The sequence below is a fragment of the Bufo bufo genome, chromosome 2 (genome assembly GCF_905171765.1).
Source record: "Bufo bufo chromosome 2, aBufBuf1.1, whole genome shotgun sequence".
In the NCBI taxonomy this organism is placed as follows: Eukaryota; Metazoa; Chordata; class Amphibia; order Anura; family Bufonidae; genus Bufo; species Bufo bufo.
In genome coordinates, this window is record NC_053390.1 from 428,498,974 (window position 1) to 428,571,062 (window position 72,089).

The 72,089-nt window shown below is 44.7% G+C and overlaps 1 protein-coding gene across 2 annotated transcripts; it reads left to right on the forward strand.

The window, feature by feature from the left end:
- The first annotated feature begins 2,427 nt into the window (after window positions 1–2,427).
- LOC120991575 (protein FAM166B-like) lies at window positions 2,428–56,870 on the forward strand. 2 transcript variants are annotated; one of them, XM_040420356.1, is made up of 5 exons: window positions 2,428–2,718; window positions 44,938–45,131; window positions 48,089–48,312; window positions 52,934–53,123; window positions 56,751–56,870. In XM_040420356.1, exons 1-5 carry the CDS (start codon window positions 2,651–2,653, stop codon window positions 56,846–56,848), a joined length of 774 nt encoding a protein of 257 aa, XP_040276290.1. In that variant the 5' UTR covers window positions 2,428–2,650; the 3' UTR covers window positions 56,849–56,870. The 2 variants fall into 2 exon arrangements, with proteins under 2 accessions (XP_040276290.1, XP_040276291.1); XM_040420357.1 differs by having other exon boundaries at window positions 44,938–44,975.
- The last annotated feature ends 15,219 nt before the right edge of the window (window positions 56,871–72,089 follow it).

The following is a 72,089-nucleotide window of genomic DNA, read 5'->3' on the forward strand; positions in this document are numbered from 1 at the left end:
TTGACCGATTGTCTTAGGTAGGGTCTCATTTTTTGCGGGATAAGGTGTCGGTCTGATTGGGGGGCATGCGCTTTTTTGATCGCTTGGTGTTGCAATTTTTGTGATGTAAGGTGATGCATAGTGCTTCCTGATCTGTACACAGCTGAGCGCTGTGTATACAGCGATCTGGAAGGCAGGGACACCTGGGAACTGTCCCAGCCTTCCCTTTGGGTTGCCCTGCTGTCACTGACAGCGGGCCCCCTGCTCGGCAGTTGCACGAATAGCGTGCAGCTGCAATCTCTGAATGGACGTTCCAGAACGTCCATTCAAAGATAAACATTCACCCATAGGACGTTTATATCCTATGGGCAGATGAGAGGTGGTTAAAGGGGTTGTCCCACGAAAAATATTCTACAGTTTTCAAACCAGCACCTGGATCTGAATACTTTTGTAATTGCATGTAATTAAAAAATGTATCTGTATAGCGCCACCTGCTGAGTTTCATCCTTCAACTGCCTCCTGAGCTGTGATAGGTAGAGCTGAGACACGCCTCCTTAGCTGCAGCAGAAAAGACACTCCCCTTCAGCTGCCAGCTTGATGCAAATCTAGCAGATCAATGAATGGGGAGATCTCTGGATCCGTGTGAGGTACAGGGCTGGTTCTAGCTTTGTTAGAAAGAGATTGTCATGTACTATATGATGTTTGATTTTCATTAAGAAAATTGCTTTACGGCAGCCCCATGGTCCATAGACACAATTGTCTGCAGGGGGAATGTGAATTAAATGTGAATAGCTTTTACTAAATATGCTTTAAAATATATTGATTAAGTATCAAAATATCACTAAAACAATACATATATGTAGGGGGTCAATGCAGTCAGGTCTACCCCCATGCTGGTAATTAGTTACTCACAAATTATTAGATATGTCCAAAATAGAGATATGTATTTGAACACTCTTACCGGATCCAATGCGGGTCACTCATGTGAGATCCGGTGTATCGCAGGGGACTAGTTGACAATATTATGGAGGTCCTGGTGTCCGTGTAGTAGCGATAGATGTCACTTGGAGGGATACTGTCCCTAGTTTTCCCTAAAGATAAGGGAGGGAGCTAGGTAAACCATGCCGATCTATACAGAGCACCCGCCCCGAAATGGATGACCCCATCTGGATATTTGCCCCTATGTTCGACCAATTCCCCAAAATGTAGTCCCTAATACCCACTCCCAACAAGATACGTTTCTGTCAAAATTAACTCACCACCTAACCTGAGGGGCACTTATCACACTGCATCCCTGTCTCTACCGACAGATATGCATTTTCTAGGGGCATACCACTGACATGCCCGATCCCACTGGCGGGCATGTACACCTGTACATGGCATGCTACCCTTTTGTTTTTTCTTCTTCTGAGGAATTGTATATTTGTATTGGCTAGTGGAACATCTCAAAGTATTGATGTAGCTTATTTTTCTATTATTACTGCAGTCTCTGACTCCCCCTTTTTCTCCCCCTGATAAGTCACTTTTAAGGGCCCATTCACATGATCGTATGACTGCGATCCGCAATACACGGGCACTGGCCATGTGAACTACGTGCTACGGGTGCTGGGATCCTCAAAATATGGCAAAAGATAGGACATGCCCTTTCTTCTGCGGAGAGAAGGCACGAATCAGAAGCCAAAGAAGCACTCAGAAGCGCTTCCACAGTTTTTTTGGTCCGTGATTCCGCAAGACAAAAGATAGGATATGTCCTATCTTTTGCAGAAATTTGGGATTGCGGACCCATTCAAGTCAATTGGTCTGCGCTGCAATACGGGATTCACATGGCCGGTGCCCGTGCATTGCGGAAATTTATTAAATAAATTACAACATTTGATAAATTTGGTGCAAAATACACTAACGCAGACTTCCCCCTTATGTATTGAAATAAACTCACAGATAGCTGACAGGAACCGAATAATGATAGTCATGGATGGAGGAGATGGGAGTCTGGCAATGGGCTCACCCGGGTTCAGTTGCAAGGCAAGTGCAGAGCCATCGCCCCAAATGCTAGTAAATAGGCAAACATGAAGCAACGGGAAATGCTTATTGCTCATATCAGCATTGTGCTGCAAGGAACAAACTGTAAGCTTCACTAGTTCTAGATAGATTGATGAGAAATAGAGAGACGGCTAGAAAGATGGACAGATAGATAATTGTACTGTCTATTAAATAAACTGTAAATGTAAGAAATATGATCTTGTGAAATAGCATTTCACAAGTCACCTGAATAAGCATTTATCTCAGTAGACTCTAGGGGGCAGCGTTGCACTTTTCTTGAGAAAGACTGTTAATCTGTTTCTATAGCAACCACACACGCACAGAAAATTGCAGGGTTCATATACAAACATACATGTTAGACCTATACATATAAGAAGACCTAATTACATTTTATAACTAAAAGGCAAATACCGGTGTGTCGATGATATTCTAATTAGCGTTTTTTCCCCAATACATTAATTTCAGAGGTTATTTTTGCTGGACATCTCAGGTTGTCTAGACAAACAGCTCAACAGAGTAAGTAGCTGGTTGTGATAACAAATTCCTCTGCGTCTCCGGTTACTGTCACTAGGCAAACTACAGCAGGCTTTTCATAATCTGTATTGTTCACCATCAACACTGTCTACACAAAATGCCTATTATTTTACCACAACTACCCGAGTCTCTATTTTCCAGCTATGATCCAAAATATGTACCAGGGTAAGTTGAACAGATTTGAATATTTATAATTCTTTATGCTGTTTTATATGTGACACTACAACAATGCCAAGGGTTGCGTGGTCTTAGAAAATAATAATAATAATAAGATTACAAGGGACTAGTCTGTTATGCAAATCTTAATGGATGTTGTACAATTGTGCAAATGTATGCCACAAATTTGAATCACTATTAACTATTAGTAAAGTAGCTTAGATGTCTACCATTTCTAAGCTAATATTTTTTATATAATAAAAATGAAAAAGTACCATGGATTAAACAGAACATAAAATAGATAAAAAGTAACAAAAAAATCCACACACAACATACTATTAGTGAGTAAGGTTTAGGTGTTAGTCACATAAGAATAAATAATGCACGTATATTTAAGGTCTATTTCTATAAGTTTGAAATAAAAAAGTATCATTGGAATAATTTTTTCAATAAAATATTGCACTTATTCCACTATATAAATAATACATCACTGAACATGCAGTATAGATACACACAAAGTGGCACATTTATTAAGACTAGCATTTTAGATGCCGGTGGTTCGCCGAAGTTATGTAGAGGCGCCAGCCTTCCTAGCTGTCTTACATTTAGACCATTTTCTACGCCTAAAACAGACATAGTTTTGAATGATGAATGAGACGGGCATGCCGGCCCATCCCCTTCTCTGCCCACACTATACCTACTTTTTTAGACCTGGTGTGAGAGGGGAAGAAGTGGCAGATTCTGCAGCACCATGACAGCAAAAGTGGCATATATCTGGTCATAAATGACCCCCAAAGTTGTCTCAAACTATGTAGAGTTAAAATAAAACATCATTATTAATTCTGGAAAGACAAGGGGTCAAAATGAACAAAAAAAAAAAATTGTCGGGCATCAAAGGCCAAGTTACTGTATCTTCAAAGGAATCCAGCAAAATATCTCCTGTCAGTTGAACCCTTTGGGCAGGTCAAATGGACTACACTGCTCTAAAGTGTCTAAACCCAAAAGAGACCACATGAGGGTTTCATTAACTAAATATTAGGTGAAGAGAAATGCAGGAAAAATGAATGTTACAACCACTCTAATGTTACAAGTCTTTCTTTCCTTTTCTCTATTAAGCTGAGACCACCATGACAACTTCTTTCTGCCATGTGTCATCTCTGCAGAGTTTGCCACATAGACATCTTAGGTTCCTCAATTTTTCATCTACCTACCCACTTTCAAATCGCTTCATTCTGGTGCTCCCACAGTGTCATCCTGCTACTACCTCAAATGCTTTGCCCTCTGTGTTCCCTAATGCTACAAAATACTATACCCCAGAAAATACTAGTATTAAACAAATAATGCCCCTCCAATATATTGGCACACAGTACTCTCAAAAATGATTGCATTCAGAAAATAGTGCCCCTGACAGTAATAGTGCCACCAACATAAACATAATTGTGCCATGCTGACACTGTCCCTCTCCCCCAGAGTGCCCTCACTAGTAATAGGGTCCTCCAGAGTGCCCCCATTAGTCATTAGTAGCACTGCCCCCCATAGTTTGCGAATAATAATGCACTCTGTTCTCCACATTCACCAGTAGTAATTATACCCCACTATAGTGCCCCAGTAGTAATAAAGCCCACAATTATGCCCCCAGTAGTAATAATTCCCCCTGTAGTGCCCCCAGTAGTAGTTGGGCCCACCATAATGCCCTCAGTAGTAATTAACCCACTATAGTCCTCTTAGAGGTAAAAATGGCACTATAGTGCCCCCACATGTAATAATGCCTGCTTATAGTACCCCCAGTAGTACTTATGCCCCCCTTAGTGTGTCCCAGTAACACAATATGATGCCCTATAGTGTTACAAGAAGTAGTAAAGCCCACCATAGTGTCCCCAGTAGTTATAATGCTCCTTATAGTGATCTCAGAAGTAATAAAGCCCACCATAATGTCTCCAGTAATAATAATTACCCCTACAGTGGTCCAATAATATGCTCCACCAGAGTGGCAAAGGAAAATAAAATCAAATACTCACTTCAATCCCATTCCATGCCGCTGTCTGTGATGCAGTACAGGACACAGGCCTCCTCTGGATTGCATAATGAGCTGCATATATGGAGAAGCCTACAGAAATATGCCTGAAAAATAGACTATACTTAGAACATACTAGGTTATGGAAGAAGAAAAAAAAAAGCCATGCTACCAACAAACACACTGAAAGTTAGTAAAAACGCCACAAAAAGCACATTTCCCTCCCTTCAGCCCCAACATACAGTCCCATGTAAGAAACATTGTTCCCTTCCCTTCAGCCCCCTCCAACAAACAGTCACATGTAAATTACAGCACCCTCCTCCTCCAGCTGCCTCCAATATATAGTCCCATGTAAATACCATTACTCTCCTCCCTTCTAACATACTGTCCCATGTGAATATCACTCTCCCACTTCAGTCCTTCTAGCATACAGTCCCATGTACAATAAGTAATATCACTCCTTCCCCCAGCCCCCTCCAACATACAGTTCCATGTAAATAACATCGCTCCCCTCCCTTCAGCCCCTTCCAACATACAGTCCCATACAGAAAACATCACTTCCCTTCTTTCAGACCCTTCAAACATACAGTCCCATGTAAATAACATCATTCTCTTCCCTCCACCCTCTTCCAACATACAGTCCTATGTAAATAATATCACTCTCCCTCCTTCCATCATCCTGCAGCATAAAGTCCTATGTAAATAACATCACTCCCTCCAGCTCCTCCAACATACAGTCCCATGTACAAACCATCATTTCCTCCCTCCAGCACCTCCAACAAGAGGAGAGAACTACAACCCCCAGCATTTCTCTGGCTCTCACATTAAATCCATCACTTCTCCACATTCTTCTCCTCTTTTCACATGATGTCATCATAGGTCCTTCATCACCATTTCTCCTCTCCATTGCTGAGTTCCGTCCCCTCCTGCACTGATTAGATGACGGTGATGTCATCACAGGATAATAATATTTGCAAAGACAGGTGCACTCTGCGGTCTTACTAAACCCTTAAACTGATGTTAAAATTTAGAGATTAGCCAACATATCCTACTATAGAGGACATGTCTGAGCCGGAGTACCGCGCCAAGGTTTCTCAAGTAGCTCGGGTCCTAACACTCACCTACCTGTGCCGCATGGGCAATACCAGGGGCCAGTGGGCGAATTACAGGAGCGTTATGTCCGACTCACAGACAACTCACCAGTTACCTCCAGCATGTAGCATGCGCCGATCCCAGCTGGCTGAGGAAACAGCGAACACGTCACTGGGATCGGCGCATGCCCAGTCACGCTGTTGAAGATGTTGCCCTCAGTCGTCTTATCATCGCGCAGGCAATTGCCGGCACTGCGCCTGCGTGGGATTTCGGATGCGGGCGAGAGGAGGATCGGGGGTGTTTGCCGCAGAGCACAGCGCTGGGGGGGGAGCACTTAGCCTCGCCTCTGGGAGGTGATTTAGGCGATCTTGGAGGAGTTCTTTGTTTTCAAATTTAGGCGGGCACGGCACTTCACGGATCCTGGGCACCGTGGACAAAGAATAACGCCCCTCTGGGCTCCTTACAGCTTCATTTGAATATCATAAAAAGCGTTTTTTTGAAGAAATGACAAGACACAGAATAAAAAGAACAAGACATATGGAAATAAGGTACTTTATTACACATGGATTCATGATTTTTTTTTTTTGCTAATATGCTAGTGACAGATTCCCTTTAATGCACAGCAATACCTCACATGTTGCTTTTGTCTGCTGCCTGGACATAGAGCATGGCTCAGAAGGGTAATAGCACCATGCAATATTTGAGGCCTATTTAAAAGTGATATGAAATCTAGTTCAAGTAAGTGCCAACAGAGAATATGACAAAGTAATCCAGTAATGTGTGGTAAGAACAATTCTGTCCATCAGAGTATAACTATCAGGAGAGAAAATTTGTTGGCACTAACAATGCATAATGTCCCTACCCACTATGTGGCCAATCGAAAATGGTCATTATGGCCAACTAAGATAGTATAGTGAAACATGGATAACTGATAAACATGATGGACAGGGGAAGTAGACGAAAGACAAACAAGGGGGGGTGGCTTCCGTTGGATGGCAGGCACCATGAGTGTGTCACGGTCCCTCCAGTGACAGAGGTTAGAAGATCTGAGAGACTGGCTGCACGTTAGGTCACCTGAAGGCCTATCTGTTTTCACTTATTACAGTGTTGTTGTTGTTAATGACCACACCTCGTGTCTCAGGTGTAGCTTGTGGTCATTACTGCTCCTCTATTTAGTCTGGACTCACACTTCTTACCATGCAGTTGATATTCTCTGCCTGGAGTTGGAAGAGTTGGTGTGTGGTCCACATCTGAGTTCCTGCTCATCCATTTTCTATTGAAGATGAGTGTACTTCTCTTGGTATTTTGTTGCTCCCATTTGCTCGTTGTTTACTAGGCCTCAAGGAGACGCTGGTTCATTTATCTGGGAAGGAACCAGTAGTCTCAGACCCTGTCACTAATCCTAGGGCTTTTCAGGGTTACTAGGGCCTAGGTTTACAGTGCATGAATATTCCCACCTTCAGGATCTATTCATACTGACAGGAGTCAGGGCTAGGTTTAGGGTGTCCTTAGTTTGTCCCCATTTCCCTTTCCCTAGCCTTGAGGCCTAGTTCCTGGTCTTTTTTCCTTCTGTTGTGATTCTGGTGCTCCTCCCCTCCCACACATTATCAACCGCCGAAAAATCGCCATTTTGTTTGTGTCAGTGCAGCGATGGATGCGATTTCTGCACTGGTCAGACAACTGCAGGGGCTGTCTTTGGAGGTAGCTAACCTCCGTACGACCGTCTCACAGATCCAGAGACCACAGGCGGCTGGTAATGGCAGTGGGAACCAGGCCTGTCCTGAACCTAAGGTCGCTCTCCCGGACACATTTTCTGGGGGAAGTGACAACTTTATTCGGTTCAGGGAGTCGTGCAAATTATATTTTAGACTACGTCCTAACTCTTCTGGGGACGAGAGTCAAAGAGTGGGTATAATCATTTCGTTACTTAAAGGTGACGCTCAATCTTGGGGTTTTTCGTTGCCGACCAGATCACAATCCCCCCGATCAGTAGATGAATTTTTCAGAGCTCTATGTCTTATCTACGATGATCCAGATCGGATATCCCTGGCCGAGACTAAGTTGCGTGGCTTATGGCACGGAGAGCGTTCTGCGGAGACCTATTGCTCTGAATTTAGGAGATGGGCTACGGATACGGAGTGGAATGATCCAGCTCTCCATAGTCAATTCTGTCAAGGGTTATCCGAGAGCCTGAAGGACGCGTTGGTGTTTCAGGAATATCCTGAGTAGAGTTGAGCGAACACCTGGATGTTCGGGTTCGAGAAGTTCGGCCGAACTTCCCGGAAATGTTCGGGTTCGGGATCCGAACCCGACCCGAACTTCGTCCCGAACCCGAACCCCATTGAAGTCAATGGGGACCCAAACTTTTCGGCACTAAAAAGGCTGTAAAACAGCCCAGGAAAGAGCTAGAGGGCTGCAAAAGGCAGCAACATGTAGGTAAATCCCCTGCAAACAAATGTGGATAGGGAAATGAATTAAAATAAAAATAAAAAAAATAAAAATTAACCAATATCAATTGGACAGAGGTCCCATAGCAGAGAATCTGGCTTCACGTCAGCAGAGAATCAGTCTCTTCATGCCATAGCAGAGAATCTGGCTTCATGTCAGCAGAGAATCAGTCTTCATGTCATAGCAGAGAATCAGGCTTCACGTCACCCACCACTGGAACAGGCCACTGTCACATATTTAGGCCCAGGCACCCAGGCAGAGGAGAGAGGTCCCGTAACAGAGAATCTGGCTTCATGTCAGCAGAGAATCAGTCTTCATGTCATAGCAGAGAATCAGGCTTCACGTCACCCACCACTGGAACAGGCCACTGTCACATATTTAGGCCCCAAGACCCAGACAGAGGAGAGAGGTCCCGTAACAGAGAATCTGGCTTCATGTCAGCAGAGAATCAGTCTTCATGTCATAGCAGAGAATCAGGCTTCACGTCACCCACCACTGGAACAGGCCACTGTCACATATTTAGGCCCAGGCACCCAGGCAGAGGACAGAGGTCCCGTAACAGAGAATCTGGCTTCATGTCAGCAGAGAATCAGTCTTCATGTTATAGCAGAGAATCAGGCTTCACGTCACCCACCACTGGAACAGGCCACTGTCACATATTTAGGCCCCGGCACCCAGACAGAGGAGAGAGGTCCCGTAACAGAGAATCTGGCTTCATGTCAGCAGAGAATCAGTCTTTATGTTATAGCAGAGAATCAGGCTTCACGTCACCCACCACTGGAACAGGCCACTGTCACATATTTAGGCCCCGGCACGCAGACAGAGGAGAGAGGTCCCGTAACAGAGAATCTGCCTTCATGTCAGCAGAGAATCAGTCTTCATGTCAGCAGAGAATCAGGCTTCACGTCACCCACCACTGGAACAGGCCACTGTCACATATTTAGGCCCCGGCACCCAGACAGAAGAGAGGTTCATTCAACTTTGGGTTGCCCCGCAATATAATGGTAAAATGAAAATAAAAATAGGATTGAATGAGGAAGTGCCCTGGAGTACAATAATATATTGTTAAGGGGAGGTAGTTAATGTCTAATCTGCACAAGGGATGGACAGGTCCTGTGGGATCCATGCCTGGTTCATTTTTATGAACGTCAGCTTGTCCACATTGGCTGTAGACAGGCGGCTGCGTTTGTCTGTAATGACGCTCCCTGCCGTGCTGAATACACGTTCAGACAAAACGCTGGCCGCCGGGCAGGCCAGCACCTCCAAGGCATAAAAGGCTAGCTCTGGCCAGGTGGACAATTTGGAGACCCAGAAGTTGAATGGGGCCGAACCATCAGTCAGTATGTGGAGGGGTGTACACAGGTACTGTTCCACCATGTTAGTGAAATGTTGCCTCCTGCTAACACGTTCCGTATCAGGTGGTGGTGCAGTTAGCTGTGGCGTGGTGACAAAACTTTTCCACATCTCTGCCATGCTAACCCTGCCCTCAGAGGAGCTGTCCGTGACACCGCTGCGTTGGCGACCTCTTGCTCCTCCTCTGCCTTCGCCTTGGGCTTCCACTGGTTCCCCTGTGACATTTGGGAATGCTCTCAGTAGCGCGTCTACCAACGTGCGCTTGTACTCGCGCATCTTCCTATCACGCTCCAGTGTAGGAAGTAAGGTGGGCACATTGTCTTTGTACCGGGGATCCAGCAGGGTGGCAACCCAGTAGTCCGCACACGTTAAAATGTGGGCAACTCTGCTGTCGTTGCGCAGGCACTGCAGCATGTAGTCGCTCATGTGTGCCAGGCTGCCCAGAGGTAAGGACAAGCTGTCCTCTGTGGGAGGCGTATCGTCATCGTCCTGTGTTTCCCCCCAGCCACGCACCAGTGATGGGCCCGAGCTGCTTTGGGTGCCACCCCGCTGTGAACATGCTTCATCCTCATCCTCCTCCACCTCCTCCTCATCCTCGTCCTCCTCGTCCTCCAGTAGTGGGCCCTATCTGGCCCCATTTGTACCTGGCCTCTGCTGTTGCAAAAAACCTCCCTCTGAGTCACTTCGAAGAGACTGGCCTGAAAGTGCTAAAAATGACCCCTCTTCCTCCTCTTCCTCCTGGGCCACCTCCTCTTCCATCATCGCCCTAAGTGTTTTCTCAAGGAGACATAGAAGTGGTATTGTAACGCTGATAACGGCGTCATCGCCACTGGCCATGTTGGTGGAGTACTCGAAACAGCGCAACAGGGCACACAGGTCTCGCATGGAGGCCCAGTCATTGGTGGTGAAGTGGGGCTGATCCGCAGTGCGACTGACCCGTGCGTGCTGCAGCTGAAACTCCAGTATGGCCTGCTGCTGCTCGCACAGTCTGTCCAGCATGTGCAAGGTGGAGTTCCACCTGGTGGGCACGTCGCATTTGAGGCGGTGAGCGGGAAGGCCGAAATTACGCTGTAGCGCAGACAGGCGAGCAGCAGCAGGGTGTGAACGCCGGAAGCGCGAACCGACGGCCTGCACTTTATGCAGCAGCTCTGACATGTCGGGGTAGTTGTGAATGAACTTCTGCACCACCAAATTCAGCACATGCGCCAGGCAAGGGATGTGCGTCAAACCGGCTAGTCCCAGAGCTGCAACGAGATTTCGGCCATTATCGCACACCACCAGGCCAGGCTTGAGGCTCACCGGCAGCAACCACTCGTCGGTCTGTTGTTCTATACCCCGCCACAACTCCTGTGCGGTGTGGGGCCTGTCCCCCAAACATATGAGTTTCAGAACGGCCTGCTGACGTTTACCCCGGGCTGTGCTGAAGTTGGTGGTGAAGGTGTGTGGCTGACTGGATGAGCAGGTGGAAGAAGAGGAGGAGGAAGCTGAGTAGGAGGAGGAGGAGACAGGAGGCAAAGAATGTTGCCCTGCGATCCTTGGCGGCGGAAGGACGTGCGCCAAACAGCTCTCCGCCTGGGGCCCAGCCGCCACTACATTTACCCAGTGTGCAGTTAGGGAGATATAGCGTCCCTGGCCGTGCTTACTGGTCCACGTATCTGTGGTTAGGTGGACCTTGCCACAGATGGCGTTGCGCAGTGCACACTTGATTTTATCGGATACTTGGTTGTGCAAGGAAGGCACGGCTCTCTTGGAGAAGTAGTGCCGGCTGGGAACAACATACTGTGGGACAGCAAGCGACATGAGCTGTTTGAAGCTGTCTGTGTCCACCAGCCTAAATGACAGTATTTCATAGGCCAGTAGTTTAGAAATGCTGGCATTCAGGGCCAGGGATCGAGGGTGGCTAGGTGGGAATTTACGCTTTCTCTCAAATGTTTGTGAGATGGAGAGCTGAACGCTGCCGTGTGACATGGTTGAGATGCTTGGTGACGCAGGTGGTGGTGTTGGTGGTACATCCCATGTTTGCTGGGCGGCAAGTGCCAACGTCCCTCCAGAGGCGGAGGAAGAGGCCGAGGCGGCGGCAGCAGCAGAAGAGGCCGAGGCGGCAGCAGCAGAAGAGGTAGCAGGGGGAGCCTGAGTGACTTCCTTGTTTTTAAGGTGTTTACTCCACTGCAGTTCATGCTTTGCATGCAGGTGCCTGGTCATGCAGGTTGTGCTAAGGTTCAGAACGTTAATGCCTCGCTTCAGGCTCTGATGGCACAGCGTGCAAACCACTCGGGTCTTGTCGTCAGCACATTGTTTGAAGAAGTGCCATGCCAGGGAACTCCTTGAAGCTGCCTTTGGAGTGCTCGGTCCCAGATGGCGGCGGTCAGTAGCAGGCGGAGTCTCTTGGCGGCGGGTGTTCTGATTTTGCCCACTGCTCCCTCTTTTGCTACGCTGTTGGCTCGGTCTCACCACTGCCTCTTCCTCTGAACTGTGAAAGCCAGTGGCATGACCTTCATTCCATGTGGGGTCTAGGACCTCATCGTCCCCTGCATCGTCTTCCACCCAGTCTTGATCCCTGACCTCCTGTTCAGTCTGCACACTGCAGAAAGACGCAGCAGTTGGCACCTGTGTTTCGTCATCATCAGAGACGTGCTGAGGTGGTATTCCCATGTCCTCATCATCAGGAAACATAAGTGGTTGTGCGTTAGTGCATTCAATCTCTTCCACCCCTGGGGAAGGGCTAGGTGGATGCCCTTGGGAAACCCTGGCAGCAGAGTCTTCAAACAGCATAAGAGACTGCTGCATAACTTGAGGCTCAGACAGTTTCCCTGATATGCATGGGGGTGATGTGACAGACTGATGGGCTTGGTTTTCATGCGCCATCTGTGCGCTTTCTGCAGAAGACTGGGTGGGAGATAATGTGAACGTGCTGGATGCACTGTCGGCCACCCAATTGACTAATGCCTGTACCTGCTCAGGCCTTACCATCCTTAGAACGGCATTGGGCCCCACCAAATATCCCTGTAAATTCTGGCGGCTACTGGGACCTGAGGTAGTTGGTACACTAGGACGTGTGGCTGTGGCAGAACGGCCACGTCCTCTCCCAGCACCAGAGGGTCCACTAACACCACCACGACCATGTCCACGTCCGCGTCCGCGTCCCTTACTAGATGTTTTCCTCATTGTTACCGTTCACCACAATAAGAAAAATATTATTCGGGCCAATGTATTGAATTAAAATTCAGGCCTTTTTTTACAGACACCTAACACTATCTGGCTATCTATTTAGGTACCGTATTACACTAATACAGGCACACCAGTAATGACAGATTTAGCTGAATATAAATGTGAGGCCTATTTTTTAGGCGCTGGGTGACAGGTATACGTTTAATCACAGAATTAGACTTGGATCTGCACTGTAGCGTGTGTGTTAAGTTTTTGAGAATGACCCTATTAGCACCTTGAATCTAATATACCCTTTTAGGGATAGATTTAAAGTAGGCCTGATACAGCAGAAACCACTAATTTTGAGAATTGCAAATTTGGGAATTGTTTTTCAACCCAGAACAAAAACTGTGCTTTGACGGTCACAAAAAATAACTTGACCAGCTAAAACAGTACAGATTTGGATGAATATAAATGTGAGGCCTATTTTTTAGGCGCTGGGTGACAGGTAGAGATGGCCCGAACTATCCGACGGCGAACAGTTCCCGGCGAACATAGCTTGTTCGCGTTCGCCTCTGCCGGGCGAACACATGCGATGTTCGGTCCGCCCCCTATACATCATCATTGAGCAAACTTTGACCCTGTACCTCACAGTCAGCAGACACATTCCAGCCAATCAGCAGCATACCCTCCCTCCCAGACCCTCCCACCTCCTGCACAGCATCCATTTTAGATTCATTCTGAAGCTGCAGTCTTAGTGAGAGGAGGGAGACTGTAACTGCTGCTGATTTAATTGGGAAATCGATAGCTAGGCTAGTGAATTCAGTGTCCACTCCAGTCCTGAAAGACTCATCTGATCTCTGCTGTAAGGACAGCGTCCTGACAGCACCCCAAAAAGCCCTTTTTAGGGCTGCAACATTAGTCTGCTTTTTTTTTTCCCTTTATATACATATTGCAGTTGCCTGGCCTGCCTGTGTGTGAGGAGCTGCAGGCCCACAGACTGTAGTGTGCCCACTGCCAGTGCTCACCCCTGTCATTCCGTGTGGCACAGGACTTTGCTTAAAAAAAGGCACTTAATTTTTACACTTTAATCTAAGGTTAGTTGCCTGCCAGTGTGTGTCAGGCTGACTTCCACTGACTGTAGTGTGCCCACTGCCAGTGCCCACCACTCATACCGGCTGGCACAGGACTTTGCATAAAAAAGGCATTTAATTTTTACACTTTAGTGTAATTTCAGCTGCTTGCCTGCTGCTAGTGTGTGTCAGGCCGACTTCAACTGACTGTAGTGTGCCCACTGCCAGTGCCCACCCCTGTCATCCCGTGTGGCACAGGACTTTGCTTAAAAAAAAGGCACTTCATTTTTACACTTTAATCTAAGGTTAGTTGCCTGCCAGTGTGTGTCAGGCCGACTTCAACTGACTGTAGTGTGCCCACTGCCAGTGCCCACCCCTGTCATCCCGAGTGGCACAGGACTTTGCTTAAAAAATAGGCACTTAATTTTTACACTTTAATCTAAGGTTAGTTGCCTGCCAGTGTGTGTCAGGCCGACTTCAACTGACTGTAGTGTGCCCACTGCCAGTGCCCACCCCTGTCATCCCGAGTGGCACAGGACTTTGCTTAAAAAATAGGCACTTAATTTTTACACTTTAATCTAAGGTTAGTTGCCTGCCAGTGTGTGTCAGGCTGACTTCCACTGACTGTAGTGTGCCCACTGCCAGTGCCCACCACTCATACCGGCTGGCACAGGACTTTGCTTAAAAAAGGCATTTAATTTTTACACTTTAATGTAATTTCAGCTGCTTGCCTGCTGCTAGTGTGTGTCAGGCCGACTTCAACTGACTGTAGTGTGCCCACTGCCAGTGCCCACCCCTGTCATACCGAGTGGCACAGGACTTTGCTTAAAAAATAGGCACTTAATTTTTACACTTTAATCTAAGGTTAGTTGCCTGCCAGTGTGTGTCAGGCTGACTTCCACTGACTGTAGTGTGCCCACTGCCAGTGCCCACCACTCATACCGGCTGGCACAGGACTTTGCTTAAAAAAGGCATTTAATTTTTACACTTTAATGTAATTTCAGCTGCTTGCCTGCTGCTAGTGTGTGTCAGGCCGACTTCAACTGACTGTAGTGTGCCCACTGCCAGTGCCCACCCCTGTCATACCGAGTGGCACAGGACTTTGCTTAAAAAATAGGCACTTAATTTTTACACTTTAATCTAAGGTTAGTTGCCTGCCAGTGTGTGTCAGGCTGACTTCCACTGACTGTAGTGTGCCCACTGCCAGTGCCCACCACTCATACCGGCTGGCACAGGACTTTGCATAAAAAAGGCATTTAATTTTTACACTTTAGTGTAATTTCAGCTGCTTGCCTGCTGCTAGTGTGTGTCAGGCCGACTTCAACTGACTGTAGTGTGCCCACTGCCAGTGCCAACCACTGATACCGGGTGGCACAGTAGCTTGCCGATAAATAAGGCATTTAATTTTTAGACAGTAGTCTAAATTCAGTTGCTTGCCTGCTGCCAGTGTGTGTCAGGCCCGCTTCCACTGACTGTAGTGTGCCCACTGCCAGTGCCAACCACTGATACCGGGTGGCACAGTAGCTTGCCGATAAATAAGGCATTTAATTTTTAGACAGTAGTCTAAATTCAGTTGCTTGCCTGCTGCCAGTGTGTGTCAGGCCCGCTTCCACTGACTGTAGTGTGCCCACTGCCAGTGCCAACCACTGATACCGGGTGGCACAGTAGCTTGCCGATAAATAAGGCATTTAATTTTTAGACAGTAGTCTAAATTCAGTTGCTTGCCTGCTGCCAGTGTGTGTCAGGCCCTCTTCCACTGACTGTAGTGTGCCCACTGCCAGTGCCAACCACTGATACCGGGTGGCACAGTAGCTTGCCGATAAATAAGGCATTTAATTTTTACACTTTAGTGTAATTTCAGTTGCTTGCCTGCTGCCAGTGTGTGTCAGGCCCGCTTCCACTGACTGTAGTGTGCCCACTGCCAGTGCCAACCACTGATACCGGGTGGCACAGTAGCTTGCCGATAAATAAGGCATTTAATTTTTAGACAGTAGTCTAAATTCAGTTGCTTGCCTGCTGCCAGTCAGTGTGTCAGGCCCTCTTCCACTGACTGTAGTGTGCCCACTGCCAGTGCCAACCACTCATACCGGGTGGCACAGTAGCTTGCCGATAAATAAGGCATTTAATTTTTACACTTTAGTGTAATTTCAGTTGCTTGCCTGCTGCCAGTGTGTGTCAGGCCCGCTTCTACTGACTGTAGTGTGCCCACTGCCAGTGCCAACCACTGATACCGGGTGGCACAGTAGCTTGCCGATAAATAAGGCATTTAATTTTTACACTTTAGTGTAATTTCAGTTGCTTGCCTGCTGCCAGTGTGTGTCAGGCCCGCTTCCACTGACTGTAGTGTGCCCACTGCCAGTGCCAACCACTGATACCGGGTGGCACAGTAGCTTGCCGATAAATAAGGCATTTAATTTTTAGATGTTTTAAAGCACGTTATTCCAAACAATTTAGGAATGTTAGTTGATTTATGCCCTTTATGGATTAAAACCCGACTCTGCGTCCACTACGTAATTTTCCATGGGAGTTTTGCCATAGATCCCCCTCCGGCATGCCACAGTCCAGGTGTTAGACCCCTTGAAACAACTTTCTCATCACTATTGTGGCCAGAAAGAGTCCCTGTGGGTTTTAAAATTCGCCTGTCTATTGAAGTCTATGGCGGTTCGCCCGGTTCGCCAGTTCGCGAACATTTGCGGAAGTTCGCGTTCGCTGTTCGCGAACTGAAAATTTTATGTTCGCGACATCACTAGTGACAGGCTCAACTTCCCCTTGATGTAGTATATGTCCAAAAAATAACCACACTATTGATGGTTAAATGCACTTGATGAAAGCTTGACCCTGATGTAGGATATAGCAAAAAATAACCACACTATTGATGGTTAAATGTACTTGGTGGTAGCTTGTGCTGGTGCACCACAAGCCACAAAATGGCCGCCGATCACCCCAGAAAAAAGTGATATAAAAACGCTCTGGGCAGCCTAAAAACAGTGAGCAATTGAATATCAGCACTTCAATGATCCACAGCTGTAGATCGATCACTGAATGAAGTCTTTTGGAGGAGTTAATCTGCCTAATCTCGCCCTAACGTCGCAGCTGCAACCTCTCCCTACGCTTGTATCAGCAGAGTGACGTGCAGCGCTACGTGACCCAAGCTTATATAGAGGCTGGGTCACATGCTGCACTGGCCAATCACAGCCATGCCAATAGTAGGCATGGCTGTGATGGCCTCTTGGGGCAAGTAGTATGATGCTTGTTGATTGGCTGCTTTGCAGCCTTTCAAAAAGCGCCAAGAAAGCGCCGAACACCGAACCCGAACCCGGACTTTTACGAAAATGTTCAGGTTCGGGTCCGTGTCACGGACACCCCAAAATTCGGTACGAACCCGAACTATACAGTTCGGGTTCGCTCATCCCTAATCCTGAGTCATTGGAAGCGGCCATGTCCCTTCCTATACGCATTGATAGACACCTGAGGGAGAGATCTAAGGTTCCTCAATCTCAGGACGTACTATCATATAAGGTGGCGGTCTCCTCCGACACTTTGGGTAGAGAGACACTTGAGTTCATGTCTGGTGATGAACCAATGCAGCTGGGAGGAGCTACTCCTGGACCTGGTGATAAGAACTTTAGGCTTAAGAAGAGACTCTGCTTTCTCTGTGGATAAAGGGGGCATTTTGTTAACGTATGTCCTTATGTTCAGCGTCAAGGTGAAAAAGAAAAAAAAATGTTTACTCCTCATCTCACTCTTGGTGGTGTGGGTGGGGAATCTGAGAATTTACTTTTGTCATTTGCCGGTAGTACCCGATTTCTCCTGTCAACCGAGGTGGCGCTAGATTCCAAATCTGTGGGAATTGAAGTGTTTATTGACAGTGGGGCAGGGGTTAACCTAGTTGATGGTCAGTTTGTCTGTATGAATGGGTTGACAACATGTGCATTAGACAAAAATATTTTGGTGTTTGCAATTGATTCCGCTCCACTCACACAGAAAGGTTTTTCACAAATGGTGCAGGACATCCATTTAAAAGTGGGTGATTTTCATCAAGAATCTATTTCGTGTTTGTTGCTGGAGGGTCTGCCTGCTCCCTTGGTGCTAGGGTTACCATGGTTAAGCAAATATAATCCTACCATCGATTGGCAAGCGAGACAGATTCTTGATTGGAGGGATTATTGCATAGACAACTGTCTTAGCACATCGCTTTCTGTTGGAATTACTAAAGTTGTACCTTCGTTTATTTCTGATTTTTTCTGATGTATTCTCTGAAAGTGCAAACCAGGAGTTACCTCTACATCGGTAGTATGATTGCCCCATCAACCTTGTTCTCGGAGCTAGGTTGCCCAAGTCTTGGTTGTATAATCTTTCTGAACCAGAAAGAGCAGCCTTGCAAGAATATATCACCGAGAGTTTGGCTAAAGGTTATATTAGACCATCCAAATCCCCTGCGGATGCAGGGTTCCTATTTTTAAGAAATAGGACAGAACTCTTAGGCCATGTTTGGACTTCCGTGAGCTTAATCGCATTACTGTCCATGATCCTTATCCCCTTCCTTTGATCCCAGATTTGTTCAATCAGATTGTCTGTGCCAAGGTGTTCTCTAAATGGGATTTGAGGGGGACATATAATATGGTAAGGATCAAGGAGGGGGACAAATGGACGACGTACTTTAATACCCCTGAAAGTCATTTTGAGAATATGATCATGCCTTTTTGGTTAACCAATGCCCCTGCGGCTTTTCAACATTTCTTCAATGACATCTTTCATCATCTGGTGGGCAGGTTTGTGGTGGATGATATTCTTATTTATTCTCCTGACATGAAGAGTTGGAGACGCATCAGGATCACATGAGACAAGAGTTACAGATCCTAAGAGAGAATAAATTTTATGCTTAGTTGGAAAAGGGTGTATTTGCAGATCAGGAAGTGCAATTCCTGGGTTACTTACTCTCATTTTCAGGTTTTCGTATGGATCCAGAGAAGGTTCATGCTGTGTTGGACTGGAATCGACCCGAAAATCTGAAAGCGCTTATGCAGTTTTTGGGGTTCACCAACTACTACCGTTAATTCATTTTGAACTACTCAACTGTGGTTAAACCTTTAATGGACATGACTAGGAAAGGTTTGGATGTCTCAGTCTGGTCTAATGAGGCATTGCCAGCTTTTTCTGCGGTGAAGGAATGTTTTGCTTCTGCTCCTATACTGGTGCAACCGGATGTGTCACAGCCATTCATTGTGGAAGTTGACGCATCCGAGGTAGGCGCAGGAGCAGTCTTGTAGCAGGGTCCTTCACCTAGTGAATGGCGCCCATGTGCTTTCTTCTCTAAGAAGCTCTCAACTGCTTAAAAAAATTATGACGTAGGTAATAGAGAGTTGCTGGCCATTAAGTTGGCTTTTGAGGAATATCGTCATTGGTTGGAAGGAGCGATTCATCCTATTATGGTAATTACCGATCACAAAAATCTGGCTTGCATGGAGTCGGCTAAACGTCTGAACCCAAGGCAGGCCAGATGGTTGTTGTTTTTTATCAGATTTAATTTTGTTGTCACCTATCGCCCTGGGGTTAAGAATGTCAAGGCGGACGCTTTGTCGCATAGCTTTCCTGGGGGGGGTGATTCGGAAGATCCTGGTCCGATATTGGCTGAAGGGGTGGTAATATCTGCCCTTTATCCCGACCTTGAGGCAGAGGTGTGGGAGGCCCAGGGAGATGTACCAGAGTCCTGTCCTCCGGGGAAGTTGTTTGTTCCCTCCAAATTACGACACAAGGTGTTTGAGGAACATCACTGTACAGTTCTTACAGGACACCCTGGGAGCAGATCCACGGTCGATCTAATTTCTCGTAGATTCTGGTGGCAGGGGTTGCGTAAATGTTTGAGGGCTATGTGTCAGCTTGTGGTACTTGTACACAAGATTTTCAGGGTTACTAGGGCCTAGGTTTACGGTGTATGAATATTCCCACCTTCAGGGTCTATTCATACTGACAGGAGTCAGGGCTAGGTTTAGGGTTTCCTTAGGTTGTCCCCATTTCTCTTTACCTATCCTTGAGGCCTAGTTCCTGGTATTTTTCTTTCTGTTGTCATTCTGGTGTTCCTCCCTTCCCCCTACATTGTTACAGAGTGGTATTTGGTCAATTGTAGGTTACAGTTTGGAGTGTTCCATCATACGGCTCAGACAATGAACTAATAGCAAAACAGTATTGAGGTAGTAGAAATGAAAGTTGGTATAAAGCATTATGTATAGGCCAGTATCCTTTTGTTACCGCTATTTAATCATATTTAATCATAACAGGGTGGGAGGAATGGGGAAAGGAATATCCTGCAGGGTAGCAGACTCAAGGTAGGCACTCACCAGCATGTACAGTCGTGGCCAAAAGTTTTGAGAATTACATAAATATTGGAAACTGGAAAAGTTGCTGCTTAAGTTTTTATAATAGCAATTTGCATATACTCCAGAATGTTATGAAGAGTAATCAGATGAATTGCATAGTCCTTCTTTGCCATGAAAATTAACTTAATCCCAAAAAACCTTTCCACTGCATTTCATTGCTGTCATTAAAAGACCTGCTGAGATCATTTCAGTAATCGTCTTGTTAACTCAGGTGAGAATGTTGACGAGCACAAGGCTGGTGATCATTATGTCAGGCTGATTGGGTTAAAATGGCAGACTTGACATGTTAAAAGGAGGGTGATGCTTGAAATCATTGTTCTTCCATTGTTAACCATGGTGACCTGCAAAGAAACGCATGCAGCCATCATTGCATTGCATAAAAATCGCTTCACAGGCAAGGATATTGTGGCTACTAAGATTGCACCTCAATCAACAATTTATAGGATCATCCAGAACTTCAAGGAAATGGGTTCAATTCTTGTTAAGAAGGCTTCAGGGCGTCCAAGAAAGTCCAGCAAGCGCCAGGATCGTCTCCTAAAGAGGATTCAGCTGCGGAATCGGAGTGCCACCAGTGCAGAGCTTGCTCAGGAATGGCAGCAGGCAGGTGTGAGCGCATCTGCACGCACAGTGAGGCGAAGACTTTTGGAAGATGGCCTGCTGTCAAGAAGGGCAGCAAAGAAGCCACTTCTCTCCAAAAAAAACATCAGGGACAGATTGATCTTCTGCAGAAAGTATGGTGAATGGACTGCTGAGGACTGGGGCAAAGTCATATTCTCCGATGAAGCCTCTTTCCGATTGTTTGGGGCATCTGGAAAAAGGCTTGTCCGGAGAAGAAAGGGTGAGCGCTACCATCAGTCCTGTCTCATGCCAACAGTAAAGCATCCTGAGACCATTCATGTGTGGGGTTGCTTCTCATCCAAGCCCAAAAACACAGCCATGAATAAAGAATGGTACCAAAACACCCTCCAACAGCAACTTCTTCCAACAATCCAACAACAGTTTGGTGAAGAACAATGCATTTTCCAGCACGATGGAGCATCGTGCCATAAGGCAAAAGTGATAACTAAGTGGCTCGGGGACCAAAACGTTGACATTTTGGGTCCATGGCCTGAAAACTCCCCAGATCTTAATCCCATTGAGAACTTGTGGTCAATCCTCAAGAGGCGGGTGGACAAACAAAAATCCACTAATTCTGACAAACTCCAAGAAGTGATTATGAAAGAATGGGTTGCTATCAGTCAGGAATTGGCCCAGAAGTTGATTGAGAGCATACACAGGCGAATTGCAGAGGTCCTGAAAAAGAAGGGCCAACACTGCAAATACTGACTCTTTGCACAAATGTCATGTAATTGTCGATAAAAGCCTTTGAAACGTATGAAGTGCGTGTAATTATATTTCACTACATCACTGAAACAAAGATCTAAAAGCAGTTTAGCAGCAAACTTTGTGAAAACTAATATTTGTGTCATTCTCAAAACTTTTGGCCACGACTGTACAGTGCTGCCCATAATTATTCATACCCCTGGAAAATTTTGACTTAAAGTTACTTTTATTCACCCAGCAAGTAATTTTTTGACGGGAAATGACATAGGTGTCTCCCAAAAGATAATAAGACTATGTACAAGAGGCATTATTGTGGAAAAAAACCATTTCTCAGCTTTTATTTACATTTGAGCAAAAAATGCAAGATGTTCCGCACTGTGGAAAACCTCAGAGGACGTGGTCGGAAGCCAAAAGTGACACCTGTGCTGGCCAGGAGGATAGTTAGAGAAGTGAAAAAGAATCCAAGGATCACCACCAAGGCCATCCTGGTGAATCTGGGCTCTGCTGGTGGCAATGTCTCAAGGCAGACAATCCAACGGACACTGCACACTGCTGGGTTCCACGGATGCAGACCAAGGAGGACACCACTTCTCCAGATAAGGCACACAAAAGCTCGCTTGGCCTTTGCAAAAGCTCATCTGGACAAAGAAGAAGACCTCTGGTCTTCTGTGTTATGGTCAGATGAAACAAAAATGTAATTGTTTGGTCACAATGATGTTTCCTTCATTTGGCGCAAAAAAGGAAAGGCCTTCAACCCAAAGAACACCATCCCCACTGTCAAACATGGTGGTGGGAACCTAATGCTTTGGGGGTGTTTTTCAGCCAATGGACCAGGGAACCTAATCACAGTAAATGGCACCATGAAAAAAGAGCAATACATGAGGATTCTAAACGACAACATCAGGCAGTCTGCAGAGAAACTTGGCCTTGGGCACCACTGGACATTTCAGCATGACAATGACCCAAAACACACATCAAAAGTGGTAAAGAAATGGTTAGCAGACAACAACATTAACGTTTTGGAGTGGCCCAGCCAGAGTCCAGACTTGAATCCAATTGAGAATCTGTGGAGGGAGCTAAAGATCAGGGTGATGGCAAGAAGACCCTCCAACCTGAAAGATTTGGAGCTCATTGCTAAAGATGAATGGGCAAAAATACCTGTGGAGACATGCAAAAAGCTGGTCTGCAATTATAGGAAGCGTTTGATTGCTGTAATAGCCAATAAAGGCTTTTCTAAGGGTATGAATAATTTTGGACTGGACACTTTTTGCTCAAATGTAAATAAAAGCTGAGAAATAATGGATCTTGTACATCGTCTTATTATCTTTTGGGAGACACCTATGTCATTTCCCGTCATAAAAATTACTTGCTGGTTGAATAAAAGTAACTTTAAGTCAAAATTTGCCTGGGGTATGAATAATTATGGGCAGCACTGTATAGGTAGCTTCTTAAATAGACAGCAGAGGTTTGTTAGGAAGAGCAGGAAGGGAGTTTTCTACCCAAGGTGCCTCCTCAGGTGAAAAGACTTTCAATCAGAGTTTATAACCTCATTAACTCAGAAATGGATATATAATATCCAAAAGGACCCATGGGAGGCATTACTTAGCAAGAGAATCCAGAGAATCCCACTACAATCTCTACGATTAAAAGGTTTCTTTTTCTTGGCCACCAAACAATTGCAGCAGCCTGGAAAAAATCCTCCCTGGATTTTTCTGAAGTGAAGTGCTGACTAGATTTTTATATGGTCAACAAAAAATTTTAAAATTGAAGAATGAAACTGGATCGCACATCCTCAATACTATGCTTTTATCTAATAACTGCTTCTCAGCATAATAAACATCGCTTCTCAGCGCAATATATAGTATACCTACCCCTATGTTGCATACTGTACATGAGGCATTGGTATACAATTTGATCAAAAAGCATAGGCCCAATCACCACGACAAGGTTGCCTCCTAGAGTGGAAATCTACTCTAACTTTGGCGAGGCGACCACCGGCGCCGCAGCACTGCACCAATAGGCAGCGGGACCCAGCAGCCAAACAACGCCCCCGCTGTCTGGCATAAGCCACCCTGGCACTGGGCCCCACCAACCCACCAGCACAGCACCAAAACAACAATGGCCGACGCACAGCACCGCACCATGTGAACAGTTGTCAAAGCTCACCTTATCACATGCTCTCAGGAACTCCAACTGAGAGGTGGTAGGAATTTATACACCCTTATGCAGTCTCATGTACAGTATGCAACATAGGGGTAGGTATACTATAAATTGCGCTGAGAACCGATGTTGATTATGCTGAGAAGCAGTTATTAGATAAAAGCATAGTATTGAGGATGTGCGATCCAGTTTCACTCTATTTTACATGTCAAAAAAAAATTTAACTCCATTTTTGGAAATTAGTTTATTGTTATTTAGTAATAGGGATAAGCAAATCAATTATACAGGTGAAGAAGCACCCACCTGACATTTGATTAACAGGGCAGGACATTTAGTCTGGCCTTGACAATCTGGACCCTGTGCCACTGCCCTGAATAGTGGAGCAGGTACTGAGGCTTAAATATGACTTTGGGAGCAGCTAGGCTTTACTAGCTAGTTGGCTGAGTTATAATTTGGTTCAAATGATCAGATATATTTATTATGTTTGATCATTATTCATTTTTTAAAAGGACAATCACGTATACAACAAAGAAGACAATATCTGTAATTCTTACCACTGCTGTTACATTTTATTGCTATACTATATTGTACAAAATAGAAAAGTAAAACAAAAACCTAAGAAAGAAAACCTTGGAACATATAACATTACATATATATAAATATATATATATATATATATATATACAGTGGGATGCGAAAGTTTGGGCAACCTTGTTAATCATCATGATTTTCCTGTATAAATCGTTGGTTGTTACGATAAAAAATGTCAGTAAAATATATCATATAGGAGACACACACAGTGATATTTGAGAAGTGAAATGAAGTTTATTGGATTTACAGAAAGTGTGCTATAATTGTTTAAACAAAATTAGGCAGGTGCCTAAATTTGGGCACTGTTGTCATTTTATTGATTCCAAAACCTTTAGAACTAATAATTAGAACTCAAATTGGCTTGGTAACCTCAGTGACCCCTGACCTACATACACAGGTGAATCAAATTATGAGAAAGAGTATTTAAGGGGGTCAATTGTAAGTTTCCCTCCTCTTTTAATTTTCTCTGAAGAGTAGCAACATGGGGGTCTCAAAACCACTCTCAAATGACCTGAAGACAAAGATTGTTCACCATCATGGTTTAGGGGAAGGATACAGAAAGCTGTCTCAGAGATTTCAGCTGTCTGTTTCCACAGTGAGGAACATATTGAAGAAATGGAAGACAACAGGCTCAGTTCAAGTTAAGGCTCGAAGTTGCAGACCAAGAAAAATCTCGGATAGACAGAAGCGACGAATGGTGAGAACAGTCAGAGTCAACCCACAGACCAGCACCAAAGACCTACAACATCATCTTGCTGCAGATGGAGTCACTGTGCATCGTTCAACCATTCGGCGCACTTTACACAAGAAGATGCTGTATGCGAGAGTGATGCAGAGGAAGCCTTTTCTTCGCCTACAGCACAAAAAGTGCCGCTTGAGGTGGGCTAAAGTACATTTGGACAAGCCAGCCTTATTTTGGAATAAGGTGCTGTGGACTGATGAAACTAAAATTTTGTTATTTGGCCATAACAAGGGGCGTTATGCATGGAGGAAAAAGAACACAGCATTCCAAGAAAAACACCTGCTACCTACAGTAAAATATGGTGGTGGTTCCATCATGCTGTGGGGCTGTGTGGCCAGTGCAGGGACTGGGAATCTTGTCAAAGTTGAGGGACGCATGGATTCCACTCAGTATCAGCAGATTCTGGAGACCAATGTCCAGGAATCAGTGACAAAGCTGAAGCTGCTTCGGGGCTGGATCTTTCAACAAGACAATGACCCTAAGCACTGCTCAAAATCCACTAAGGCATTTATGCAGAGGAACAAGTACAACGTTCTGGAATGGCCATCTCCGTCCCCAGACCTGAATATAATTGAAAATCTGTGGTGGGACTTAAAGAGAGCTGTCCATGCTCGGAAGCCATCAAACCTGAATGAACTAAAGATGTTTTGGAAAGATGAATGGTCCAAAATACCTTCAACCAGAATCCAGACTCTCATTGGAACCTACAGGAAGCGTTTAGAGGCTGTCATTTCTGCAAAAGGAGGATCTACTAAATATTGATTTAATTTCTTTTTTGCGGTGCCCAAATTTATGCACCTGCCTAATTTTGTTTAAAGAATTATAGCACACTTTCTGTAAATCCAATAAAATTCATTTCACTTCTCAAATATCACTGTGTGTGTCTCCTATATGATATATTTTACTGACATTTTTTATCGTAAACACCAACGATTTATACAGGAAAATCATGATGATTAACAAGGTTGCCCAAACTTTCGCATCCCACTGTATTGTAGGAAGCCACAAGGAGCCATCATTGATGGTCGGTACGTGTCACCGAGGTTCCTGGCCTCGGTGAGGTAAGAGACGTTTTTTTTCCCCTGAAGTCTCATTATTGCAGATTGCAGTCTGACACTTCAGCTGTTTAGTATGGCTGTAAAGCTGATCCGGGACGGCTACTGGGAATAGCCAAAGTGCTGGGTGGGTGGCTACTCTTCACGTTCGAGGCCGGGTCTTGGCATCGTCTGCTTATAAAGGCAGTCAGTACTATCAGGTGGTGTGGATTTTCCTCCATCTGACAGTGAAGCTGTGGAGTCCTCTAGGCTGAAGACTGCAAACAGGCGTACAGGCCGCCTGGAAACCTGCCAGTGAACTATTCTGTGTCTGAGCATTCAGCCAGGTGTGAACCGACACCTAGGATTCCAGGTGAACATTTTGTTTTTGCTGTGTGTGAACAAGCACCAAGACTGTTTTGTTTTTGCTGAGTGTGAATAAAACACTGAAGTTTGATTTGCAACCTGGTTCCTTGCCTCTATACTGCGTCCGCTAACCTGTCTACCAGAGCAAATCCCCACCAGATATACAGTACAGACCAAAAGTTTGGACACACCTTCTCATTCAAAGAGTTTTCTTTATTTTCATGACTATAAAAATTGTAGATTCACACTGAAGGCATCAAAACTATGAATTAACACATGTGGAATTATATACATAACAAACAAGTGTAAAACAACTGAAAATATGTAATATTCTAGGTTCTTCAAAGTAGCCACCTTTTGCATTGGATTACTGCTTTGCACACTCTTGACATTCTCTTGATGAGCTTCAAGAGGTAGTCCCCTGAAATGGTTTTCACTTCACAGGTGTGCCCTGTCAGGTTTAATAAGTGGGATTTCTTGCCTTATAAATGGGGTTGGGACCATCAGTTGCATTGAGGAGAAGTCAGGTGGATACACAGCTGATAGTCCTACTGAATAGACTGTTAGAATTTGTATTATGGCAAGAAAAAAGCAGCTAAGTAAAGAAAAACGAGTGGCCATCATTACTTTAAGAAATGAAGGTCAGTCAGTCAGCCGAAAAATTGGGAAAACTTTTAAAGTAAGGGCTATTTGACCATGAAGGAGAGTGATGGGGTGCTGCGCTAGATGACCTGGCCTCCACAGTCACCGGACCTGAACCCAATCGAGATGGTTTGGGGTGAGCTGGACCGCAGAGTGAAGGCAAAAGGGCCAACAAGTGCTAAGCATCTCTGGGAACTCCTTCAAGACTGTTGGAAGACCATTTCAGGGGACTACCTCTTGAAGCTCATCAAGAGAATGCCAAGAGTGTGCAAAGCAGTAATCCAAGCAAAAGGTGGCTACTTTGAAGAACCTAGAATATGACATATTTTCAGTTGTTTCACACTTGTTTGTTATGTATATAATTCCACATTTGTTAATTCATAGTTTTGATGCCTTCATAGTCATGAAAATAAAGAAAACTCTTTGAATGAGAAGGTGTGTCCAAACTTTTGGTCTGTACTGTATATATATATATATATATATATATATTTATTTTATATATATATATATATATATATATACTCACCTAAAGAATTGTTAGGAACACCTGTTCTATTTCTCATTAATGCAATTATCTAGTCAACCAATCACATGGCAGTTGCTTCAATGCATTTAGGGGTGTGATCCTGGTCAAGACAATCTCCTGAACTCCAAACTGAATGTCACAATGGGAAAGATAGGTGATTTAAGCAATTTTGAGCGTGGCATGGTTGTTGGTGCCAGACGGGCCGGTCTGAGTATTTCACAATCTGCTCAGTTACTGGGATTTTCACGCACAACCATTTCTAGGGTTTACAAAGAATGGTGTGAAAAGGGAAAAACATCCAGTATGCGGCAGTCCTGTGGGCAAAAATGCCTTGTGGATGCTAGAGGTCAGAGGAGAATGGGCAGACTGATTCAAGCTGATAGAAGAGCAACGTTGACTGAAATAACCACTCGTTACAACCGAGGTATGCAGCAAAGCATTTGTGAAGCCACAACACGCACAACCTTGAGGCGGATGGGCTACAACAGCAGAAGACCCCACCGGGTACCACTCATCTCCACTACAAATAGGAAAAAGAGGCTACAATTTGCACGAGCTCACCAAAATTGGACTGTTGAAGACTGGAAAAATGTTGCCTGGTCTGCTGAGTCTCGATTTCTGTTGAGACATTCAAATGGTAGAGTCCGAATTTGGCGTAAACAGAATGAGAACATGTATCCATCCTCTGATGGCTACTTCCAGCAGGATAATGCACCATGTCACAAAGCTCGAATCATTTCAAATTGGTTTCTTGAACATGACAATGAGTTCACTGTACTAAAATGGTCCCCACAGTCACCAGATCTCAACCCAATAGAGCATCTTTGGCATGTGGTGGAACGGAAGCTTTGTGCCCTGGATGTGCATCCCTCAAATCTCCATCAACTGCAAGATGCTATCCTATCAATATGGGCCAACATTTCTAAAGAATGTTATCAGCACCTTGTTGAATCAATGCCACGTAGAATTAAGGCAGTTCTGAAGGCAAAAGGGGGTCCAACACCGTATTAGTATGGAGTTCCTAATAATTCTTTAGGTGAGTGTGTGTGTATATATATATATATATATATATATATACAGTACAGACCAAAAGTTTGGACACACCTTCTCATTCAAAGAGTTTTCTTTATTTTCATGACTATGAAGGCATCAAAACTATGAATTAACACATGTGGAATTATATACATAACAAACAAGTGTGAAATAACTGAAAATATGTCATATTCTAGGTTCTTCAAAGTAGCCACCTTTTGCTTTGATTATTGCTTTGCACACTCTTGGCATTCTCTTGATGAGCTTCAAGAGGTAGTCCCCTGAAATGGTCTTCCAACAGTCTTGAAGGAGTTCCCAGAGATGCTTAGCACTTGTTGGCCCTTTTGCCTTCACTCTGCGGTCCAACTCACCCCAAACCATCTCGATTGGGTTCAGGTCCGGTGACTGTCGAGGCCAGGTCATCTGGCGCAGCACCCCATCACTCTCCTTCATGTTCAAATAGCCCTTACTTTCAAAGTTTTCCCAATTTTTCGGCTGACTGACTGACCTTCATTTCTTAAAGTAATGATGGCCACTTGTTTTTCTTTACTTAGCTGCTTTTTTCTTGCCATAATACAAATTCTAACAGTCTATTCAGTAGGACTATCAGCTGTGTATCCACCTGACTTCTCCTCAACGCCACTGATGGTCCCAACCCCATTTATAAGGCAAGAAATCCCACTTATTAAACCTGACAGGGCACACCTGTGAAGTGAAAACCATTTCAGGGGTCTACCTCTTGAAGCTCATCAAGAGAATGCCAAGAGTGTGCAAAGCAGTAATCAAAGCAAAAGGTGGCTACTTTGAAAATATGTCATATTCTAGATTCTTCAGTTGTTTCACACTTGTTTGTTATGTATATAATCCCACATGTGTTAATTCATAGTTTTGATGCCTTCATAGTCATGAAAATAAAGAAAACTCTTTGAATGAGAAGGTGTGTCCAAACTTTTGGTCTGTACTGTATATATATATATATATATATATATATATATATACACAGCTGCTCATAATTATTCATACCCCAGGAAAATTTTGACTTAAAGTTACTTTTATTCAACCAGCAAGTAATTTTTTGACGGCAAAATTATTGTGGAAAAAAAACATTTCTCAGCTTTTATTTACATTTGAGCAAAAAGTGTCCAGTCCAAAATTATTCATACCCTTCTCAATAATTAATAGAAAAGCCTTTATTAGCTATTACAGCAATCAAACGCTTCCTATAATTGCAGACCAGCTTTTTGCATGTCTCCACAGGTATTTTTGCCCATTCATCTTTAGACATGAGCTCCAAATCTTTCAGGTTGGAGGGTCTTCTTGCCATCACCCTGATCTTTAGCTCCCTCCACAGATTCTCAATTGGATTCAAGTCTGGACTCTGGCTGGGCCACTCCAAAACGTTAATGTTGTCTGCTAACCATTTCTTCACCACTTTTGATGTGTGTTTTGGGTCATTGTCATGCTGAAATGTCCACTGGTGCCAAAGGCCAAGTTTCTCTGCAGACTGCCTGATGTTGTCGTTGAGAATCCTCATGTATTGCTCTTTTTTCATGGTGCCGTTTACTGTGATTAGGTTCCCTGGTCCATTGGCTGAAAAACACCCCCAAAGCACCACCACCATGTTTGACAGTGGGGATGGTGTTCTTTGGGTTGAAGGCTTCTCCTTTTTTACGCCAAATGAAGGAAACATCATTGTGAACAAACAATTCAATTTTTATTTTATCTGACCATAACACAGAAGACCAGAAGTCTTCTTCTTTATCCAGGTGAGCTTTTGCAAAGGCCAAGCAATCTTTTGTGTGCCTTATCTGGAGAAGTGGTGTCCTCCTTGGTCTGCATCCATGGAACCCAGCAGTGTGCAGTGTCTGTTGGATTGTCTGCCTTAAGACATTGCCACCAGCAGAGCTTAGATTCACCAGGATGGCCTTGGTGGTGATCCTTGGATTCTTTTTCACCTCTCTAACTATCCTCCTGGCCAGCACAGGTGTCACTTTTGGCTTCCGAACACGTCCTCTGAGATTTTTTTTCACAGTGGGGAACATCTTGTATTTTTTAATAATACTTTGCACTGTAGCCACTGGAACTTGAAAACATTTAGAAATGGCCTTGTAGCCCTTTTCGTGACTTGTGAGCAGCCAGGTCCTCACTGAGCTCCTTTGTCTTAGCCATGACTGTCCACAAACCAACTGCAGAGAGCTGCTGCTTTTCACCTGTTGAGTTGATTAAAACAGCTGTTCCCAATTAATCAGGGTAATTAGGATGCTTTAGAACAGCTTGGACTATTTGGAATGGTATATAACTTTTGATTTTCCCACAGACTGACAGTTTGTGAAGGGTATGAATAATTTTGGACTGGACACTTTTTGCTCAAATGTAAATAAAAGCTGAGAATAATTTTTTTTCCACAATAATGCCTCTTGCACATCATCTTATTATCTTTTGGGAGACACCTATGTCATTTCCCATCAAAAAATTACTTGCTGGTTGAATAAAAGTAACTTTAAGTCAAAATTTGCCAGGGGTATGAATAATTCTGGGCAGCACTGTATATACACTCTCACATCAACTTTAAATTGAACAATAACTATAACTACAGATTAACCGCTTTACGTCCGCCCATAGGATATAAACGTCCTATGGGTGGACCTCTATTTCTGAAAGCACGTTTTAGAACGTCCTTTCAGAAATAGCAGCTGCACGCTAATCGTGCAGCTGCTGATCGGGTTGCCCGCTGTCAGTGACAGCAGGGCAACCCAGAGACAAGGCAGGGACAGTGCCCAGGTGTCCCTGTCTCCCGGATCACTGCAGACACAGCGCTCACCGCGCTTCCTGTTCCGGCCCGGCGGTCATGTGACCGCCGTGACCGGAGAGTGCAGGGGCTGTGTGAGGTCTCTCAGAGACCTCGATCAGCCCTGCTCTGAGGCTGTACAGCGCTGGATTGCTGCTGTACAGCCTCTCTAGGGGTGTATTTGTCCTGTAACTGGGGCTACTATGTCAGCCCCAGTTACAGGAGAAATCAACAGTGAAAAAAAAAAAATGAAAAAGTGAAGTAAATGTCCCCCAGAGGTCTTGTATGACCTTATGGGGGACGAAAAGTGGAAAATAAAAAAATAAAAAAAAGTTTCACATGTAAAAAAAAAAAAGTCCCCAAGTAAGGAATGAAAAAAAAAAGTTAAAAATAGAAAAAATAAAATAAAATAGACATATTTGGTATTGCCGCGTCCGTAAAAACCAGCTCTATAAAAATATCACATGACCTAACCCCTCGGGTGAACACCGTAAAAAAAAAAAAAAAAAAAAAAAAAACTGTGTCAAAACAAGCAATTTTTGTCACCTTGCATCACAAAAGGTGCAACACCAAGTGATCAAAAACGCGTATGTCCCACAAAATGGTACCAATAAAACCGTCACCTCATCCCGCAAAAAATGAGCCCCTACATAAGAAAATCTCTCAAAAAATAAAAAAACTATAGCTCTTAGAACATGGAGACACTAAAACATCATTTTTTTGGTTTCAAAAATGCTATTATTGTGTTAAAGTGAAACAAATAAAAAAAAGTATACATATTAGGTATTGCCGCGTTCGTAAAAACCAGCTCTATAAAAATATCACATGACCTAACCCCTCGGGTGAACACCGTAAAAAATAAATAAAAAAAAACTGTGTCAAAACAAGCAATTTTTGTCACCTTGCATCACAAAAGGTGCAACACCAAGTGATCAAAAACGCATATGTCCCACAAAATAGTACCAATAAAACCGTCACCTCATCCTGCAAAAAATGAGCCCCTACATAAGAAAATCTCTCAAAAAATAAAAAAACTATAGCTCTCAGAACATGGACACATTAAAACATAATTTTTTTGTTTCAAAAATGCTATTATTGTGTAAAACTTTAATAAATGAGAAAAAGTATACATATTAGGTATCGCCACGTCCGTAACAATCTGCTCTATAAAAATGTCACTTGACTGAACCCCTCAGGTGAACGCTGTAAAAATAAATAAATAGAAACTGTGCTAAAACAACCAATTTTTTGGTCACCTTGCCCCATAAAGTGTTATAATGAATGATCAAAAAATCATATGTACCCAAAAATAGTACTAATAAAACTGGCAGCTTATCCCCTAGTTTCCAAAATGGGGTCACTTCTTGGGAGTATCTACTGTAAGGGTGCATCAGGGGGCTTCAAATGGGACATGGCATCTAAAAACCATGTGGAGTTCCTTTTCTTCTGCGCCCTGCCGTGTGCCCATACAGCAGTTTATGACCACATGTGGGGTGTTTCTGTAAACCGCAGAATCTGGGTAATAAATATTGAGTTTTGTTTGGCTGTTAACCATCGATGTGTTAAAGAAAAAAATTGATTAAAATGGAAAATCTGCCAAAAAAGTGAAATTTAAAAATTTGATCTCCATTTTCCTTTAATTCTTGTGGAACGCCTAAAGGGTTAACAAAGTTTGTAAAATCGGTTTTGAATACCTTGAGGGGTGTAGTTTCTACAATGGGGTCATTTATGGGGTATCCACTATGTAGGCCCCACAAAGTGACTTCAGACCTGAACTGGTCCTTAAAAAGTGGGTTTTGGCAATTTTCTTAAAAATTTGAAGAATTGCTTCTAAACTTCTAAGCCTTCTAATGTCCTAAAAAAATAAAATGACATTTCCAAAATGATGCCAACATAAAGTAGACATATGGGGAATGTTAAATAATAAATATTTTATGAGGTATCACTTTCTGTTTTAAAAGCAGAGAAATTGAAATTTAGAAAATTGCAAATTTTTCAAATTTTTGGGTAAATTTGGGATTTTTTCATAAATAAAGGTGAAATATTTTGACTCAAATTTATGACTATCATGAAGTACAATGTGTCACGAGAAAACAATCTCTGAATGACTTGGATAAATAAAGGCGTTCCAAAGTTATTACCACATAAAGTGAGATATGTCAGGTTTGCAAAATTTGGCCTGGTCAGGAAGGGGGCAAATGGCCCAGATGGCAGTTGGTTAAGGGCTCGTTCACACAAACGTGTGATGGCCATTGCCGTATTGCGGACCGAATTTGCGGGTCCGCAATACACGGGCACCATTCTGTGGCCATTCCGCATCACGGATGCGGACCCATTCATTTCAATGGGTCCGCAAATCCGGAGATGCGGAACGGTGCGGAACGGTGCGGAACGGAGGAACGGAACACTACAGAAGCACTACAGAGTGCTTTCCGGGGTTCCGTTCCGTGCTTCCACCCGCAAATAGATAGAACATGCTCTATCTTTTTGCGGAACGGAAGGATCGCGGACCCATTCAAGTGAATGGGTCTGCGATCCCCATGCGTCTGCCCCACAGACGTTGCCTGTGCATTGCGGACCGCAATTTGCGGTCCACAGCACGGGCTTCACATGTTTGTGTGAACGACCCCTAAAACTATGGAACATGATTTGTTCCACTTTGGATGTAATGAATAGAGATAAGCGAATTTCATATTTTGAAATTCGTTCACACTTCGTTTGGTGGTAAAAGATGAATTGCATTATGGATTCTGTTACCACGGACCATAACGCAATTCTATGATGGAATGCATAACGGAATGTCTTTAGAGGCATTCCGCTATTCATTCCGTCATAATAGAAGTCTATGGGCTGCAAAACGGATGCGTCCCGTTTTTCCGTTATGCAGGGGAGTCCTCTAAAGGCATTCCGTTATGCATTCCTATCATAGAATTACGTTATGGTCCGTGGAAACGGAATCCATAACGCAATTCACCTTTTACCACCATACGAAGTCTGAATGAATTTCATAAGCGGAAATTCGCTCATCTCTAGTGATTAATCTGTTTCTTTTATGCACAAATAACAAATTTACGGCAGTTGTTATTATCCATATTGCTTCCAATCCATCAGTGGTGGTGGCCGGGACCATGGGAGCGCACATACGCTAGTGCCTTGTCTTATATTGTGCAAACATGACCACCACTGCTGGATTGCAGGGTGATCTGTAACCATGGAAACGAGCAGTGTATAATGTTATGGAAACATGAATCCAGCCAGCAAAGGAAGTAATATGGATAATAACAATACATTAGTAAGTGCCCTGTATTAACTTTCTCCACATGATAAATGCCACTTACTGAAGTGAGACAACCCCTTTAAGAACATCTCTTGTATTCGCTCCATTCTCACCCCTGCTAGTGCACATCCTGGACTACTGCTACATTTTTCTCTGTGGCCTTCCATCTAGCACTCTCACTCCCCTCCATTCTATTCTCAACTCTGCTGCCCGGTTAATCCACCTCTCCCCTCGTTACTCCTCTGCCTCCCCCCTCTGCCAATCTCTTCACTTGCTCACCATTGCCCAGCGAATTCAGTTTAAAATAATAACAACTACATATAAGGCCATCCACAACTTGTCCCCTCCTTACATATTTGACCTGCTTTCTTGATACATCCCCACACAGTAATTTCCTATCCTCACAGGACCTACGGTACTTCTCTTTTCTCTTTATATCTATTCTTCACACAATCGACCACAAGATTTCTCACGTGCCTCTACCATACTTTGGAACATCAGATGATGCTCCCCCAACATCCACACATTCAAAAGTAACCTGAAAACCCACAGCTTCTGGAAACCCTATCACCTCCTGCAATAAGCATGCGGCCACCCAAAGCTAGGTGAGCAGACTTTACCCTCACCTACAGTGTCCTTCCCTCTTCCCTTGTATATTGTAATCTCTTGCGGGCAGGGTCCTCTCCCCCTCTGTACCAGTCTGTAGTTCCTTGTTTATTGTATTTTATATCATGTATTTGTAACCCTCTCTTGATGTACAGTGACCTGGAATTAATGGCGCTTTCAAATAAATAACAATAATAATAATAATCTCTGAGTGCTGGACAACTATGTTTTCGTTTGTTTCTTCTCTTTGTCACTACTTGTCCTGCTTTCGAAAATACTGTATTCTCTCATCGTGTAGCTAGACTGCAACTGGTCGAAGGTCCCTAAGCTATTTAAGTGCAGAGATAGACAACAAACAAAGACAGACAAAACACAATTCCAGAGTCAGAACCAGATGGGATATGCAGTACCAACGAAAGACAAAGAATGGTCAGAAGACAAGCCGGGGTCAGGAGCATGAGCAAGAACCAGGAACACAGCTATTGAGTCCAAAGACTATCACTGGCAATGGTGTACGGCCAGGAAGGGATTTAATAGAGCACCAAATCCCTGGATGAGAACCTGATAGGTCCATCAGTGCTCCAGTAGTCAGAACAACTAGTACACAGTAAAAGGAGAAGCTGAACAACAGGGAGAAAGAGCATTGCATCCTGTTACTAAGGATGTGGTCGCATCACCTGGAGGCGTGGCTTAGCTGAACGTCTTTTCCAACGCGGTCTGTGTGTAGCAGAGCTAAGCTGCATCCTGTACCTTTACAATCCTGGATATCCTGTCCAAAGTAGAGCTCAATCTAATAGGAACATCTTGAGTAATTTTCAGCTCAGGTAGTCCAATTTTTTTGTGTCATTCAATTTTAAAAGACCATAGGAACTTCTTTAGAAAAAGTTGACAATGCCTTTAATTTCATTTATAATGATGTCAATTCCAGAAACAAAAATTCCAGCCTAAACTATCAAGTTCACATAATGAGAAAAACATCGTACCACCAGTTGCACATTCTGACACCTGACACAATGCTAGCCCCATTATCTGTGACGACAGCAACCACTTTATTTTACAGCCCTCATTTACAAACTATGTGTTTTATCGCCTACACAGACTTTCAGAATTGTGCCTTTTCTGCATTTCAAGACATTCTAACAGCACCAAATGTAGCTCACATGCTGAATTGATAAAATAGCCTGTGATGGCAATAAAACTTTGATTATTTAAAGTCCAAAAGTCTGTAGTTATACAAACTGTATCAGCTTCTTGCTAGTTAGAAGACAAAGTGCTATTGTACAGCTGACAAAGTTTTACTTGTGGGAGGATTGTACCCTGGGCAAGTTATGAAAAATTACAAATTATTATAAATTAATTAATCTGTAATACATTTGATAATTTACAAAAATTAGAATAAATTTTGTGTCTGGAAAGATTTGTAGACAGAAATTAGAATACATTTTGTTTTAGATGATGAAAGTTTTAGACACCAAAAGCTATCTATACAGCAAAAATAGATGCATTTCAGATGTTGCACAGTATGTTGTACCCAGTTCGTTCCACTGGAAACATACATTCCATATATTATTTGAGGTCTCCTGAGAGCAGCAGGGCTCAGATGGGATATGTCCAGCTATTGTCACTAGAGCCTCATACTCCATAAATGTGGGGCTCCTGGGTATGTCAATACCCGGAAGTAAACCAGATGTGGGTATCTGCTGGGCACACAACAGGGCTTAGAGGGGAAGGAGTGGCATGCTACATGTATTAGTTGCATGGAGTATATTAGGGTAAATAATAGTGATTATCGAGCATCAAAGTGTTCGGGTGCTTGGGTGCTCTGGCCAAACACATCGGTATGCTCGGGTGCTTGGTAGTATAATGGGAGAGCCTGAGCATTAAACCAGGAACCCCCTGCTCTGAAGAGGGGAGAGTGCCTGGTTCATAGGAAAAGGTCAGAAATTGATGGAAACACCACCGAAATGGTTCGGGAACAGCATGGGTAAGATGTATTGATGCATCTTGGACTCCCAGGTCGCTGCTGGGAACCATGTTGTCCGAGTAGTACGGCACTTTTAAAGACTGACAATAATACGCTCAAAAAAAAAAAGAAAACCAAAGGGCTCAGGTGCTCTGGTGCTCGAGTAGAACACTTTGGGATGCTCGGGTGCTCTACAGAGCACCAGAGCACAATGGAAGTCAATGGGAGAACCAGAATTAAACGAGGCACCCCCTGCTCTGAAGAGGGGAGGGGTCTGGTTCACAGGAAAAGGTCAGAAATTGATGGAAACACCACTGAAATGGTTCGGGAACAGCATGGGGGAGGATGTGTGGATGCATCTTAGAGACCCAGGTCGCTGCTTGGAACGATGTTGTCCGAGTAGTACGCCACTTTTACAGACTGACAATAATCAATATTTACTTGTATATAAAGTGCAAGTGCTGCCAAAAATTACAAGGAAGAGGTACTCCAATACAACCTGTATATCACATAATGGAGGGCCTCATTCACATTGTGGTACAATAGTTCAGGTAGTGGGACTCCTACACTCATAAAGCCTATGCACTAAGTGAAAGGGCTGCCAAAAATTACAAGGAACCGGCACTCCAAAACACCCTTTGTTACACATAAAGGAGTGCATCATACACACCCTTGAAAAATTATGATTAATGGCCTGCTGGTGACCCCCAAAAACATTTGGAGCAAGGGCCTGCTGATCTGACCATCTAAAACCTTAGGGGCGAGGGCCTGCTGCCGCATTGGTGACTCTAGATAACCTCTGGGCGATTGCATGTCCCCGTGACGGCAACGATCCATTTGGATGTCTGCCCTATCAACTTTCAATGTTCTTTTCTGCGCCTACCATGTTGATCACGGGTAACGGGGAATCAGGGTTCGATGCCGGAGAGGGAGCCTGAGAAAGGGCTACCACATCCAAGGGAGGTTAATGGCTGAAATCTGATTTGCTGTTGTTGCCTTGCCCCTTTTTTTCCCTAATTGTGAACAATCCAGAGAGGGTGGGTCAAGTTATTAAAGCACAAGCATGCAAGGAAGGCAGCAGGCGCGTGGCAATTACTCACTCCCGACTCGGGGAGGTAGTGACGAAAAATAACAATACAGCACTCCTAAGCGGCCCTGTTATTGGAATGAGTACACTTTCCGTTAACAAGGATCTATTGGTGGGCAAGTCTGGTGCCAGCAGCCAACTTGCTCCCGGCCTCCATAACGTTCACCCAGTGTGCCATCATGGTGAGGATTCTGTTGACCAGACTCTTGGCTACTGAGACTGGACTTGTACGTGAGGGCCTGCTGCCGCTTTGTTGGCTCTAGATAACTTCTAGGTGATCGCATGTCCCTGTGACGGCGACAATCCATTTGGATGTCTGCCCTATCAACTTTGGAGCAATTTTTCAACAAGGACCTTCTGGTATAGCACCGTTTTGCTTGTCCTCTCCACCAGAGGAATGAGAGATGAGAAGATCTCTTTGTAGTGGGGGTCGAGAAGGGTGAACAACCAGTAATCTGTGTTGTCTAAAATGCGTATAACGCGTGGGTCGTGGGAAAGGCAGCCTAACAAGAAGCCAGCCATGTGTGCCAGAGTACCAACAGGCAAGACTTCGCTGTCGTCATCAGAAGGTGAGCTGACCCTGTAAAAGATTGTAGGTGAGGGCCTGCAGGTGAGCTGACCCTGTAAAACATTATATACGAGGGCCTGCAGTTGAGCTGACCCTGTAAAACATTATATGCAAGGGCCTTCAGTTGAGCTGACCCTGTAAAACATTATATGAAGGGGCCTGCAGTTGAGCTGACCATGTAAAACATTATATGCGAGGGCCTGCAGTTGAGCTGACCCTGTAAAACATTATATGCGAGGGCCTGCAGTTGAGCTTACCCTGTAAAACATTATATGCGAGGGCATTATATGCGACGAATAAGCATGTTGATATGATGGAATAGGAGGAGGACGAGGATGAGAAAAGGATGATTTAACAATATACCCTATTTTGTGGTGGAAGGGGTGCATGGGAATACAGTGTATTGAGTACATTAAACAACACATTTAAAGTGCCTTTGTTCATCCGCTTTCCTCTGGTGGAGTCGAAAAGTCTGGGGAAATCCAGGCCTTGTTAATTTTTATAAGAGTCAACCTGTCAGCATTTTCAGTTGACAGGCGGATACGCTTATCTGTTATAATGCCACCAGCAGCACTAAATACCCGCTCAGACAAAATGCTGGCGGCAGGGCAGGCCAGCACCTCCAAGGCGTAGAGCGCCAGTTCGTACCACGTGTCCAGCTTGGACACCCAGTAGTTGTAAGGTACTGAGGGATCACCATCTTCCAAAACTTTTCCCTCCTTGTGACAATAGGCAGCGCATCAGGGTGAGGGTGCTGACGGGGTGTCATGAAACTGTCCCAGGCCTTGGAGAGTGTTGCCCTGCCTCTGTTGAAACTGCTGTGTGTTTCCCTTGTCTCTACTCGTTGGTTTCCCAAGGAAGTATGGACTCTGCCACCAGCGTTGTCAGATGGAAATTTTTGGAGCAATTTTTCTACAAGGACCTTCTGGTATTGCACCGTTTTGCTCGTCCTCTCCACCTGAGGAATGAGAGATGAGAAGTTCTCTTTGTAGCGGGAGTCGAGAAGGGTGTCTTCGCTGTCATCATCAGGAGGATCACTCTCAATCTCCTCATCCTCTTCCTCCTCTTCTGCCCACCCACGCTGAATAGATGGAATTAAACTTTCATGGGTACTACCCTCTGTAGCGGAGGCACCCGTCTCCTGCTCCTCCTCCTCTTCATTGTCCAATTAGCGCTGAGAAGACGGACGGAGGGTGGTCTGGCTATCACCATATGTAATGTCTTCAGCCATTTCCACCTCTTCCACATTCAAAGCGTCGTCCTTAATTGTGAGCAGCGAGCTTTTGAGTAGACACAGAAGTGGGATGGATATGCTAATAATAGCATTATCGCCGCTCACCAACTGTTGATTCCTCAAAGTTTCTTAAAACGTCACAGAGGTCAGACATCCATGCCCACTCCTCTCTTCTGATTAGCGGAAGCTGACTGGAAAGGCGATGACCATGTTGTAGCTGGTATTCCACTACTGCCCTCTGCTGCTCACAAAGCCTGGCCAACATGTGGGACATGGAGTTCCAGCATCTGCTCACGTCGCACAACAGCCGGTGAGCTGGCAAGTTAAAGCACTGCTGCAGCATTGACAGACCGGCTGAAGCTGTCGATGACTTGCGGAAATGTGCACACACACGGCGCACCTTCACCAGTAGCTCAGGCAAATTCGGGTAGTTTTTGAGAAACCGCTGAACCACTAAGTTTAAGACGTGGGCTAGGCATGAGATGTGTCTGAGCTTACCGAGCTCCAAAGCCACCAACCTAGTTACAGCCATTATCACACACAACCATGCCTGGTTGTAGGTTGAGTGGTGAGAGCCTCAGCTCAGTCTGGTCTCTTATCCCCTGCAACAGCTCTGCGGCGGTGTGCTGTTTGTCCCCTAAGCATATCAGCTTCAGCACGGCCTGTTGACGCTTCCCCACTGCAGTGGTACACTGCTTCCAGCTACCGGCTGATGGCTGACTGGTGCTGCACGCGGATAATTCGGAGGTGTAGGTGGAAGAGGAGGCGAAGGAGGAGAAGTCGGGGTTGGAGCCACTAACATAGGTGCTGGTGGAAACCCTGATGGAATTAGGGCCCGCACTCCTCAGCATCGGTAGTACCTGTGCCATCCAAGGGTACGACTCGCTTCCGGCCTCCACAATGTTCATCCAGTGTGCCGTCAGGGAAATGTAGCGTTCCTGGCCAAATGCACTTGTCTATGTGTCCGTGGTTAAGTGGACCTTGGTCAGGGCACGTGTGGCGTTTTGGGACACATGTTGGTGTAAGGCGGGCACGGCACACCTTGAAAAATAGTGGCGGCTGGGGACAGAGTACCGCGGGACGGCTGCCAACATCAGGCTGCGGAAGCCCTCAGTGTCCACAAGCCTAAATGGCAACATTTCCAGGGCTAGTAATTTTGAAAGGTGCGCATTTAGTGCTATGGCCTGTGGATGGGTGGCTGGGTATTTGCGCTTGCGTTCAAATGCCTGGGGTAATGACATTTGGATGCTGTGCTGGGACAGGGAAGTAGATGTGGTCGCTGATGGTGCTTGCGAAGGTCCAGGTGCAGGGAAGGAGGCATCCTTGCCTGCGCCTTCGACAGGCGATGGGCCAGCACGTACCATAGGGGAAGAGGAGGCAGTGGTGTTACTCGCAGACACAGTTTGTGGACCCAGGCGTTCGTCCCACTTATTACGGTGCTTGGATGCCATGTGGCTGATCATGCTGGTGGTGGTGAGATTTCTAGTGTTCACGCCCCAGCTCATTTTGGTGTGGCACAGGTTGCAAACTACTATTCTTTTGTCTTCCGCACTTTCCTCAAAAAAGTGCCATACTGTGGAACACCTACCCCTTGGCAAGGGAGATTTATGCAAGGGTGTGCTCCGTGGAACAGTTGCGGGCCCGCCTTCTCCCTTTTGCTACCCCACTGCCTCTTCCAGCCTGTTTCAGTGCTGCAGATCCTTCCCCCTCTGTACTGCTGTCCTCGCTCAGCTTTCCACCTTCCCAGGTTGGGTCAGTGACCTCATCGTCCACCACCTCCTCTTCCACTTCCTCACTCACTCATGTGTCTCATCCTCTTCATCAACCTCTTGAGACAGTAATTGCGGTTGACTCATTAGCAACTGTGTCTCATTATCATCCACCTCATTAAACACTAATTGCCGTTCCCCACCGTCATGTATTTGTGACTGTGGATGCTCAAGAGGTTTGGAATCAGGGCACAAGATCTCATGTCCCTCTTCAAGCGTGCTAGGCGAGAGGGCCAAATCAAGTAATGGTGATGAAAAAAGATACTCAGAATTTCCGAGTGTGGGATCACACTCGGAAATCAGACTCTCCATGGTGGGTGGAAGGAGGATCAGGGAGAGGATTCTGTTGATCAGACTCTTGTGGGATCAGACTCTCCATGGTGGGTGGAAGGAGGATCAGGGAGAGGATTCTGTTGATCAGACTCTTGGCTACTGAGACTGGACTTGGTGGAAGACAGGGTGGTGCTTAACTAACTGGAAGCATTATCTGCTACAATCCAAATGACCACCTGGTCGCACTGGTCTGACTTCAAGTGTATCATGGATGATTGTTTTTCTTGTGCTCTGGCAGCAGGCACAGTTTCAAAGCTCCTAGAGCCACGGCCTCTGCGTGAACCATCAGCATCACGGCCATTTCCCCGTCCTTTACTGCTCGCCTTGCGCATATTAAATGTTATATGCACGCTTGACACACAAGATGTGGCATGGATGTCACAGTTCACAGCAAGCACAGTATATGGAAAAAGTATGGAAAAGTATGGAAAAAGGAAAGACAGAAGGTATAATACAGATGTCTCTAGTCACCATCTAAAGAAAAATTATTGAAAATGATGGAAAAAATATTTAAATTTTCAGTTATATTTCTCTAATTTCTGGCCCTGAAACACAGAAGGTATTGGACAGCTGTCACAAGTCACTGCTGACACCCTCTATAGAAAAAGTATTGAAAATGATGAAAAAAATATAGTAATTTTCAGTTATATTTCTCCAATCTCTGGCCCTGACACACATAAGGTATTGGACAGATGTCTCTAGTCACTGCAGACACCCTCTATAGAAAAACTATTGAAAATGATGGAAAAAATATAATATTTTTTAGTTATATTTCTCCAATCTCTGGCCCTGACACACAGAAGGTATTAGATAGGTGTCTCTAGTCACTGCTGACACCCTCTATATAAAAAGTATTGAAAATGATGGAAAAAAATATTAATTTTCTGTTATATTTCTCCAATTTCTGGCCCTGACACACAGAAGGTATTGGACAGATGTCTCTAGTCACTGCAGACATCCTCTATATAAAAATTATTGAAAATGATGGAAAAAATATAGTAATTTTCAGTTATATTTCTCCAATCTTTGGCCCTGACACACAGAAGGTATTGGACAGATGTCACTAGTCACTGCAGACACCCTCTATAGAAAAAGTATTGAAAATGATGGAAAAAATATATTAATTTTCAGTTATATTTCTCAAATTTCTGGCCCTGACACACAGAAGGTATTGGACAGATTTCTCTAGTCACTGCAGACACCCTCTATATGAAAAGTATTGAAAATGATGGAAAAAATATATTAATTTTCAGTTATATTTCTCCAATTTCTGGCCCTGACACATAGAAGGTATTGGACAGATGTCTCTAGTCACTGCAGACACCCTCTATATAAAAAGTATTGAAAATGATGAAAGTAAAAATTTGTACGGTAGCTATAAAATACTGCCAGCCTGCCACCACACACAATAGTCCTAAAAAGGACTCTTGGGTCTTTGAAACATTTTTCTACTGAATTGATTGCGATCAGACTCCCTACACTCTCTGTCCCTTCCGAAGCGCAGCTCTCCCTGACTACAAATGAGCCGAACATGCTTCATCGGATGCTATATGGCCATATCTGTTTTGCAGTCCACAAACTGCGGATTTACAAAATTCAGATACCACCCGAGTGCATCCCATACTTTTCATGGGCCCCATTGTCAAAATGCCTGACCTTGTCCGCAATGGATGAAAATAGAACATATTCTGTAATTTTCGCCACCTCAGCACAGAGGTGGAAAGCACACTGTTAGCATCTGTGTGCGGTCTTCTTTTTTTTCCCATCCCCTTAGAAATGAACGGGTCTTGGTGCAATCCAGAAAAACTGCAGATCTCACATGGACTGAAAATACAGTCATAGGCCTATAGCTTGTGAAACTATATAAAGTAGAAAAGTATATATAAATATACTTTCTAAACTAGCAGACACTAAACTACAACTACACTACACAGACAACTACTTAAATAAATAAAACAAATACATATTTTTTCCAGTTTTTTTCTCTCTGCAAATTTTCCTCACCATAAACCTAACTATTGGAGCAGTTCCCTAATACTAAACTTGAAGGTCTTTTACGAAATATTTTTATTGATGACCTATCCTCTGGATGCGTCTTTAGTATCTTATCAGTGGGGGTCTCCACATAGTAAAATGTCCCCTAGACTGTCTCTCATACAGTATGATGTTCCCTTAGGGGTTCTAAACCTTTATATTACTGATGATCAATCCTTTAGGATAGGGGATAACTATCAGAACGGTGGGGGTCCTACCACTGGGACCCCCAGTGTTCACAAAAATGGGGGCCCCCTTACCCCCTTGCTGCTTCCCTAAAATGAATGGAGCGCTGTACTTGAATATCTCCGGAACTCCTATAGAAATGTGCGACTGGTCATTTTAAGGGAACAGCAAGGAGTCTGCAGGGGGTACGGGGCCTCTGTTCTAGTGATTGTTAGGGTCCCAGTGGTAGGACCCCCACCAATCTGATAGTTATCCCCTATCCTGTGGATAGTGGAAAACTTGTACCTACTGGAACACCCCTTTAAGACTATGGCTCAGTAGACATAGCCTGTTGTAAACCACCATGGTTTTTGATGATCTAACATGAAAGCTATGAAAAATAAAAACTACTTCCCTGTTATTTTATAGTATTCATTCTGTCATAAGACATATCTCATTGCATTTCCTTTACGTTTTCCTTTAGTTATACAGCTTACACTCCAAAGCTCCGCAGTGAACAAGGTAAAATATATGGCAATGCTACTCTAAGATCAGCCAACTATGAACCTGGCCTCCAAAGTTGTGCAGGCAATTGCATTCCTTCCTTTAATTTGGAGCTGGGTGGAAAAGTTTCTAATTTTTCAAAAGAAGATGCAGAAAGCTGGAACAATCATCATGGTATGTTTGATTTTGTTACATACTATACAATATCATTATACCTTGATCATCTTCAAATTGTATATTGGTCAGTTGGCAGTCTGTCTCCAGGAATGCTGAGTGCCGGGTGCTTGCTCTCCTGACCTGTGTCTTTGTTACTCTACCCTGACTTGTGTGGTCAGCCTGGTTATTCATTAATGTCTTTATGTCCTGTCTGTGAACGCCATGCTTCCGGTTCCGTATGAGTTCCAGGTTTGTTTGCATGTCTGTCTGAGAATGCCATGCTCGATGTATCCAGGTTCCGCATGGGATCAAAGAATGTTTGCATATCTGTCTGTAAACGCCATGCTGCCTGTACCTTAATACTCATGGTTTCCAGGCTATGTAACTGTTTCAAAACTTGAATTCAAAGGATTTGAGAATGAATAAGCTTACTCATGCTAAGTGAATAAATATATATATATTTTGATTAAATATAAGATAACACAGACAAATCACATACTGAATAGTAAAAAAGTAAATACATCACTAGCCTAAATATGCAACATGATGGGGTGAGACTCATGGTCATGTTGGTCATGCTATAACACATGGCTGTCTACCACGTTATAACACATGACCGACACCCCAGGGTGTACAAGAGATAGGGCTAATCAATACTTACATCATACCTAGGATGAAGTTCCAGCAGGAGTCCCCAAAATGTATATGTGCAAACCAGAGTTATTCCCATCAGCTCTCCTCCAGTGTGCATGACGCATGTCTATGAGATCACTCAGGAATGTAGTGGTTATCAGCACAATGGGGGATGGGTACTTCTCTAACCCACTACATTACAAGGGAAAGTTTATTATACAGAATATTAAAAGTAAGAAAAAGAGACAGAAATAAAGGGGACAGAACCAATCAGTACTTAAAAATACCCTTACAATACAGTAACCATTTTTCTATGTTGTAATGTCTTCATGTCCTATCTGTGAACGCCATGCTTCCGGTTCCACATAGCTTCCAAGTATGTTTGCATGTCTGCCTGAGAACACCATGCTCCCTGTTCTGCATGGGTTCCAAGCATGCTTGTATTTCTCTGATTATGGTCTGATCTGTGTTCGCCATACTCAGTGTATCCTAATTTGCATGGGTTCCTGCCTATCTGGGTGTCACGGACGTTTCCCGACAGGTTGCAGGAGATCAGTGAGACTGTCAATACATGGTTTGATCTGACATGTTTTCCGTTTGGATCAAATAACGTCTGTGTTGTTTCTGGTTCTTGCATTGTCTCAGCTGAGTTCCTGGTGCTTGCATTGCTCCTTTGAAGTTAAAGGGGGTTTCCCATCTCAGACAATGGGGGCATATCGCTAGGTCCCACCGCTGGGAGCTGCACCTACAATGAGAACGGAGTGGGGAAATGAATGTAGGGCACACTGCGCATGCGCAACCACCCTCCATTCATTTCTATGGGGCCTGCCGAAAATAGCTGAGCGTTGGCTCGGTTATTTCCATCTGACCCATAGAACTGAATGGGAGCAGCGTGCGCTCCCATTCACTTCTATGGGAGCAGCGGGGAGCAGCACTTGGTGGTGGATGGACCCCAGGAAATCCGGGGTCCTCTAGCCACAGCTTTCCCCGCTCCGTTCTCATTGTAGGTGCGGGTCCCAGCGGTGGGACCTGCACCTATCAGACAATGGGGGCATATCCTAGCGATATTCCCCCATTGTCTGAGATGGGAATTCCCCTTTAAGTCTTTCTATTCCCTTTTGTATATTGTTTGGGTTCTGTGTGTCGCATTTCCCTATTGTTTGTATTAGGCCTGAAGGAGACTCCTGTTCGTCCTTCCTTTTGGATGAACAGGCAGTCTCATCCCTGCCATTAGTACCAGGGTCCTATAGGGCTAGATAGGACTCAAGGTATTACTGCGTATTCACTCACCTACCTTTTGGGGTCTGGTAGTCAGTCAGGATTTTGGTTAGGGTTTTCACTAGTAGGTGTCCATCGTCCTTCCCTAGTTCTCAGGCCTGATTCCCTGTTCCCCCCCTTCCCTCCTATGCTCGATGTGGTGTTTCCCTCCCACACCAAAGCGTGACACTGGGTCTGTCTGTGATCCTGTATCCTAGTCTTGTGTCTGAACAGTGTTCTATACTGTATGCCTGGATTGCTGGTGCCTTGCACCAGTGTCTCTGTTTTCTTGCTGGTCAGCTGCCAAGTGTACCATGCCAGGTAGCAGTCCAGTCACCCCCTGCAGCGAATACCAGATCCTTGTCTAGGGGTTAAAGGGTGAAAACCAGGGGAGCACTGTAATAACTCCCTTAGGGTTTGGCCAAAGTCAAGATGATCACTTGGCACAGCGGTTACACTTTTGCCACAAATCCACCTGATCCATACAGCTTGCTCAGCTATGAAACCCGCTGTCCATCTTAGTTGTGGTTCCTTCCTGGCCTGGTTTATTCTGATTGTTTGTGCCTGGTACATTTGCTTAATAAAACATTAATTTAGGCTTTCTCTGGATCTTTTTGTCTGTTCTGTGTATGCTTGTGATACAGTATGTTCAGAGGTTTTACTGCAGTCTGGAGGCTCAGAAAGCTTAAGGACCTGTGATGACGTCATCACAGGTTCTGCACCATCTCATAAAGGAATTACACTAACACTTCTGTCAATGGTCACTAAGTGAAACATATCAGTACATTCATCTGAGCTAGTCCTACAAAACATTGTGTCTGGTTTAACAGCAAACTTCCTGGTCACAGATTCCCTTTAAATTGATATAATGAAGATGATTTTTCAATACTAGTTCAAACATGTCAACACTGCACCAGTATCTCTCCTATGTTCAGCGTGTGCCGCATTCATCAACAGGACGCGAAGAACGTGAAGTGGGCCAAAAAAACATCAGGGTAAACTGCTGTATGTCATGGTTACAACAAAATCACAGGCATTGTTAATAGAAAATTGTATAACTTGACATTTCCTTCTCTCAATTCAAGGATATTTTCATCCATCAAGTGGGAAGTATTTTTATACTCAAAGAAACCACACTTATGACGGAAATCCTCAGACCTCATCTGCAATAAAAGTGATAGAGGAAATAAAATATGATCTTAGCACACCTGCAAAATGTACTTTACCTGAAAAGGACAGATGGGCTTCAATAAGAGAGGGTAGCCTAAGAGAGAGGTCAAAGCATAATGGGAGAAGGCAGAATGAGCAGGTTTGTTCTTGTATTACTTTACAAAATTGTTATATATGTGTACAAAATTTGTGTAAGGTTATATATACAGTATAAAAGCAAACAAGGACTGCAAGTAGCAGCACACTGTTATATGCATAAAGGCACATGCAAACACTGGAAACATGAATAAAAGTACAGTAACTGCAGTAGTAACTGCATTACTGCTATATTAATACTACATAAAAAAATTAAAAGCTCTTTGCGCACATTTTTGATCAAAATTGAGTTGGGCACATCTATTAACGACAAGGTGGCTTCCAACAGATGAGACCTACACTAACAGACTTTACTCTCTTGTGTTATAACCTACAACATTCATGGCTAGGTACAATCTAGCTATATGATACTCTGATTAGAAGCACTAGGCAGATGGGCAGGAGTGCACAATCTAAAGAGGGGAAGCTCCCTACATGTACAGTATAATTCAATACTTTTATGCATAATTTGGAGGTGCTGGTCTTTTTTTTGTATATATATGTGTCAACATTATATATATATATAAAAGATTATTTGAAATTACAACTATACATTGAGGGCAGTCTGCGAACTTTAAGTGGCCATCAAACAAAAAAAACAAATAGTGGCTCAATGTTATAGGAGGATCCAAACTGACAAAAGGCGTGGCCAACACACACAAGTAGGTGGGGCTAGCATCACCACAGTGGAGTACAAAATACTGCCCCAGCAGCTGCCCCTCTGTGGTGGCCAGCGCAAGATGCCGCATGCTGAGGCTGAGATGGTGAGGTGCAGGCCACAGCAGTGAGTCTGCTCTACCAACAGCATACTGCCTGGTAATACAGGAGAATACAGTGGGACTTACCTCTTATATCCAGTGACATCTCCTCTGAAGTAGACATTCTCTTTCCTCCTTTTTGTGCATTCGTTCAAGACCACTATGTCAACTTCTTTTAGCCACATCTCATCTGTGCAGAGACTGTGACTGTCACAGTGGGGAGTGGGGGAAACTCCCCCCCCCCCCCGTTCAAAGTCTGAAATTGAGGAAAGCCACTAGGCCTGGAAGCCAGGATAAGGGAGAAGGACACCTCCTATCGCCACCCTCATCCTATCCCTGACTGTATGAGCCGCCCTCGAAGGTAGCGGGGCTCATACTCTCGAACCTGGGCCCTACTGACTCTATCGGTCCCTGCAATATGGAAGTCAGGAATAAGAGACGGCCGATTCATCCACGACACGGATAAATTGGAGTCTCCTGCAGGCCTAGTAACAAGGAGGAGACAGCAAGCAACCACTGAACGTCAGGTAAGTATCCTGTGGCCAGGGAAAGCGCACACATATGCATAAACAGCAACACGTTGCCACCAGCAACCAGCATGCACAGCGAAAGTGTCACGGCAAACAACCTCCAAGCTGTGACAGTGACACACTCATCTTTGGTTCCCCACTTTTAAATCATCCTCCCCACTTTCACAATACAAATTTCCCATCCTGGTGCCCTAACTGTGTCATCCTGCCGCTCCCCCCCCCTCCCCAATACGGAGCGTGCTTTGCTCCCCAATGTACTGCGGAAAAAATATTGCCCACAGTAGTAAAAATTCCCTCTATAGAGCCTCCAGCAATAAAACTGCCTTTGGATTGTGCCCCCAGTAATGTCCACTTAATGCCTCCAGCAATAATAATGTTCACTATTGTGCCCCCAGTAATAATATTGCCCCCATTTAGTGCTCCTACCAACAATAATGCCCCCAGCAATAATAATTCTTCTTATAGTGCCTCTACCAATAATAATGCCCCCAGCAATAATAACTCTTCTTATAGTGCCTCTACCAATAATAATGCCTGCTATTCTGCCCTTTGTAATAACAATGCCCCCTATAAAGCCCCCACCAATAGTAATGTCCCCTGTTGTGCACACAGTTAGAATATTGCCCCCAGTAATATCCTATAATAACCCCAGTATTAAACATGTCATCATAGTGCCCCTGGCCCCTGTAATGCCCCCAGTATTGCCCTCTATAGCACCTTTACCTTTAGTACCTCTATCATCATCTTCATAGTGCCTCCACCTATAATAATGCCCACCTATTGTGACCCCAGCAATAACAATGCTCTCTATTGTGCCCACAGTTATAACAGTGTCCCCCGTAATGCTCTTTAGTGCTCCCAGCATTAAACATGTCCCCATAGTGCCCCCTGTAATACCCCTATAGTTCCCACAGTAAAGCCATATAGTAATTCCCCCAGTATTACACATGTCCCCATAGTGTCCCCAGTATTACACATGCCCCCATAGTGCCCCCAGTATTACATATGCTGCCATAGTGCCCCAGTATCACATATGATCTCATAGGGCTCCCGGTATTGCATATACCCCCTATAGTTTGCCTATCAATGCCCCCAGTATTATACAATCCCCATTGGTTCCCATGTGCGGCATCCCAGAGAAAGAAGTAATGATGACATCATCACAGTGCCTGTATTCAGGAGCAAGTGGTTGCAATAATGTTATTCTGCTGCCTGTGCCATTCTACTACCACATACTGTTAGCTTCAGGTCTAGTAGCTTGAGGTCTATGAGGGCATACAGCAGGCCAAGGAGACATAGGTGAGTATTTATCTGTATCACCGTTCTGAGTAAATGGAAGCAGTTGAATTCAGGAGGGCACCTGCAGCCACTGGGCAGATATGCAGAGAGTGCCAGAATGTTATGTAGCTGGCAGTTGGCCATCAGAAGGGCTTGGGAGGCCTACTGGGCATCAACCCACTGGGAATCATCCCAGTAGGGTCTTTGGCCAGTTCACCCCTGTATATGTTACATTATTTAAAGACTCTATATCTGGACATAAACATATGTAAGGTGTACCTCCTTTTTCAGATACCCTTTGCGAGCAGGGAATTCTGCCATGTACTTTCCATTAACATGTCAACAACTACAGAGCTTTCTCCTCACACAGTTGTACTTTGGCTAAAGGTAGACTCAGCTGAGCATCCATCTTTATCCAATAAGGGCAAGTAAGGCAGGTAACCTCTGGCAAATGATTGCAGAAAAAACGGTCCCAGTATGCTTACTTCCAACATTCCTAATCCTCATTACCCATTGGGACGTTCCTATACGCATAATATTTATTTTATTTACTCTTTATTTTACATTTTTATTAAAGAATTATAGCTTTTCAAGTGAAAATAAGATGCACACAGGAATCTGTACAGAGTAATTGTCAAATACAACCAGTATGAAGCAAAAGGGAACAAAATAAAAGGCAAAATAGGTTCTATACGTTTTGTATAACTCGTCCACATACAACAAACAGGGAAGTAACAATATATGAAGACAGTGTATAACTTGCAGCTTGTAGGGAGGTAACACTAGATCATGGGCAAAGCATATTTCATAAAAACCATACAGGAAGTCCCATAAGTGAGCCTAGGGATACCCCATTTGTGGAAAACATCCCAATTTCAAAATGACTACCTCTACCTATTTTTTTTTAACTGTATCCATAAATCCTATTTCTTTGTGAAACCAGCTGTTCTGTGGGAATGTACAGCAAACAGTTTTTCCATGTCACAGGAAATGTGTTGATAAATTGATGTCGTAAGAAATTTAGACTGTGTTAAGTTCTTTAAAGGGGTTGTTTCATCTGAGACATTGGTGGCATATTGCTAGGATATTCTACCAGTGTTAGGTGCGGCCGCCCTCCAATCCTTCATATGGGACTGCCGAAAATAGCCGAGCACTGACTCAGCTCTCTCCGGCATTCCCATAGGATTGAATGGTGTTGTAACTTGATCGGTGCGCTCTCCATTAATTTCTATGGGACTCCTGAAAATAGCCGAGCACGTGTGCTTGCAGAACTCCCATATAAATTCATGGAGAGCATGCCATGCATATGTGATGCACTTTCATTCACTTTCGGTGGCCACCTCTGAGGCACGCACCTATCTCTAAAACAGGCCACCGAAAGTATCTGAAACTATCTGACTTAGATGGCATATCCTAACGATATGCCATCAAATTCCCAGATGAAACAACTCCTTTATTAGTCAAAGGAAATTTCCAAGACTTGGCTATCATTAATCTAGTGGCTACAATTATGTAGCCAATTGTTTGTAAACTCAGGAAAATCAGATAATCCCCAAAAACATAGTGCTAAAGAAGGGGGATGAGGAAATGTTGATTCCTGTCACCTTTCGGAGAATTTATAGACAGTTGGCGATCCTGGTAATATACAGTATTAGGTGAGTTGCAGAGCTATAAAATGCCATTGACTCACACTAACTGTTTATACTATCTGTGTGTGCTATGTACAGAAACTCCATTGTATCATATGAAATGCAGCATAACACTGCTCTCTCCTGGAGAAACCTATCACAAGCAGGAGTCGGGAGAGACAACCCATAAAGAAAAGCAGACAACCCATAAATGACATGTCAACAAAACAGGCATACACAAGGCATGCACAAGAGGCTCTACATTATTCTCCAATATAAGTATATACTGCACTATATAGACAAAAATGTGCTGGAGTGCTGCATTACATATAAAAGCATCCTTACCCTTTCAAATACAATGCCTTTTGGGGGGGGGAAAACTGTGAAAATATTGTGTGGTTTCAGTCATGCATATGTTTTTCTTTGTAAAGACAGGTGAAGTGCCTGGTCATCCTTCTTACAGAAATGAAAATCTGAAAAACATCTTCAAGGAAGATTTGATAGGAAGCTATCCTTCTACAAAGTTATCACATACAAATGATTATCTACAAAGAAGACAAGGGAAATTAATATACAGAGCAAACAGTGGCCTCCTCCCTAACTATTCAGGATATACACCCGGTACAGTAGTATTACTTTTCAAATTAGATCTAATTACCGCATTTTCCGTTTTATAAGACGTGCATTTTTCCTCAAAGCACTCATTAGTATGCAGGATGTGCGGCTAGCGGTGATTGTAGCACTGCTATCGCTGACTGGTCTACTTCCAGGCACCCACTGTGATGTGTCTTGACTGCGTACAGTATCAGGACATAAGCTTGCACTATGACTTGATATTGTGTGATGTCGCAGCGCAGCGCTGGCAGTAGACCAGGGAGCGGTGAATGCAGCAAGGGCGCCGTGTGGAGCAGGAGAAGTAAATTTATTTTATTTTTTAATGTCTTATCTCAGGTCTGATAAAGATTGAGCGTCTAATTTGGGAGGGGGCCTGATCTGAGGTCTCATAAAGATTGGGAGTCTGATTGGGGTCTGATCTGAGGTCTGATGAAGATTGGGCATCCTGATTTGGGGGTCTGATGAAGATTGAGCATCTGATTGGGGGTCTAATCTGAAGTCTGATGAAGATTGGGGGTCTGATCTGAGGTCTGATGGGAAAAAAAAATCCGTAATTTCCTCCTATAAAACCTAGGTGTGTTTTATGATCAGGTACAGTCAGGTCCATAAATATTGGGACATCAACACAATTCAAAAATTTTTGGCTCTATACACCACCACAATGGATTTGAAATGAAACGAAGATGATATGCTTTAACTGCAGACTGTCAGCTTTAATTTGAGGGTATTTACATCCAAATTAGGTGAACGGTGTAGGAATTACAACAGTTTGCATATGTGCCTCCCACTTGTTAAGGAACCAAAAGTAATGGGACAATTGGCTTCTCAGCTGCTCCTTGGCCAGGTGTGTGTTATTCCCTCATTATCCCAATTACAATGAGCATATAAAAAGGTCCAGAGTTCATTTCAAGTGTGCTATTTGCATTTGGAATCTGTTGCTGTCAACTCTCAAGATGAGATGCAAAGAGCTGTCACTATCAGTGAAGCAAGCCATCATTAGGCTGAAAAAACAAAACAAACCCATCAGAGAGATAGCAAAAACATTAGGCGTGGCCAAAACAACTGTTTGGAACATTCTTAAAAAGAAGGAACGCACCGGTGAGCTCAGCAACACCAAAAGACCCGGAAGACCACAGAAAACAACAGTGGTGGATGACCAAAGAATTCTTTCCCTGGTGAAGAAAACACCCTTCACAACATTTGGCTAGGTCAAGAACACTCTCCAGGAGGTAGGTGTATGTGTGTCAAAGTCAACAATCAAGAGAAGACTTCACCAGAGCGAATACAGAGGGTTCACCACAAGATGTAAACCATTGGTGAGCCTCAAAAACAGGAAGGCCAGATTAAAGTTTGTCAAACGACATCTAAAAAAGCCTTTACAGTTCTGGAACAACATCCTATGGACAGATGAGACCAAGATCCACTTGTACCAGAGTGATGGTAAGAGAAGAGTATGGAGAAGGAAAGGAACTGCTCATGATCTTAAGCATGCCACCTCATCAGTGAAGCATGGTGGTGGTAGTGTCATGGCATGGGCATGTATGGCTGCCAATGGAACTGGTTCTCTTGTATTTATTGATGATGTGAGTGCTGACAAAAGCAGCAGGATGAATTCTGAAGTGTTTCTGGCAATATTATCTGCTTATATTCAGCCAAATGCTTCAGAACTCATTGGACGGCGCTTCACAGTGCAGATGGACAATGACCCAAAGCATACTGCAAAAGCAACCAAAGAGTTTTTTAAGAGAAAGAAGTGGAATGTTATGCAATGGCCAAGTCAATCTCCTGCCCTGAATCCGATTGAGCATGCATTTCACTTGCTGAAGACAAAACTGAAGGGAAAATGCCCCAAGAACAAGCAGGAACTGAAGACAGTTGCAGTAGAGGCCTGGCAGAGCATCACCAGGGATGAAAACCAGCGTCTGGTGATGTCTATGCGTTCCAGACTTCAGGCTGTAATTGACTGCAAAGGATTTGCAACCAAGTATTAAAAAGTGAAAGTTTGATTTATGATTATTATTCTGTCCCATTACTTTTGGTTCCTTAACAAGTTGGAGGCACATATGCAAACTGTTGTAATTCCTACACCGTTCACCTGATTTGGATGTAAATACCCGCAAATTAAAGCTGACAGTCTGCAGTTAAAGCACATCTTGTTCGTTTCATTTTATATCCATTGTGGTGGTGTATAGAGCCAAAAATGTTAGAATTGTGTCAATGTCCCAATATTTATGGACCTGACTGTATGTCTTATAGTAAAAAATACAGTTAAAAGTTTATAGGTATGGCAACTGTAGTGAATAACTATTTAATGCAGGAATATCTAATTGCAAAAATATTTGACAGAGTTAACAGGTTTTTAAGGGACAGACAGACTGATCTGGTAATTTGGCATTTTTTGAAGCTCAAGCAAAATGGTTAATTGCAGGATATTTAAAATCTGCAACCAAGGTTATAAACTGCAGGAATCTTCTCTCTTCCACTCAAGATACAAGCTTCTCTCTGGAGCTTTGAGCTCTGGACACTTTCATAGGATGTATTCATATTATTGCACAATTGCTAAGGAATGTCATCTTTGATGTTACTTGAAATGTAGAAGAAGCTACAGAGTAATGGAGGTATAAGCTATAGGATTCCTGCTTATTGTACACGTGATAGAATATTTTTAGCAATCAGTGAACTGTGGTCCTCCATGTACAGCTGACAGGAACATGGATTTCGGCTTGTTTCACTTTTAACCAGCAATGAACTTTGTTGTCAAAAATTTTTGTATGACATTCACGTGACTTAGTCCAGCAGTGGCACAATCCAGCAAACTAGGATTTTAACATATAGTTACACCCTTCCCTGTGGCTGGACTACACTTCTTTCCCCTGCACTACCTACTTAGCATCCCCCCTCCCCACACACATAAATATTCCTCTTATCATTTTCCTGGACACTAGGTACTCTAGGTACACTCCCAGGATACCAGGTAGCATCTCACCATCCTGACTAAAATCACATAATCTATCCATCTGCTCCCAACTGGACACCAGATAATCTGCTTTTCTTCTCTTAGTAGATACAAGCTAACCAAAGACACCCAAAATATTAAAATCTCCTTTTGACTTAGTCTTGGCCATTTCAAAGGTATCAATAGAGAGTTGGATATGCATATACATTCACTCTCCATTTATGGGAGTTACAGAAACCTGAGGGAGAACACTTGTAGGCTTCTGTAACCTTTTTTAATTAAACTGTTAAATTATTACATACAATAGATAATAAGACAGTGAATGACTAGGTTGGATGGGGTTATATTTTACTTTTTGAATCAACACCTCTAAAAGCTCTGGACACCTTTGGGGACAATTTTTAATCATTGCATTTCTATTCATTTTTGGGAGACAAATCATTTTTTCAGTTGGTCTTTATTAAACATTTTCAGCCCTTTTCTCTGATTTGTAGCCCAAAATGAGAAGAATACAATACACCCTCAAAGGTGTCCATCACCTTTAAATCTGGGAGTACATTGCTATATGTGTGTACAGTGGATTGGTTAGATGTCATGGAGTAGCAAATGTAAATGGTAATATGGACAAAATATAATTTTGAAAAACAATAGTAAAAATGTTTTTTTTGTTTCAATAGGACAAATGTTTTCTATAGGGTCCACATGGGGAAAGAGTAGTGTAAACGCCATAGGAAAGCTGCATGAGCAAAGATTCCAATGGACATCTCTCTTCTGAAATTTCCACACTTGATTCTGCAACCTGAAATATATGATTTGCTACATATATCAAATAAAATGAAATTCACATTCTATGTATGATGTTGTTTTTATCATTCCATTAAAATCTCCTGGGAAGATCTGTGTTTTGTGTACGACAGCAACTAAACTGCATTGCATGGTCTCTTGAAAGGAAGTAGTAATAGGATTAATATATATGTGCTCTGACTTTTAGTGTTAGGCTTTATATTATCCACTGTACCATGACAGAACTAAGACTAAACCAACTAATAATACTGTGGTGGCTGGATTACTTTCTAAACTATTATAGTCATTAATGTGGCCAATAGAGGACCAGTGAGACCAGTAATCCATTATCATTTACAGCCTAAGTAAGAAACCAGTAGACTAGGATCTACTTGTAAATATCTGACAGGCCCACAGTAGATTACAATGCCTTACAGAGGTTGTTCACCCTCGGGGGCCTTTTGGAGAAACTCCCTAACGTGGCAGAACCTGCGGAGGGAATCTTTCTTACCTCATCCCTGCCGCTGGGTTCTGGCTTCTTTACTCCCTTACCTACACAGGTCTGTGGTCTTTCAACATCAACATTTGGTATGATCCAGGTCAAGTTACCATTGCAGCCTATGGCTGGTCACAGCACTCCATTGTACTCCATTCGTCATGTCACCGGGTCATGTGATGCTTGGGGTACATGGCACTGCTGTGGCCAGTCATTGTCTGCAGTGGCCACATGACCAGCGTCAAACCGGATGTTGATGCAGGGAGACTCGAGATCTTTAGCGGTGGTGGGAGAGCGAAGAAGCCAGAACCCAGCAGTGTGATTCTTTCTGCAGGTCTGGGTAAGCTTTGAGGCCTGCCCAAAAGACCCCAGGGGTGACCAACCCCTTTAAAAGTTATTTCTGGTGGCCAAAAAATTGGTGGCAGCTAGATCAGACTGGGTTAAAAGAACTGATACTCACCCTCACTGATCTCCTGTTCCGATGCTGCTTGGCTGGGTCCCTGCTGGTATCTACTTCCTGGTCCAGTCTCAACACGCAGAAAATGTCTACAAATGCCCACTTAAAGGGAACATGTCACCGGGATTTTGGGTATAGAGCTGAGGACATGGGTTGCTAGATGGCTGCTAGCACATCCGCAATACCCAGTCCCCATAGCTCTCTGTGCTTTTATTGTGTAAAAAAAACGATTTGATACATATGCAAATTAACATAAAAGAGTCATATCTTACTTGTGTGACCAGAGAAGAGTCATATTTTCAAGCTCTGACTCATCTCAGGTTAATTTGCATATGTATCAAATCGTTTTTTTTACACAATAAAAGCACACAGAGCTATGGGGATTGGGTATTGCGGATGTGCTAGTGGCCATCTAGCAACCCATGTCCTCAGCTCTATACCCAAAATCCCGGTGACAGGTTCCCTTTAACCAATAGGCTACAGTGGTGACCCGCCTTGTGTGCATTTATTGTGCTGAGTCACAAGTAGACACCAACAGGGATGGTGGATTAGTGAGGTGATTATTCGTTCTTTTTTTTTTAAACTGACTATTAGTGTTGGGAGGGCATGCTCAGCCGAACACCATTTTGACTCAAGCATCGCGATGCTCGGCACATCGCGGTGTTCAGCCGAACACCGCTTGTGCTCGAGCGCGATGCTCGAGTCTCCTCCCCGTGCGTTTGTTAGCTGCTACGCAGCCAATAAATGTGCGGAGGATTACTGGCACTCACTGTAATGCAGTAGCCATGTTGGTTACTGGCATTAAAGTGATTGGCTGGCCGGAACGTGTCATCAGGTGCTATATAGCACCCGATAACACATCTTTCGGCTCAGACTTAGTCAGGGCGAGCTGCAGCAGAAGGGACAGATAGTGTAGGGACAGGAATTTTTTTTTTTTTTAGGCAGGGTTTAGTGTTCAAAGGTGTTAGAGACCCAAAAGTCCTTTTAAGGACTATTGTTTTATCTGGCTGCAATATATATTATTAGCGCAACCTGCGCTAAATTGCGTGCAATTGTTTGACCGCTGCTGACAGTGACACAACCTCTGCTACATCTGTTGTTACATTTGCGCATTCTAAATATCTGTGACATTCAGCGCAATTGTTTGGCCGCTGCTGACAGTGACATTACCTGCGCTACATCTCCTGTATAAAGTTTGCGCATCCTAAATATCTGTGACATTCAGTGTAATTTTATCACCGCTGGTGACAGCGACATTACCTGCGCTACATCTCCTGTATAACGTTTGCGCATCCTAAATATCTGTGACATTCAGTGTAATTTTATCACCGCTGGTGACAGTGACATTACCTGCACTACATCTCCTGTATAACGTTTGCGCATCCTAAATATCTGTGACATTCAGTGTAATTTTTTCTTAGCCGCTGGTGACAGTGACATTGCCTGCGCTACATCTCCTGTATAAAATTTGCGCATCCTAAATATCTGTGACATTCAATGTAATTTTTTCACCACTGGTGACAGCGACATTACCTGCGCCACATCTCCTGTACAGTGATGGACGAACATTGGCCGGGACGGTTAGCGAAAGCGATCGCGCAAACGCAATCAAATGTTCGCGAAGCGTGTGTTCGGAGCTGCCCCATAGACTTGAATGGCAGGTGAACCTGAAAAACCTTCAGGTCATATTTGCAGCCACCAAATAATTACTAGAAGTGCACAAATAGTCCCACAACGTGGACAGTGAAATACCAGATGTATTATTCGAATTTGCGATCTCCATTCATTATTTTTTTCAATGCAAAATATTGGCAATGTAATTTTCGCGTATGCGCATGCGCAAAATAGGCGCCTATCATTTTCAACATGACCCTGTGGCAAAAGTCTCTATAGAAGAGCAGTATTTGTGGAAGAAGGTATATCACACCCCTGCCTCAATCAGTTTTTTTGGGGGGCAACTGGTAAATCACACCAGTAGAAATTATTTGTTCCAATAGCGTTTGTTACTCTGTGTAGCAGAGGTAATGCAGAAAAACCGCAAACAAATGCTGCATTACATAAATGAACTATATAGAAAGTATATAAGTGGTATATAACGCCCCTGCCTCAATCAGTTTTTTGGGGGAGCAACTGCTAAATGACACCAGTAGAAATTATTTGTTCCAATAGCGTTTGTCACTATCTGTAGCTGAGGTAATGCAGCTAAACCGCAAACAAATGCTGCACTACTCAACTGCAATATATAGAAAGTATATTATTTGTATATAACACCCCTGCTTCAATCAGTTTTCTGGGGGGGAAACTGGTATATCACACCAGTAGAAATTATTTGTTCCAATAGCGTTTGGCACTGTGTAGCTGCAGTTTCGCAGCAGAACCACAATTGCTGCACAATACAATTGCACTATAATATACTTTCTATGTTAGAAAGTATATTATAAGTATATTACACCCCCCAGTAAGTCACAGCTATCGATAGCACACCTATACCAGTCCTTAAAAGGACTTTTGTGGCCCTATTAGCTAGCGTTTGGTGTCCCTAACTCAAGGCGAGCAGTAAGGGACGGGGAAGTGGCCGTGCTGATAATGGTGCATGCAGAGGCCGTGGCCCTGGGCGCGGTGAAACTGTGCCTGCTGCCAGAGCACAAAAAACACACTCATCCACGATACCTAGCTTCATGTCCCAGTTTGCAGGGCGGCGCAGGACACCACTCTCGAAGACACACCAGTGCAACCAGGTGGTCGGTTGGATTGCAGCAGATAATGCTTCCAGTCGGTTAAGCACCACCCTGTCTTCCACAAAGTCCAGTCTCAGTAGCCAAGAGTCTGGACAACAGAATCCTCACCCTGATCCTCCTTCCTCCCACCATGGAGAGTCTTGGCAAACAAGTGATCCCACACTCGGATATTCCGAGGAGCTCTTTTGTGCACTGATTCCCAAACTCTTGAGCATCCACAGTCAGAAGAAGATGACGGTGGGGAACAGCAATTAGTGTTTCACGAGGTGGATGATGATGATGAGACACAGTTGCGAATAAGTCAACGGCAATTAGTGTCTCAAGAGGTTGATGATGAGGATGAGACACAGTTGTCAATAAGTGAGATTCTTGTTAAGTCAACAAGTCAGGAGGATGACCAGAGTGAGAAAGTGGAAGAGGAGGTTGTGGACGATGAAATCACTGACCCAACCTGGGAAGGTGGCAAGCCGAGAGAGGACAGCAGTTCAGAGGGGGAGAGATCCGCAGCACTGCAACAGGCTGCAAGAGGCAGTGGGGTGGCAAAAAAGAGAAGGTGTTCCGCAGTCTGGTGCTTTTTTGAGGAAAGTGCGGATGATAAAAGAATTGTCATTTGCAACCTGTGCCGTACCAAAATGAGCAGAGGCGTGAACACTAGCAACCTCACTACCACCATCATGAACCGCCACATGGCATCAAAGCACCCTAATAGGTGGGTCGAACGCCTGGGTCCACAAACAGTGTCTGCGGGTCACACCACTGCCTCCTCTTCCCCTGTGTTACATGCTGGCCGATCCCCTGTCCAAGACACAGGCCCGGATGCCTCCCGCCCTGCACCTGGACCTTCGCAAGCACCATTAGCTAGCACATCCACTTCTGTGTCCCAGCGCAGCGTACAGATGTCCATACCCCAGCCCTTTGAACGAAAGCGCAAATACCCAGCCACACACACACAGGCCATAGCACTAAATGCGCACCTTTCCAAATTGCTGGCCCTAGAAATGTTGCTATTTAGGCTTGTGGACACTGAGGCTTTCCGCAGCCTGATAGCGGCGGCCGTCCCTCGTTACTCAATCCCCAGCCGGCACTATTTTTCCCATTGTGCCGTTCCCGCCTTACACCAGCATGTGTCCCGTAACATCACCGGTGCCCTGACCAGCGCAGTTATTTGGAAGGTCCACATAACAACTGTCACATGGACAAGTGCTTTTGGCCAGGGACACTACATTTCCCTGATGGCACACTGGGTGAACGTTGTGGAGGCATGGAGCGAGTCTTACCCTGGGATGGCACAGGTGCTACCGTCACCAAGGATTGCGGGCCCTACTTCCATCAGGATTTCTGCCACAACCTACATTAGTGGCTGCAACCCCCCCTTCTCCTCCTCCACCACCTCTGATTTCTTTTTTTGCAGCACCAGTCAGCCATCAGTCAGTAGCTGGAAGCAATGTAGGACTGCAGAGGGGAAGCGGCAACAGGCCGTGCTGAAACTAATTTGCTTAGGTGACAAACAGCCCACCGCTGCAGAGCTGTGGCAGGGTATAAGGGACCATACTGAGCTGCGGCTCTCGCCACTCAACCTACAACCAGGCATGGTTGTGTCTGATAATGACCGTAAATTTGTGGCGGCTTTTGAGCTCGGCAAGCTCACTGTCACGGCTGTAAGTGAGCAACTAGAGCATACACAGAAAATAGAGCCACTGACCGGACCCAAACTAGGGAGGATAAAGGATGACCCCTGTCAGACCCTCAAAGCTTTCCCTATGCTGCTAAGCACATACCCGGATCCTAATGGTGGAACGAGGCATGCCCGCGTACCTAAGACTGATGACCACTGTAACCCCTACAATAGTGGAAGGGGCACGGCCACCGGTGCCCTGCTCAGTATATGGAGGGAACCATGGTCGCCTCGGATCCGGTCAGAAAACAAACAGATACACTACAATGTCTGCACACTTAGCTGAAGGTGCTGCGGCAGCAGAGAAGACGGATCCAAAGACAGGTGGCAATATCCGGAGTACTTGCTGCAGCAGAACAAAGGTCCAGTGAAAAGATAGCATACAAGTGAAGATACTCAAGCAAGAGCTACAACTCAAATGAGAAATATAATCCACACTCTACAAAAGGAGGAGGGGTGATTTAAAGACAGAGAAATCAAACATAGGAGGAACAGCTGGAAGGAAGGAAACAGAAAGTAATGACCTCATCCCAGGGGCGGAGAAACAGAGCAGTGAGAACTCCTCCAAGCTCTGGTAGTGACATCATCACAGGGGTGGAGAAACAGAGCTGTGAGAACGTCTCAAAGCTCTGGTAGTGACAGTACCCCCCCCTCTACGGGTGGACTCCGGACACCCAGGACCCACCTTCTCAGGATGAGTCCTATGAAATGCCCTGATGAGGCGAGTGGCTTTAATGTCCGACACCGGAACCCACATCCTCTCCTCAGGACCATAACCCCTCCAATGAACGAGGTACTGAAGAGAACCGCGGACAATGCGAGAGTCCACAATTCTGGAAACCTCAAACTCCAGATTGCCATCAACCAAAATCGGAGGAGGAGGCAAAGAGGAGGGTACCGTGGGCTGGACATATGGTTTTAAGAGAGATCTGTGAAATACATTATGTATCTTCCAAACCTGTGGAAGATCAAGACGGAAGGCAACAGGATTGATGACTGACAAGATTTTATAAGGCCCAATAAACTTGGGACCCAATTTCCAGGAGGGAACCTTCAGTTTAATATTTCTTGTAGACAACCACACCAGATCACCCACATTCAGGTCCGGACCAGGCACACGTCTCTTATCAGCCACACGCTTATACTTCTCACTCATCTTTCTAAGATTACTCTGAATCTTTTGCCAAATGGTAGACAAAGACGAGGAAAATCTCTCCTCCTCAGGTAAACCAGAAGGAGCCCCTCCCGAGAATGTCCCAAACTGCGGATGGAACCCATATGCACCAAAGAATGGTGACTTATCAGAAGATTCCTGACGACGGTTGTTCAGAGCAAACTCAGCAAGAGGGAGAAATGAACACCAATCCTCCTGATTCTCTGCCACAAAACAGCGCAAATATGTCTCCAGATTCTGATTGAGGCGCTCAGTCTGACCATTCGACTGCGGGTGAAAAGCAGAAGAGAAGGACAGCCGAACCCCCAGGCGAGAACAGAAAGCCTTCCAGAATCTGGACACAAACTGCGTGCCTCTATCGGAAACAATATCAGAGGGAATGCCATGCAACTTAACAATATGGTCGACAAAAGTTTGCGCCAACTTTTTAGCATTGGGTAAACCAGGGAAAGGTACGAAATGAGCCATCTTGCTAAAATGGTCCACCACCACCAGGATCACCGACTTCCCTGAGGAACGAGGAAGATCCGTGATAAAGTCCATGGACAGGTGTGTCCAAGGACGGGAAGGTATGGGTAACGGGAGAAGGGAACCTGAAGGCCGTGAACGAGGGACCTTAGCGCGAGCGCACGTCTCACAAGCAGCCACAAAACCCTCCACCGACTTACGAAGAGCCGGCCACCAAAATCTCCGAGCAATGAGATCTACCGTGGCTCTACTCCCGGGGTGACCAGCAAGAACAGTATCATGATGCTCCTTGAAGAGTTTGTGACGTAGCTCAGGAGGCACAAACAACTTCCCAGAAGGACAACGGGCAGGTGCCTCAGTCTGGGCAGCCTGGACCTCGGCCTCCAAATCAGAATATAGAGCAGAAACAACTACCCCCTCCGCCAAAATGGGACCCGGGTCCTCGGAGTTTCCTCCTCCCGGAAAACAGCGAGAGAGAGCATCAGCCTTCACATTTTTGATCCCAGGGCGGAATGTAACGACAAAATTGAATCTGGAGAAGAACAGAGAACATCTGGCCTGTCTCGGATTCATACGCCTGGCCGACTCCAAGTATGCCAGATTCTTATGGTCGGTAAAAACGGTGATAGGGTGCCTGGCCCCCTTCAACCAATGGCGCCATTCCTCGAAAGCCAACTTGATGGCCAACAACTCCCTATCTCCCATATCATAGTTTTTCTCTGCCGGGGAGAGTTTTTTAGAGAAAAAGGCACAGGGTCGCCATTTGGCAGGAGAAGGGCCCTGGGACAAAACCGCACCCACACCCACCTCGGAAGCATCCACCTCAACAATAAAAGGTAAGGAAACATCGGGATGCACCAAGACGGGAGCAGACGCAAAACTCTCTTTAATCTTAGAAAAAGCTGCAAGCGCCTCCTCCGACCAAGAGGAAAAATCCGCCCCCTTTTTTGTCATGTCAGTGAGGGGTTTGACAACAGAGGAATAATTCAAAATGAACTTTCTGTAATAGTTCACAAAACCCAGAAAGCGCATCAATGCCTTCTGATTCTCGGGAAGCTCCCACTCAAGTACAGCACGGACCTTCTCCGGATCCATGCGAAAACCAGAAGCAGAGAGGAGAAAACCCAGAAATTGAATCTCTGATACCATAAAAACACATTTCTCCAGCTTGGCGTACAATTTATTTTCCCGCAGAATCTGCAGAACCTGAAAAAGATGATCCTGATGGGTCTGAACATCAGGGGAAAAAATCTAAATATCATCAAGATACACCAATACAAATTTCCCCATTAAATGGTAGAAAATACTGTTAACAAAATGCTGAAAGACGGCCGGAGCATTCATCAGGCCGAAAGGCATAACGAGATTCTCGAAATGCCCGTTAGGGGTATTAAAGGCCGTTTTCCATTCATCCCCCTCTCTGACCCTGACCAGGTTGTACGCGCCTCTCAAATCCAATTTGGAAAAAACCTTGGCCCCAACAATTTGGTTGAAGAGGTCCGGGATCAGAGAAAGGGGATAGGGATCGCGAATCGTGATACGGTTCAGCTCCCTAAAATCTAGGCAAGGTCTCAGAGAGCCATCTTTTTTTTTAACAAAAAAAAAACCAGCGGCAATAGGTGATTTTGAGGGACGAATATGCCCCTTATCGAGACTCTCGGAGATATAGGTTCGCATTGCGATTCTTTCCGGTTGTGAGAGATTGTAGAGGCGTGCTTTTGGCAGCTTGGCGCCGGGAATGAGGTTAATGGGACAGTCAAACTCCCGGTGAGGAGGTAGCTCCTGAACACCGCTCTCGGAAAACACGTCTGAGAAATCAGAGAGAAATGATGGCACAGTTTTAGTAGACACCTCTGCAAAAGTCGCTGTGAGACAATTCTCTCTACAAAAGTCACTCCACTCATTTATTTGCCTTCCTTGCCAATCAATAGTGAGCCAGGGTAACCCCAAAACTAGAGGAGAAGGCAATCCGTTAAGGACAAAACAAGATATATCCTCCACATGAGTGTCACCCACAGCCAACCGGATATTGTGAACAATGCCCTTCAGAGATCTCTGTGAGAGTGGAGCAGAGTCAATAGCAAAAACAGGTATATCCTTTTCTAATGTACAAACCTGAAAACCATGCATGGCTACAAATTGAGTGTCAATAAGATTGACGGCCGCTCCACTATCGACAAAAATCTCACAAGAAATGACTTTGCTCTCTAGCGCCACCCTGGCAGACAGGAGAAAACGGGAACTGCAGGTCAGAGGAAAAGCATCAATTCCTACATCAACTTTGCCCAAAGTAGCAGATGAAGCAGAGTTTGATGATTTACCTTTTGCGGTTTTTCTCTTATTATCGCTCTTAGTACAGTTCAAGAATCTCCTAGACGGACAAACATTTGCCAAATGACCTATGCCCCCACAACAAAAACACACCATACTCTGAGGACTAAATCCTCTTTTATCAGGGGCAAGTCGACCTAGCTGCATGGGCTCCTCCTCAGAGGGGACCGAGACAGGATGAGGCCCTTGCACACTGAATGAGTCCGCACCACTGCCCCTAGACTGACAATGGCTGGACAGAGAGGTCTCGTTTCTTTCTCTTAGACGCCTGTCAAGGCGTACCGCCAATGACATGGCAGACTCTAAGGACGTTGGTCTCTCATGGAAAGCAAACGCATCTTTCAATCTCTCTGAGAGACCATGACAGAACTGACTCCGGAGTGCAGCATCATTCCAACCTGAATCAGCTGCCCATCTCCGAAATTCAGAACAATAAAACTCCGCAGACAGTTTGTTCTGGCATAAAAAACGTAAGTTAGATTCGGCCAGCGCAACACGATCCGGGTCATCATATATCTGCCCCAGGGCCACAAAAAATCTTTCCACGGATCAAAGGGAGGGATCCCCTGATGGCAGCGAAAATGCCCAAGTCTGAGCATTACCCCTGAGCAGGGAGATGGCAATCCTCACCCTCTGCTCTTCATTACCAGAGGAATGGGGACACAAGCAAAAATGGAGTTTGCATGCCTCTCTGAAGCGAACAAAATTCTCACTGCCCCCGGAGAACGTTTCCGGAAGTGAGACTTTTGGCTCGCAACAGACTCCATGGGCCGGAGCAGAGCCCAATGCTTGAAGCTGAGTCATAGATTGACGGAGATCCGCTACCTCCAAAGAAAGACCCTGCATGCGGTCAACCAGGCCAGAAAGCGGATCCATGTCAAAAGAGACGGTTTTGGTGGATTATAATGTCACGGCTGTAAGTGAGCAACTAGAGCATACACAGAAAATAGAGCTACTGACCGGACCCAAACTAGGGAGGATAAAGGGTGACCCCTGTCAGACCCTCATAGCTTTCCCTATGCTGCTAAGCACATACCCGGATCCTAATGGTGGAACGAGGCATGCCCGCGTACCTAAGACTGATGACCACTGTAACCCCTACAATAGTGGAAGGGGCACGGCCACCGGTGCCCTGCTCAGTATATGGAGGGAACCGTGGTCGCCTCGGATCCGGTCAGAAAACAAACAGATACACTACAATGTCTGCACACTCAGCTGAAGGTGCTGCGGCAGCAGAGAAGACGGATCCAAAGACAGGTGGCAATATCCGGAGTACATGCTGCAGTAGAACAAAGGTCAAGTGAAAAGATAGCATACAAGTGAAGATACTCAAGCAAGAGCTACAACTCAAATGAGAAATATAATCCACACTCTACAAAAGGAGGAGGGGTGATTTAAAGACAGAGAAATCAAACATAGGAGGAACAGCTGGAAGGAAGGAAACAGAAAGTAATGACCTCATCCCAGGGGCGGAGAAACAGAGCAGTGAGAACTCCTCCAAGCTCTGGTAGTGACATCATCACAGGGGTGGAGAAACAGAGCTGTGAGAACGTCTCAAAGCTCTGGTAGTGACACTCACACACATACCATGCCTAGCCCACATGTATGACTTAGTGGTTCAGCGGTTTATCAAAACCTACCACAATTTGCCTGAGCTACTGGTGAAAGTCATCTACACCTGCCGCCGGTCTGCCAACATTGCAGCAGCGCTTGCAATTGCCAGTTCACTGACTGTTGTGCGTCGTGAGCACGCGCTGGAACTCCACGTTCCACATGTTGGCCAGGCTTTGTGAGCAGCAGAGGGCAGTAGTGGAATTCCAACTGCAACATGGTTGCCGCCTTTCCAGTCAGCTTCCGCTCTTCACAAGCGACGAGAGGGCATGGATGTCTGACCTCTGTGAGGTTTTTTGCAACTTTGAGGAATCAACACAGATGGTGAGCGGCGATGCCGCTATTATCAGCGTAACCATCCCATTTCTGTGTCTACTGAAATGCTCGCTGCTCACAATGAAGGCAGACGCTTTGCATGTGGAAGAGGTGGAAATGGGGGAAGACAGTACACAGGGTGATTGCCAGACGACCCCCAGTTCGTCTTCTCAGCGCGAATTGGATGATGAGGAGGAGAAGGAGACGGTTGCCTCCACTACAGAGGGTAGTACCCATAGCATGTTTATTCCATCTGTTCAGCGTGGATGGGCCGAAGAGGTGGAAGAGGATGAGGAGATTGAGAGTCATTTTTCTGATAAGGACAGCAAAGTCTTGTCTGTTGGGACTCTGGCACACATGGCTGACTTTATGTTATGCTGCCTTTCCCGTGACCCTCGCGTTATTTCCAGCTGACAATGCTGGCGGCAGAGTACGTAGTTCCTTGGGCAACCGAGGAGGGGAGACGAAGGGAACTCACAGCAGTTCCAACAGAGGCAGGGCAACACTCTCCAAAGCCTGGGACAATTTCATGACATGCCTAGTGTCACAAGGAGGGAAAAGTTTTGGAAGATGGTGAAGGAGTACGTAGCAGACCGTTTCAGCGTTCTCAGTGATCCCTCTGTATCTTGGACACGTAGCACGAACTGTCTCTCTACGCCTTAGAGGTGCTGGCCTGCTGCCAGCGTTTTGTCAGAGCGGGTATTTAGTGCTGCTGGGGGCATAATAACTGATAAGCGCATCTGCCTGTCAACTGAAAATGCTGACAGGTTGACTCTTATCAAAATGAACAAGGCCTGATTGCCCCTGACTTCTCTACTCCACCAGAGACAAGCGGCTGAACGTAAAGTCACTTAAAATGTGGCTTTTATGGTGTATTGAATACACTGTATTCCCATGCACCCCTTCCACCACAAAAAAGGGTATATGGTTCAATCTTTCTTTTCTCGTCCTCCTCCTCCATCATATCAACATGCTTATTAGGCTGCCCTTGCTCCTAATGTTTGAGAGGGTCAGCTCATCAGCAGACCCTCACCCCTAATGTTTTAGAGGATCACCAGCAGGCCCTCGCCCATAATATTTTAGATGGTCAGATCAGCAGCAGGCACTCGCCCCTAATGTTTTAGAAGGTCAGCTCAGCAGCAGACCCTCACCCCTAATGTTTTAGATGGTCAGATGAGCAGTAGGCCCTCGCCCCTAATGTTTTAGAGGGTCACCAGCAGGCCCTTGCTCCTAAAGTTTTTGAGGGTCACCAGCAGGCCATCAAACATAATTTTTCAAGGGTGTGTATGATGCCCTCCTTTATGTGTAATAAAAGGTGTATTGGAGTGCCGGATCCTTGTAATTTTTGGCAGCCCTTTCACTTATAGGCTTTATGAGTGTAGGAGTCCCACTACCTGAACAATTGTACCACAATGTGAATGAGGCCCCCCTTTATGTGATATACAGGTTGTATAGGAGTGCCTCTTCCTTGTAATTTTTGGCATCACTTGCACTTTATATACAAGTAAATATTGATTATTGTCAGTCTGTAAAAGTGGCGTACTACTCGGACAACATCGTTCCAAGCAGCGACCTGGGTCTCTAAGATGCATCCACACATCCTCCCCATGCTGTTCCCGAACCATTTCAGTGGTGTTTCCATCAATTTCTGACCTTTTCCTGTGAACCAGACCCCTCCCCTCTTCAGAGCAGGGGGTGCCTCGTTTAATTCTGGTTCTCCCATTGACTTCCATTGTGCTCTGGTGCTCTGTAGAGCACCCGAGCATCCCAAAGTGTTCTACTCGAGCACCAGAGCACCTGAGCCCTTTGGTGTTCGATCAACTCTACTGACTATGAGCCCACTGCCACAAATTTTTTCCACTAGAAACCCCCTTTACTTTGGCCATAGACTTGTGCTTTTAATCTTCTATATGACTTGCCTTTCACAACTGGCCAATGAAAAACTGTTGTTTTGGATGGCAACTCCATAAGAGAAATTAATAATCTGAGCTCCTGCATTCATTGGTGATCTGGACGTCAAGTGACAGAACAAATCTGTCATTTGGCACAACAGACTTTACAAGTATTACCAGCAACTGTATCTTACAACTGAAAAAAATCCATCAGATCAGATTTTTCACAGATCAGAGATCTGTTATATGGTCAAAGTCTACAACAGTAATTTGTGTCATGTAGAAGTGGTCAAAATCAGTCATGGATAAATAAGAACACCTTAAAGGGTTTCTGTCACCCCATTAAACCGTTTTTTTTTTTTTCTTTAATATTAATCCCTATAGTGCGATCTCATGATACATAATCAAATTAATAATTTTGGTTCAGTAGATTTTGCTAAAAAACGATTTTTAAAATATGCTAATTACCTTGCTACCAGCAAGTAGGGCGGCTACTTGCTGGTAGCAGCCGCATCCTCCGATGGTAATGACGCCCCCTCGGCATGCTGATTGACAGGGCCAGGGAAGGTAATCCTTCTCTGCTGGCGCTGTTAGAATTTGAAATGTCGCGCCTGCGCCGTACCTGGCTTCAATCGGCGCAGGCGCACTGAGAGGCGGCCGCTCTGCTCGACCGCTCCATCCTCAATGCGCCTGCGTCGATGACGTCATCGCATACACCCGGAAGAGAAGACGCCGGCGTCTTCTCTTCCGGGTGTATGCGATGACGTCATCGACGCAGGCGCATTGAGGATGGAGCGGTCGAGCAGAGCGGCCGCCTCTCAGTGCGCCTGCGCCGATTGAAGCCAGGTACGGCGCAGGCGCGACATTTCAAATTCTAACAGCGCCAGCAGAGAAGGATTACCTTCCCTGGCCCTGTCAATCAGCATGCCGAGGGGGCGTCATTACCATCGGAGGATGCGGCTGCTACCAGCAAGTAGCCGCCCTACTTGCTGGTAGCAAGGTAATTAGCATATTTTAAAAATCGTTTTTTAGCAAAATCTACTGAACCAAAATTATTAATTTGATTATGTATCATGAGATCGCACTATAGGGATTATTATTAAAGAAAAAAAAAAAAACGGTTTAATGGGGTGACAGAAACCCTTTAAGCTTAACTACAAGGACTCACTGGGGGTGTCTCGTTTTGTTTCTGTAATCCTTTCCCCCTTTACTCCAATGAATTTCTCTTTGATAAGACATTGGTGCAATTTAAGGCATGTTCCCTTTCTCGCTAAACCACACCCCTCTCCTGTAAAGCCATACCCATTGTTAAGTGAGCCACAAAAAGTGTCTAAAACAATAAATCAGGTGCACATTAAGGTAGTATTCTGGTGCATTTAGCTTAGTAAATCTTCCCCACAGTGTTGCATTCAGGATTCTGGTATGATTGAAGAGGTCCTCAAAGTATAAAATTACTGATCTATATATATAAAGAAGGACGTATATAGATATGTGTGTGTATGTATGTATGTTCCGCGATCACTCAAAAATGCAACCATCGATTTCAACGAAACTTGGTATACAGATCCCTTGCTACCTGGAAATAAATCTTGTAGGGGTTACAGCAGTGCCATCTTAAGAGCATTATAGGCCCCCGGGCAATACAGTGCACTGGGGCCCTGTCTACACAATCACGCACTAGAATAAAAATGCAAATTATCAATAAGGCGATATTTATTGGTACTTTCAACAAAATCAGTGTTTAATATAGGAATAATATATAGGGGGGGCACAAAGATACCACAGTCAAAAATGGGGGGGCAAAAACAAAATAAGTATATATAAATAAGATTACAAAATATGAGAGAATTGCGGTATGCAGGGATACATTTATAATAAAACTATTTACTTACAAAAGAAGCTGTTCAATCGTCTGCTGTGCCGTCCTCTGCTTGCTTCCGCGGATTCTTTCCCCTTCTTTCTGTCTCTCGTCAGTGCGCAGGCGCACTGTTATGGTGGATCTGTGGAAGACACACTGTTATGGGGGCATCTGTGGATGACAGTGTTATTATGCCTCTCATTAGCCCCCATATGCTG

Excerpts from the sequence above, each read along its gene's own strand:
- LOC120991575 (XM_040420356.1), top strand. The coding sequence starts at position 2,651 with ATGCCTATTATTTTACCACAACTACCCGAGTCTCTATTTTCCAGCTAT. Across the intron at positions 2,719-44,937 it reads GATCCAAAATATGTACCAGG|TTATACAGCTTACACTCCAA; the intron begins GTAAGTTGAACA and ends GTTTTCCTTTAG. Across the intron at positions 45,132-48,088 it reads AAGCTGGAACAATCATCATG|GATATTTTCATCCATCAAGT; the intron begins GTATGTTTGATT and ends TCTCAATTCAAG.